The sequence below is a fragment of the Apodemus sylvaticus genome, chromosome 2 (genome assembly GCF_947179515.1).
Source record: "Apodemus sylvaticus chromosome 2, mApoSyl1.1, whole genome shotgun sequence".
NCBI classification, from domain to species: domain Eukaryota; kingdom Metazoa; phylum Chordata; class Mammalia; order Rodentia; family Muridae; genus Apodemus; species Apodemus sylvaticus.
In genome coordinates, this window is record NC_067473.1 from 161133439 (window position 1) to 161204402 (window position 70964).

At 47.3% G+C, this 70964-nt stretch overlaps 2 protein-coding genes and 1 long non-coding RNA gene across 5 annotated transcripts in view; all 3 read left to right on the plus strand.

Annotated features, from left to right (window-relative positions):
• Positions 1–9051: 9051 nt before the first annotated feature.
• On the plus strand, positions 9052–47649 carry LOC127677662 (uncharacterized). 3 transcript variants are annotated; one of them, XR_007976525.1, is made up of 4 exons: positions 9052–9218; positions 45076–45236; positions 45416–45519; positions 47513–47649. It is a non-coding gene; the product is annotated as an uncharacterized LOC127677662 (long non-coding RNA). The 3 variants fall into 3 exon arrangements; XR_007976524.1 differs by lacking the exon at positions 45416–45519; XR_007976526.1 differs by lacking the exons at positions 9052–9218; positions 45416–45519 and adding an exon at positions 21993–22047.
• An 11903-nt stretch (positions 47650–59552) lies between these two features.
• LOC127677663 (actin-related protein 2/3 complex subunit 5-like) lies at positions 59553–59960 on the plus strand. The gene has a single exon (XM_052172695.1). It carries the CDS (start codon positions 59553–59555, stop codon positions 59958–59960), a length of 408 nt encoding a protein of 135 aa, XP_052028655.1.
• Positions 59961–68419: 8459 nt separating this feature from the next.
• Positions 68420–70964, plus strand: part of Vwf (von Willebrand factor) — a 137571-nt gene continuing 135026 nt past the window's right edge. Inside the window, 3 exon segments of the mRNA XM_052174915.1 lie at positions 68420–68697; positions 69889–69943; positions 70660–70824. Coding sequence (XP_052030875.1) covers positions 68689–68697; positions 69889–69943; positions 70660–70824 — 229 coding nt within the window. The 5' untranslated portion in view covers positions 68420–68688.

Consider the following 70964-nt stretch of genomic DNA (forward strand, 5'->3'; position numbering starts at 1 on the left):
TTTTTTTTTTGAGACAGGGTTTCTCTGTATAGCCCTGGCTGTCCTGGAACTCACTCTGTAGACCAGGCTGGCCTCGAACTCAGAAATCCGCCTGTCTCTGCCTCCTAGAGTGCTGGGCTTACAGGCATGCGTCACCACTGCCCGGCCTTAGCATTCTTTATTGCAAAAGCAAACCATACTTATTATAGAAACATCAGAGAATACCAAGAAGCAAAAAGAATGTGAGTTCAGATTTTACCTGAGTTACAGTATGTTGGAGGCCAACGCTATAGGAGACTGCCTCCAAAACCAAAAAATAAAAACAAGACTTTTTTTTTTCCATGTATGAAAACCAGCGTCTGTTAGCATAGCACAGCTCTTGTTTCCGTATTTATCAGTAAGTAGACTGACTCATTAATCCATCCACTTAAAAACTTTTTCCCCCAGTCTATGTTAGAAAGGTTCTTTACTGGGGACAGGAGTCGAAGGCAACAGATTCTATCCTAGTTCTTCCCCGAAGCAGCTTAGGACCTGGGAGAAAGAGACAGGCAGGAAACTTGGAGAGTGTGTGTGGTCAACTTAGGAGTCTCTTGAGAGCTCTCACAAAGTAAGAGTTGCAATCAGGGAAGCCTGGCAGAGCCGGGGTTGGGGCTTTCATGGTCTTATGGAGAGAATGGGTGAGGAGGACCTTGTCCTCTGAGAGTAAATGTGAGCCCCGGGTTGGAGGGGGCGTTAGGTGGACCCCTGACCGTGCATGGGCAGGGCAGGAGGGCGGCCTGCAAGTGCTGTGAGGGTAGGGACCCTCATTTGTATCTCCAGTCCCTGGTTTAAAACCTTGGGGCAGGGCTGGAGAGATGGCTCAGCAAGAAGTTAAGAGTACTGACCGCTCTCCCAGAGGTCCTGGGTTCGAGTCCCAGCAACCACGTGGTGGCTCACAAGCATCTGTAATGAGATCTGATGTTCTCTTCTGGTGTGTTTGAAGACAGCGACAGTGTACTCAAAGACATAAAATAAATAATTCTTTAAAATAAAACCTTGGGGCATTGGACAGAAAATCCGAGTGTATTTGAGGAGGTGCGGTTAGGTGACGTGAACGGGGGTGGGGTGGTACAGGTAGATGAGGGATGGAGCTTTGATAGGAGGTGTGAACAGTTTAGGACAAACGGGAAGGCAGGAGCAGCAATGGGACCTACAAGTCTGCTGAGGGGACAAGGTGGGGCCCAGAGGGAGAGTCTGAGTGGGAGCCAGACCTCTGAGAGCCTCCTTCACTCCTTCTAAGTTTCCCTGTCTTACCATGCTATCCTTCCTGTGGGTAGTGCATGAGGCCACCTTGATCCGCAGACAGGGGTTTGAGAGACCCTAACAGGCAATTCTGCGGATGTCCCTGAGTCAATCTGAGATAGGCCCCACACAGGCGCTGTCTGTGATCGGAGCTGACTCGGGAAGTCAGGGGGCATCAGCAGTTAGGCGGAGCAGGGGATGCCCATCCGGGTGGAGCTGTGCGTGAGGGCACAGCATCTGAGGACATGCATCTGTCTGTGCCAGGGATGCTCCTGACTGTAGTGGAGGACAGAGGAAGGAGGAAGGTTCTAACCGAGTCTCTTGCCAGGGGCAAGGGATGTTCACGGTGCTTTGTTTCAGTAAGCCATTGAGAAGACCACTGAGGCACCGTCAGAGGCTGAGATAGGGTAGAAAATAAAGTCTCCTTGTACTGTTCTGGTGGGGGTCCGTCCATCTTATAGAAAAGTTCTAAAGAAAAGGTTTTATCTCCTTGTATCCCACCCCCATCCCCGCCGTGGGAGAGTGGGGTTCAGTAAACATTTCCATCCACATCAGAAACTGCTCTGGGTAGCGGTGAGTGCTGAAGAAGAGACCCCACTGCCCCACCCCATTGCCCCACCCCACTGCCACCTATTATTATTAATACCCATGAAAAGGAACAGCTTAAGACCCCATTACATTTGATCATGGATTCCTTTTTAAAAAGTACTTTTTTTATTTGTTCTTTTATTTTTATTTATTTATTTATTTATTTATTTGGGTTTTTTTGTTGTTGTTTTTTGGTTTTGGGGTTTTTTTTTATTTGTTTTTTTCAAGACAGGGTTTCTCTGTGTAGCCCTGGCTGTCCTGGAACTCACTCTGTAGACCAGGCTGGCCTTGAACTCAGAAATCTGCCTGCCTCTGCCTCCCAGAGTGCTGGGATTACATCCACTTCAGAAACTGGTACGCCGCCACCACCACCCGGCTTCGTTTATTTTTAAAGAGTCGTGGTGTAGCCTTAAACTGGAAATCCTCCTGCCAGAGATCCCAGGCCCACACAGTGATGTTGCCTGATACGACCAAAGCACTGGACCTGGAGCTAGGGGACCAGCTCGCATGGGTCTTCGTCCCGCCTCTGCGGTTTATTGGGACTCGTTGTTCGCTCCTGGCTTGGGACTCTGGTCTTCTATTGTGCGGTGATGTTCTGGGCCAAAGTGTGTTTGTTACACAAGCACCATGCTGCAGGCAACCAGGAAAAGGGAGGGATGGAAAAAATGTGGTTTGCTTTAACTGGAAGAGGAAAATGTGGGTAAGCCCTTGAGTCAGAGATCACATGGCAGCAGCCAGGCCTTCCAGACTTTTATAGAGCTGAGACTGGGAAAACTTATTCTGCCTTCCCTGGGGGTGGGGTGGGGTGGAGGGTGGGATCCTGTTTCTGGAAAAACCCCTGTTCAACCCAGGGGGTCCCAGTTGGCCCTCGTGCTCCCCCTGGTGGTAAGATTTAAACACACACGGCCAGGCCGGCTTCAGTGTGGTCACTTTGTCTCTGAGCCTGCTCGTGGCCATGTGGGCACCAGCGTATGCAGCCACAGGCAGGATCCTTTTCCCCAACAAGATCCTTCTGGCTGCTGTATCTAAAGCAGTGGTTCTCAACCTTTCTAATGCTGTGACCCTTTAACGGCTCATGGTGTGACCCCCAAATTATTTTCTTGCTACCCCATAACTGTAATTTTGCTGCCATTAGGAGTCATACTGTAAATATCTGATATGTGACTCCCAAAGAGGGTCCCGATTCACAGGTTGAGAACAGCACACTTCTCTGAAGTCAGCGGTGTGAGCATTCAGTAAGCACTCTAGTCTTGTCTGTGTGGCTTGCCTGGTGTGACCCTTTGAACCATCATCAGCATATTCCTTTATTGGTGCACATGTTGGTGGTGAGCACCTTCAAATGACTCTCCACTTGGGTTGGGGGCAGGAGAAATGGCTCAGCAGTTAACAGCACCGGCTTCTTTTCCAGAGGACCCAGGTTTGAGTCCCAGCACATCATCTGGGATATTCCTGGGGATCTGACATCTTCTCGTGGCCTCTGTGGGCGCCAGACATGCAGGTGGTGCCCAGACATTCAAGCTAACAAAACAGCCATGCTAACATAATACAAAGTAAGGTTTGTTTGCTTGTTTGTTTTGTTTTGTTTTTGTTTTTTTGAGATAGGGTTTCTCTGTATAGCCCTGGCTATTCTGGAACTCACTCTGTACACCAGGCAGGCTGGCCTCAAACTCAGAAATCTGCCTGCCTCTGCCTCCCAAATGCTGGGACTAAAGGCATGTGCCACCACTGCCTGGCCAGATTTAAAAAAAAAAATTAAAAGACCATTTGCCTGGATTAATTTACATCCCTTGCTGGCTTTCTGTAAATATCTCCGGCATAGAGATGTGCCTCCGGCATAGAGTTGGTCCTCCCATGTCTGTTTTTCCCTTGGCTCTCATATTCCCACCATGTCCTTTGTCTAGTTTACCTCTGTCAATTCCAATCATCATATTTGTTCAGTGGTCACCCAAACCTGTCTCACCTTAGTCTCCGAAACTTGTGGATGTGCCAGTGTGCTTGGAGTACGGAACTCGTAGATGGATTAAGTTAAGGATCTTGAAATGGAGATTATTTTGGTGGGACTTTGTAATCACAAGAGATTTCTGTTGTTTGCTTTCATGTTTTGACAGATCTCAGTAAGGAGCCCAGGGTCTTTGACTCTAGATCCTCTTGTCTCATCCTTTTGAGTACTGAGTTTCTTTCTTTGTTTCTTTCTTTGTTTCTTTCTTTGTTTCTTTCTTTGTTTCTTTGTTCCTTCCTTCCTTCCTTCCTTCCTTCCTTCCTTCCTTCCTTTCTTTCTTCTTCATCTTCATCTTCTTCCCTCTCCCTCCCTCTTTCCTCTCCTCCTCCTTCTCTTCTTCTCCTCCTCCTCCTCCTTCTTCTCCCCCCCCTCCCCCCCAACAAGGACTCTCTGTGTAGTCTTGGCTTCCCTAGACCTCAATATAGACCAAACTGGCCGGTACTTACCGAGAACCCTTTATCCTGGGATCAAAGGCTTGCACCACCACAGCTGATCTGATACCGGAACTCGGTTGTGCTCCACCACCCTCGAGTTTGCGGAGTTCTCTTTTTACCCGTGTTTATTTCCTGTACTGTGTATGCGTGATGAGTGGTTTAGCAGGTGTGTGTTCTATGTAGTGCTTTCATGCCTGGTGCCCACGAGGGACAGAAGATTGTGTTGGATTCCCCGGAATTGGAGTTAAGTTAACTAAGTCTAGAACTTAGTTAAGAGCCAATGCTCTGAACTGCTGAGCCATCTTGCCATTCCTCCAAAGCGTTCTTATGAAAGGGAGGTCACAGGTTCCTAGCCAGAGGATAAGATGTGAGGACAGCAGCCCTGGTTAGGGTGATGTGTGACCTTGTGCCAAAGGACACAGGTGCCTCTGGAAGCTGGACTAGGTGAAGAAATGAATTCCCCCCTCCAACTGTCAGGAACAAATTCACCACTGCCCATGTACTGACCTCTGATCTCTGGAGTGGTAAGATAAATAAATGTGTTTTTGTTTTTGTTTTGTTTTGTTTTGTTTTTTTTTGATTTGGTTTTTTCGAGACAGGGTTTCTCTGTATAGCCCTGGCTGTTCTGGAACTCACTCTGTAGACCAGGCTGGCCTCAGAAATCCGCCTTCCTCTGCCTCCCAGAATGCTGGGATCACAGGTGTGTGCTACCACCACCCGGCTAAATGTGTTATTTTAAGCCACTACATTTATCATAATTTATTATAATTTATTATACCAGAAGGAGATGAACACAGTTACTGAAATAAACATTGGGATCAGGGTGCAAAATCTCTGTGGGATCCTACATGCAAAATGGACTTCGTCTTTTTCAGTCCTATCTTTCTTCCTTCCATTTGCCTTTCAAGCCCTGCTTGCCTGGGACTCTCTCCTCCTTCTTCCTCTTTCCTGCTGAGTGATTAGGACCCTGTTTCCTAATATGTCTCACATGACAGAGCACACCTTTAATCCCAGCACTTGGGAGGCAGAGGTAGGTGACCATCTGTGAGTTCAAGGCCAGCCTATCTACAAAGTGAATTCCTGAGTAGTCAAGGCCACACACAGAGAGACCTCCTCTCAACTAACCAGACAACCTCCCAAAATATCCAAACCAAAACCATCTAAGACTATACGGAGGTAGAGATAAGAGCTCCCCAGAATAGCTTGGCTGATTGGACAGTTTCCTGAGCTCTGAAACCCTACTTCAGTGTAACAGGGGGAGGATGATTGAGGGAGAAGACAGTTGACATGACATCAACCTCTGGTCTCCATATGTATGGTCACATCCCATGTGCACCTCCACATGTGTATATCCACCCCAAATGTGTGGCCCTATGTGAACACACACACACACACACACACACACACACACACACATGAGCGCACACTTACAAAAATCTCCTTTGAATATCTCTTTCTTTAAAAAAAAAAAATCCCATTTCAGGGCTGGAGAGAGGGCTGGAGTAGTTAAGAGCACTGACTGCTCTTCCAAAGGTCCTGAGTTCAATTTCCAGCAACCGCATGGTGGCTCAGAACCATCTGTAATGAAATCTGACTCCCTCTTCTATAGTGTCTGAAGGCAGCTACAGTGTACTTACATATAATAAATAAATCAATCTTTTATAAAAATTCCCATTTCAGCGGGGCGGTGGTGGTACACGCCTGTAATCCTAGCACTCTGGGAGGCAGAAGCAGGCGAATTTCTGAGTTCTAGGCTAGCCTGGTCTACAGAGTGAGGTCCAGGACAGCCAGGGCTACACAGAGAAACCCTGTCTTGAAAAAAACCAAATCTAAATAAATAAATAAATAAATAAATAAGTAAATAAACCTTTAAAAAAAAAAAAGCCGGGCAGTGGTGGCGCACGCCTGTAATCCCAGCACTCTGGGAGGCAGAGGCAGGCAGATTTCTGAGTTCGAGACCAGCCTGGTCTACAGAGTGAGTTCCAGGACAGCCAGGGCTACACAGAGAAACCCTGTCTCGAAAAAACAAAACAAACAAACAAAAATTCCCATTAAATGGCAGACAACCTTGTCTCCTGCCTCTATATTCAGCCTTTGCCAACCCCTGATCCTCATTGCCTGTGAATGTTGGCTGTACATGTTTATACAGAGTAGTTTAGCCCTAGCTGGGCATTCCAATCTCTCTCTCTCTCTCTCTCTCTCTCTCTCTCTCTCTCTCTCTCTCTCTCTCTCTCTCTCTCCTCCTTCCTCTTGTTCATCTTTCTCAGGTCATCCTCTTCAGAAGGTGTGTGTGTGTGTCTGTGTCTGTGTGTCTCTGTGTGTGTGTGTGTGTGTGTGTGTGTGATAGTGATAGTGAGATTGTGTTTGGAAGAAACCAATGTTCTATACCGCCGACTCGTTAGACCCCTTAACCTTTTCTTGCCCATTATTCCTGTTTGAAGACTTCCCAGTTCCCTTCCCCAGTATCCTACGACTCTTCTGTAACACTACAACTTTCTCATATGGTGCAGAGATGTCTTAGAGTGCTTATTATTATTTACCCAACTATTGTAGCTAAAAGGCAAATTCCACAGAGGTGGGAAGGCCTGGCCATCCTTGGTGTTTATTGCGTGCTTTGAATAGGTCAGACACAAAGTAGCGTATAGTAAATATTGAACGGATCTGAGGTTGGCCGAGAGGCCCTTCGCTCTCCCTGCTGCTGCTCTTTCAGGATGTCACATGCGCCCTCATGTCTGGGTGCCTTCCTTCCTTCCCCAGCCCCAGTTCCTGGTCCTTCTGCCTTTCACCGAGCTGTCTCCGAGGCCAGCTCAGCTCCTACCGGTCCAGCATCATCAGCCTCCCAGGCTGCTCATGTCTGCGCTCCTAACATGCTCCTGTAGTGATCTCTGTTTTGTTTATTTGCAATGTATTTAATTTAACTATTTTTTTTAAAGACAGGGTCTTAGTACATAAGCTTGACTGGCCTGGAACACACTCTGTAGACCAGGCTGGCCTCAAACTCATGGAGACCTTCCTGCCTCTGTTTCCCAAGTGCTGGCAATAAAGGTGTGTGCCACCATGACCAGCCCTTGATTAACATTTTTTTTAGGACAGCTCTTACTCTTTAACTCACATTGACCTGGAATTTAGTGTGTAGTCCAGGCTAGTCCAGAACCCACAGGCCATCCTCCTGCCTTGGTGCTACACATATTGGATTTACAGGGATGAACCTTCATGCCCGGTTACTTGTTTCTTTTTAATTATCTACTAGACTCTTAAAAAATTCACCCTGGCCTGTGATGTCACGCCTCGTGCATTTTTAAAACAAACAATCACTAGTAACCTTGATTCCGGAATACTGAAAGCAAGCCTCCAAGGGCTAACCCGTGGGTGGGTGTCTATTACACTTCAGGCCTGATTCTCACTGATGTAGAGAAGCCCATTTAATATGTAAATACTCTCAAAAGTTGAGGACTCATCAACGCACATAAGCAAAGAAAACAAATTAAGAATTGAGGAAGCAGCGAGCCAGAGTTTGAAAGAACTCAGATGGCCCAACCCGAGAGCCTCTGGCTAAAAGGCTGGCTCCCAGACCCAGAGTGGATATATTACTATTAGCACTACTTGGTGTCTTTTTTTTTCTATTGATTGATTGAAACAAAGTTTCACCATGTGTGCTTATGCTGGTCCAGAACTCCTGAGCTCAAGAGAGCTTTGCTAGCTCAGCCTCGGGAATAGCTGGGTTTACTATGACACGCTCTCTTCTCTGGTTTGCTCCTTTGATTGTAGAGGGTGAGTGGAGGCACTACAGGCCTCCTGGGATTATGCTATCCTGAGGTCACCTGCAAACAAGCCGATTCTCCGGTGAATTTGCATATTGGTTTTGCCCTTTGTTTGTCCCCCCTAAACCTCTCCTTCCACAGCTGCAGAGAGATTACTGCTCCTTCTGTACTATAGGAGGTGGGGAGGTGGGTGGGAACCCTGGTGGAACCTGCCCTTGGCTCAGTGGTAGGCACTGGGACCCACAGGTATCATCATTGGCTTTTCTTCTGTCCACAGGGACTTCTTCTCTGCTCTGGGCAGTACTTCTGGATTCTGCAAAAGAGGCTCCCCCACCCCCACCCCGGCCCTCTTCTCCCGTGTGTGTGTGTGTGTGTGTGTGTGTGTGTGTGTGTGTGAGAGAGAGAGAGAGAGAGAGAGAGAGAGAGAGAGAGAGAGAGCTTTCTTCATAGGAAGGCAGAAAAGGAAAATATTAGCACTCACGGGTTCAAATTCAAACTCCAGGACATTTACCTGGTTGCTATGACAACCTAGGCAAATAGTTTTCCTTTTCAGAGGCTCCATTTCCTTATCCATTAAGTGGGCTCATATTCCTGTGTGAGAATATATCTGAGAACCAAATGAGCCCGTGGCTGTGGAAATGCTCTGTACACTGGAAACACGCTCACAAAAGACCCTTTAAACTTTTCTTTAAATTTTATTTATGCATAATTGTGTTGTGTGCCATGTGTAAGTGCTCACAGGGACCAGAATCGGATTCTCGGGAGCTACAGATACAGGTGCTTGAGGGCCGCCTAACATAGGCGCTGGGGTCTGAACTTACCCTACCCTAGGGGAGCCGCAACTGCTCTCTGGTGAGACGTCTCACCAGGCCTGAACTTAACCGTAGTTCTGCATCTCAGGCCTTGGCGTGGTAGTGTTACGACACAATAAGTGGCCTTGAGCCTCGGAGTCCAGGACTTTTGGCAAGAGGAACTCTTTTACTCTTTGAAGAGCTAGTTCTGTCTCCCGAGCATCTTGACGCGGCGTGTTGATTCCTGTTCACCCGAGATCTACCTCACATGTACAGTGAGTGCCAGGCCCTGTGGGGTTGCAGGCACAGGCAGGGTCCACATCCTGCTTAAAAGGAGTTACCACCCAACTGGAATGCGAAATAGTGAGTGAAGGGTAGCACCAAGGTAAGGACTCACAGTGGACTGACCTTGGGTAGTGTGAAGCCACAACCGGGAGACTCAGGGCATGCTGGGAACAGCATGGGGTGGGGGGGCACCGCCCAGTTCCATCCAGCTCAGCAGAGCCTGCCTGGAGAAGGTTCTACCAAAGGGCAAGTCAAACTGAACTGCCATGTTGCTGACAATAATTTTGTGCTTCAGGGCCATATGGCTTGGCACTCTGCCACCCTAAGTTCCTTATAGTAGTACTTTGTGTTCCCCAACTGTGTCTGGGGTGGTGTGTGTGTGTGAACATGTGTCTGTTTTGTATGTATATGATGGTGTGGACCTTAGAGTTTGAGTGTAGGCAGATATAGGAAGGCAAAATACATACAGGATGAACCTAAAAGGCTGTCTGGATGTCCACCTGGGACCTATTTATGATTGTCATGAAGCCATTGCTTGAAGACACTCGAGTCTGAACTCTGTCTGATGACGTGGGGACCCCTGACCTGGCTTCTGAGAGTTGCCCACTTCCGTCCCTTATAGCATCTCATGGTTCCTTCTCCCTCTCCCCCACTAAACTTTTGTTTTGTAGTAATTTCAGGCTTACAGAAATGCCACAGTGGTTACAGTGTCTTCCTAATGTTAACATCTTACTCAATTGTGGTGTGATAGTGTCACATGTCTTTAAACCCAATGCTCAGGAGGTGGAGGCAGGCAGATCTCTGGGTTCAAGGCCAGCCTTGGTCTATAGAGAGTTCCAGGATTTCCAGGATGGCCAGGACTACACAAGAAACCCTGTCTTGAAAAAAATCAAATAATAACAATAACAACAACAACAAAATAAAACAATAACAACAACAACAACAACAACAAAGAACCCCCCCCCCAAAAGCCAAAAATCAACAACCTCACCCAAACATTCCCCCTAAAGCAACAACCACAAACCAAACCATAACATAGCATTGTTGTGGTGCCGTAGCTAGGCTGTAGGTTTTGATCAGATTTTGCTCATTTTTTTCCACTAATGTCTTAGTGTTCCAGAGTCCAACCAAGTTCCTGCAGGGCGCTGCGCATTCTGCCTTCCTTAGACTCTTCTGGCCTGGCTGGGCTCCGTTCTGTCTTACTACCTTTTCGGCCTTGTGGCTCTGTTCTGTTTCCAGGAAACCCTTGCTCTTGCAGCAGCCTGCCCCTCTCAGGGCGGGGCCCACGCTGGGTGTCTGGGGAGCTGCCTGCCAGCAGTATCTCACTCAACATTGCACCTTCTCCTCTTCCTTTCCCCCCTACCCCCCCCCCCCCCCCCCCAGACAGGGTTTCTCTGTGTAGCCCTGGCTGTCCTGGAACTCACTCTGTAGACCAGGCTGGCCTTGAACTCAGAAATCTGCCTGCCTCTGCCTCCCAAGTTCTGGGATTAAAGGTGTGTGCCACCACTGCCCGGCATCCTCCTTCTTTAACCAACACGACAAAGCACTTGCTTGTTTTACTTTCTTTTTTCTTTTCTTTGTTCTTTTTAGATTTTATTTAATTGTATGTGTGTTTTGCCTCAGTGCTGGAGGAGGCCACAGAGGGCATTTACATCTGGACCTGGAGTTACTGAGGGTTGTTAGCCACCGTGTTGGTGCTGGGACCCACACACAGGTTTTGGAAGAACAGCAGATGCTCTCAAGCACTGAGCTGTTTCTCCAAGGGCTTTATTTTTGTTTGTTTTTAGTTCCGTGTCTTTTGCTGTGATTAAACACCATGAGCAAAAGCAACTCGGGGAGGAGAGGTTATTTCAGCTTGTCCATCCTGAAGAGAAGTTGGGGCAGGAGCTGAGCAGAGGCCACGGAGACCCAGCTTGTTCCCCGTGGCTTGTGCAGTTGGTTTATTATGCCACTCAGGACCAGGAGTGCACTGCCCACATCCATTAGTAATCAATAAAATGCTCTACAGTCTTGGGATGTATTGGAGGCTTTTTTAAAAAACTTTTTTTTTGTTTTTTGTTTTTTTTTGGTTTTTTTGGATTTGCTTTTTATGAGAGGGTTTCTCTGTATAGCCCTGGATGTCTTGGAACTCACTCTGTAGACCAGGCTGGCTTTGAACTCAGAAATCTGCCTCCCTCTGCCTCCCAGAGTGCTGGGATTACAGGCGTGCACCACCACCACCCAGCTTTAACTTTTTTAAAGTAAAGAATACTTTCCCCTTCCTTTTCCTCCCTCTGGGGGCATTTTTTTTTTTTTTTTTAAAGTGAGGTTCTTCTCCCAGGTCTTCTTCTACCTTGTGTCAAGTTGACAAGAACCCAGCCAGGACACTGCTCATGAAGAAACCATTTTTCCTTAGCACACAGTTTGGAATCCTGTTGTGTGACTAGTCCAGGCACTGGCAATAGACCAGAGAAACATCCTACTCAAGTCACACTTGGTGAACCGGTGGTTTATTGGGTTCTCCTTACAGAAGCAGGTGTGATCGAATAGGCCCCACAGCAGGGGCGATGACTCTCCAGGAGCTGCTACAGTTGCCTGCAAAATTTGCAGGTGGCTCCACGCAGAACTCTCCTTCCCTCCAGCCAGAGCCTGTGCAACAGAGGGGTGAAGTCTTGTGAAATGTGTAACTTCTGAATTCTGTAAGTTTCCGTTGTGTTCTTAGGGGCTTCCCTGTTCCACTTAGCTGGATAGCCCCACAGCACGTACTGGTGGCCCAGCATAGCTGGGCACAGTACAGCACGGATTCTGATGCTGACTGGCAGAAAGCTGAGAGAAGTCAGATAGGGCCAGGCTCAGCTGATGTGATTATCTCTTGTTACCAGCTAAGATCCTTCAAGAGATTCATTCAACCTTTTCCTTCCTCCCTCCCTCCCTCCCCCCTCCCTCCCTCCCTCTCTCCCTCCCTCCCCCCTCCCTCCCTCCCTCCCTCCCTCCCTCCCCCCCTCCCTTCCTTCCTTCCTTCCTTCCTTCTTCTTCCTTTCCCCTCCTTTTTTTGGTTTTTGAGACATGATTTCTCTGTGTAGCCCTGGCTGTCCTGGAATTCACTCTGTAGATCAGGCTGGCCTCGAACTTACAGAGATCTGCCTGTGTCTGCTGGGATTAAAGGTATCCACCACCACCACCACCACCACCAGGCTTCATTCAGCCCTTCAGCCTTCTTAAGGGCACACTCCCCATTGACCTAAAGGCCTATCGGTTGGCCCCACCTGTGAAACCTCCATCTCTGGAGACCAAGCTCAAAACACATGACCCTCCAGAACATTCTAACAAGAGCAAACATAAATATGTTATTACTTTTCTTTCTCTCCTGCCTTGTTAACAGTGACTTTCATGAGGTCAGCGTTGAGCTGGGGGTGAGGCTATCAGCTAGCCTCAGTCTACTCTGTGATCTTCCTCTGTTGTCTAGTCCCAGGTGCTTGGCTTCAGCCCCGTGTCCTGGAGGGTTTCATGGCTCTGTCTGGCAGTGCATGAGTCCCGTGGTTTCTTCCCCTTCTGCCCGTTTAGCAGGATCCCAGCATCCTTTGCTTTCCAGTTCTTCTCCAGCTACATGGGGCTGGATGTGCCGTTGTTTGGCCCCTATCATCGATGCTGGCACCCCACCCATTTTCCCATCCCCCTTTGCCAAGCAAGCCAGGAAAACAGAATGCCAGACCCTTGGGTGCCCTGACTTGCCCTCTACCTGAGGTGTCTCTGATTTCCCATTCCATGTTGTCTGCACCCCGGAATTTCTACTGCTGGAGGCTATCTTTCACCCACTATCCTTTGGGGCCTGTTCAGAGGCTAATTCTGGTTAGCTTTAACTTTGTATCTGTTTCTAATTTTAATTTTAAAATAACTTATTTATTCACATAATTAAAAAATGAGGAGGCAAAAGAGTGAAAAAGAACAGTGGGTCTGGAAACTTGCTGTGTGAGGAAGGCAGACTTGGAATCAAGCAGACAATGCGCCAGTCTCATTAGACTCCTAGGTCAGATGGAACAATTGTTGACCTTTTTTTTCAGGCATGTAGGGAGAAATTAATTAATTAAGATTTTTTGGGGGGTTGATGTCTCTCTGTGTAGCTTAGGCACTGTAAAGTTGCAATCCTCCTGTCTCAGCCTCTTGAGTATTACAGGCCTGGCTAGGGAACCCTAAATAAAGACTAATCATTAGCTGGTATTAGTAAACTTTGTTGTTGTTGTTGTTTTGGAAGCAGCCTCTCACCGGCTCTACATAGAACTTGCTACGTAGAGCAGGCTGACTTGAAACTCATGTAGATCCATCTGTCTCTTGCGTGTACCACCGGCTCCAGCCTTTTGGTTTTGTCACGTATGAGGATGACGCCGTCATTTTCAAGAAAGTCTCGAGTCTCAGCGACACACACTGGGACGTCTGTAGGTTGAGCGACAAGATGGGGTTGGTCCGGGGAGCTTCGCTTTTTCATCCCACTTCCTAAAAAGTGAAGAGTCGGTGTGGATTCGGAAGAGCACCATTGTTAGAGCTGCTCGCTGGGCATGTGGGGTTTACCTCATGGTCCTTCTGCTTCTGTGTGTTTGAGCTCTCCCAAAAGGAGGAGAGACACCCACCCATCCTGTCCCTCCTCAGTCTAGCCTTCCACCAATAACCAACAGTGGTTTTGATGTCTTCCTCGTCATACAAAACAAGCAAATATAGTCACGTGTGTGATTACCTACCCCCTGCTTATTTTAAACACCAAAGCACATTGCTATGGGTTTTGAATTGTTTCTTTTCTTTTTTTTTATTATATGTGGTAGGGAGAATTATACTCCTCTTCTGGGGTGGGGTGGAAAGATGGATTAGTAGGTAATGTATGTGTTGTACAACCTCAGAACCTGAGTTTGGATCTTCAACAGCCATATGGAAGCCATCCATCCATGGTTGGGTAGATCTGCAGCTCTGCAGCGCCAGCACTGCAACGGTGGAGACAAGCGGACTCCCGGAGCTCGCCGGAGCTCGCCGGAGCTCACCGGCCAGGCAGCCTCGCCAATTAAAGAGCACGAGATTCAGTAAGAGACCAGTGATTTATGGCAGTGTCTTCTAAATTGAAATACTCCATACCAAAAGGAGGCTTCAGACAGAAGAAGTAAATAAAACTGAAAAGATCCAGGAAGTAGACAACTCACAAGTCTCAGGAAGTTCCTGAAACAAGATTCATAAAGCCCCTTCCAAAGGCTGTAGAAGCACCGAACTCCAGGAGGAGGATGCTCTTCAGTGGAAGTGCTGGGATGCAGTTTGTGTGAGCCATTGCTTGCTGGGGACAGCCTATCATGACATAGATCGTGTCTGGGACCCTGAGAAGTAGGAGACACATCCCTTTAGGGAACCCGCCATCAGGAATAAGGAACTACTCTCAGCAGGCCTAGATGGAGACATCTCAGAAGCCCGAGGGCAGCTCTCTTTGTAAAAAAATGGTTTCCATTTCTCCTAATCTTAGGAGACAACAGGTGTGTGACTGCTTTTTAGTGAGTGAAAGGAGAGCACATGGAAGTGTGTGTGAGGTGTGTGTGACATGTGTGTGAGAAGTGTGTTCTAGAATGTGCAGAGGGCACAACCTCCAGCCAGAGGAGGGAGTGAAAGTGAATGCAGATTCAAGCTTTCAGGAGAACAAAGGAGAGAGACAGAGACAGAGAAGTTGCCTGTGTGTATTTATTATGCACCTTCCAGATATCCATGCTTTCAGTTGAAAACCCAGATCCTATGTTGAGGCTGGACCATGCTCAGGTGGGCTTTTTGGTGATGTAGCTGCCTTTGAATCTTTCATGGTCCAGAAAGAAACCCCTCACTTAGAATCCTGTCATCAACAATAATGAACTCTATGGTTCACTGAGCTGTACCAGGGTGGGCAAAAGAGTTTCTTTGGCTTGTTGTCAGTACCCTATCTGGGCTGATCAGACTTTTTTTTTTCACATGTCCCCAGAAAATGTCACAAAACAACTTGGTGTTGACTTCTGGCTTCTAGATGGACATGTACATACCTGTATGCATTCTTTCCCTCACTCATGATGTATAAACATGGAAACACATAGCTCTACACATGCATGTGCCTGTGTACACATGCATGCAAACACACAAATGCCCGCATATACATTTTCACACTAAAGGCTTTCCAATATGTATACACCTTAGGTATCTGGGAAGTGTTATATAGTGCTGCAAGAGGGTCTTTGATGATTCAATTTAGATTAAAACTTGTAATGGAAGCAATTACTTCCAGTTATTCAGATAGTCTCTGTCTAACTCCATAGGTTAAAGTAGAGTACACTCAGAAAACTCTGATAGAGTCTGAGAAACATGACTGTGATGGCTTCTCAGTTAAAAAGAGAGAGAGGCTACAAATCAAGGAATTTGGCAGCATACAGAAGCAGCAAATGCACTCTTTCCTGCAGACATTAAAAAGAAGGTAGCCCTAGCCACTCAGATGAGTCTCACCCAGTGAGACCCATGTGTCCGATATGACTTCAAGTGCAATACACATAAATACGTGGGCTAGATTTGTGGGGATCCGTCAGGGCAACAATGAAACATATACACTCTGTGTTAGAGCTCTAACCCTATATCACTAGGGAGATTGCAGAAGTATTAGTTCCTCCTGGTTAGCATAGGGTAGAGCCTGGTGGCTCTGGGCTTGAATCCAGACATAGTCACATACCACTTGTGCAATTTGGGCTGACTTATGTCACCCACGAATGTCTGTTCTAGATGCACAGGGGAAGTAAGAATACTTGACTCACGAAGGTGCTCTGAAGATTAAATCAGATAACATATACCAAGTGTTTAGCCAAGGGTATAGGTGCATACGAAGTACCCAAGAAAGGATGGTTATTGACCCTTTTAATTGTACAGCTATGGCAACAGCCACACAGCTTCCTCTGAGCTCTACGGCTCTCGTTGGCCTCTCTCCTGACTCCTTAGGGGTCTAGGAAGCTACCAGTGAATTACCCTTGGGTTTTACACAACCCTCCACCTTGTCTGGTGTGCTGGAGTCTCTTTGTGAGGGGCACTCTGGCTGGCAATGTAAGAGCTGGGACTCTGTCCTGTGTCTTGTGGGTGATGTGTACAATGCTAGGCGGGTCACATCACCCCCGGTACAATGATCGCCTCGCACTGTGGCTGCTCTGGGAGTAGGCAGTGTCTGCAAGGGATTGGTGTGCACTTTCTCTAAGTGGGACTCTCCACTCCTCCCCAGAAGGGCATTTCAAGGGCACAGTTGGACCCCGGCAGGCTTGCGCTCCTCCCTGGAAGTGTAGACTCCCAGAGCATTGGAGGACTTCAAGGTTCCTCTGAAGTCTGCACAAGGCAGCCTTTATGAGTTCCCTGCTTTGAGTTAGGAGGTTTTTACTGCTGGGTACATCTGCTGAGCAGAAACTTTCCCTCCTAGCCTGGAAGCCCAACACATCTTGCTCTCTAGGGACACATCCAGTAAGCCTGCTTCTGGGAGGGGGGGGGGCTGTTCTAGCCCTGCTACTTCCTTGCTGGGTGGCCCTCCGCCGGGGATGTGAGTCTTTTTTTGAACTCTGCTTTTATGAAAACTGTTGCCTGTTTGAAAAGAAATGAAACACCTATGAGGGTCGGTGTGGAAACACCCTAGCGTCAGGCCTAGCCAAAGCCTTGTGACTGACAATACCTCCCTCCCCTTCCCTCCAGCCTCTGGGTTGGGTGGGCCTTAATTGTCTGGAATCTTCGGCTGCAGGCCAGCCTTTAGCCCCTCCCCCGGCCTGCTCCTCTTCCTCCCTCCTCAAATCCACTTCTTCCTACCACACAAACCCCACAGATGCTAATACTCTTGCCAGGCACAGAAATATCATTGTATTTTTAGCTCTGGCCCTGCTCCATCCCGCGAGCGCCCCTCTTGGCACAAACTTGGCCATATCTTCAAGTTGTTGTCCCATCCTTGAGCCACAGGAATGTGCTCACCCCACAGTATTTATATGGCTCTGCCCACATCTCTCCTGCCACCATTTTGGCTCTGTGACTTGCATGACTAGCTTGTACATACCTCTTTCCTGCTTCCATCACACACACACACACACACACACACACACACACACACAGCGAAACTCTAAAGTGTTTTCTTTCTCCTGTCTCTTCTCCTTCTAGGAGAGAACTGCCCCAGGAATATCAACCCAAAGGGTACAAGGATAAGTAGAAAGAGGGAGACATGTTTACTTCTTGGTCTTTGAGTCCAGTTGCTTGGAGATGTGAGCTCAAACTCTCCCTCTTCCCCACATACACACAACATTCCTCTGTCTTGTCTACAGCATGGACATGGAGTTAACCTGTGATAGCCAGGGTTTGGAGGCAAAGCCGCTCACCCAAAGATAACTGCAGTTTCCTTTTCAACTTAAATTTAAAGAGGAAAAGTCAAGCAACGAACCTTGCCCCATGTTGGATAGAACATGTTAAATCTAATTGTGGAGGAGAAAATAGTTCTTTTTTTGTTTGTTTTGTTTTGGTTTTTTTGAGACAGGGTTTCTCTGTATAGTCCTGGCTGTCCTGGAACTCACTCTGTAGACCAGGCTGGCCTCAAACTTAGAAATCTGCCTGCCTCTGCCTCCCAAGTGCTGGAATTACAGGCGTGCACTGCATCACGCCTGGCTCGTTTCTCCACACTTAACCTTCCTTTCTCTAGGCCAACTCTGTTCTACGTGTCTCATATTTTTAATGAGAGAGCGAGAGTGAGGGAGTGAGCAGGTGCTCATACCATGGCAGGCACGGAGACATCAGAGACCGGCCTCCCTCATAGACGGGGGTGGGTGGGGTGGGGTGGGGTAGGGGGGTGGGGTTAGTGGGGTGGTGGGGTGGGGGTGGGATGGGAGTGGGGAGTTGGGGGTATGGGGGTGTGGGGTGTGGGTGGGGGTGAGGGTGTGGGGGATGTCTGGAGACTTGTAAACCAGGGTTAGGGCTGGCTCTCCCGCAAATCTTCAGAGCGTCTCCTTCTCTATGTTCTGCTCAGTGTAGGAGCTCTAGGATCAGAGATGCTTGCCGCCATCCTTTATGTGGGTTCTTGAGACCAGAGTTCAGATCCTCATTCTTGGGTAGCCACGCGCTTTCTATCAGGTATGGTTATTGTGAATTTCCTGGTCAGCAGACTGCTTCCCCTGGACTGGCCCAGGGCCTGAGGCATGCTAGGCAGGCTCCACATTCTTCCTTGGGTCTCCATTTCTCAGGGTGACTCCAGCCTCCGTAGGGTCTGTAGTGCCTTCATTTACTTGCTTGGTGCACAGTCCCCCTCCCCAACACACTCAGAGAACTCTGTTTCCAGTCAGGCCCCTGTCAGGATCTGTCTCATTATCTGCATGGTCAGTTCCTTCCCTTCTATAGCCCTCTGCTCAGCCCAGAGCTTCCAGTGCATTTCCTTCATTTAATCCCACAATGGCCCTCATTACTGCTTGTCACACAGTAGATTTCATTTTTATTTTATTTTTTCTTTTACCTCCATAAAAACTCCCCAGGGCAAAGACCATTCCTTTTCCCCCCCGGGGCTTTGAACCAGGCCTATACCACAGTGTTAATTATTCTTTGTGGAATATAGGGCATGGGACTCAGTGGGCAGAGGAAACCTCCTGGTCCAGACAGCTTAGGCCCTGGTAGGTGGGTGGATAGGTACTTGGTGTCCCTCAGAGGACAAAGGGACTGCCTGTTAAGCAGGACACACTGAAGCCTCAAGGCTGGAGCTCAGAGCTCACTTCGAGAATGCTCTGGAACATCTGCCAGTAATTCCTGTTCTTCCCTTCCTGAGTGGTGAGTTAGTGGGGCTGGAAGGATATGTCAGGGAAATGACCCCCGCTAATGGGGTCAGTTTGGACTTAGTAGTGTTAATGGCCAACAACCCAAAACATACTCATATACCCTTCCTTATGCCGTCTACCAGTGTGGCTGTTAGGGAGGTGAGCTGTGTCCCCTATATTCATAGTTGAGGTCTTGACCCCAACTCAGTGGGAAATCGTGTTGTTGCAGATGCAGCGGGTGGTTAAGACGTGGTCATATGGGAGTGGGTTGGGCTTTAGTCTCATACGATTGCTGTCCTTATACAAACATTGAACTTGCCAAGAGAAGAGAGCCAGCCAGCCACAGAAGAACACGTCCTGGACAATTCCAGTTAACAGGGACCTAGAAGAGTCAAAAGATAGGAAATAACGGTGGTTACTAGAGACTGGAGATTACACGGGAGAACAAGGAGCCAAGGTTTCATGGACAGATATGGAGTTTTAGGGTGGGACATACTAAAAATTCTGGAGCTGGGTAGAGAAACGTAATGTTGCTGTGCTGTACAGTAAAAAAAAAGAAAAAACGGTTAAAATGGTTTCTCATGGTTACTTTTATTTTACTTCTCTCTCTCTTCTAAGGTTGCAGTCCTTCATGGAGGGAGGGCCTCTGGGAGGGGAGTACCAGCGGCAGAGGTGTCTGGGCTGTTGTATCCACACACCGGAAGCAGAGTGATGAATGCAGATGCTCAGATATCATCTGCCTTGTATTTTACTTTAGTTTATTTTGAGATGGTATCAAAATGCAGCCTCTTTGTCTTAGTTTCCACCACACCCAGAGCTGTGTATGTTTGACAATGCTAATAAACCTACTAGAGTGTAAATAAAGAGGCAACAAAGATGGGGAGATGGCGGAAGAGCTTGGAGAATTCTCATCGACTGGACCACAGAGATTGCCGGCAAAGGATCAGCAGCTAGAAAGGAAGAGCCTGGCCCCATCCTGGTCACAGCCCACAGGAGGGTTCAACTCCGCCCACAGGAGGGTTCAACTCCGCCCACAGGAGGGTTCAACTCCGCCCACAGCACTCTGCCCATACCTACCTGCCCACACTTTGATCTCTGGCTTTGGCTCCAGAATTCGGAGACAGCACAATCTCTTTAAACAACTCCGTCTGTGGTGCTTTGTTACCACAGCCCCAGAAAGACACAATGCCTCTCTGTGACTGGCAGGCATCCCTCTCCAGCCCCCTGGTTTCTGGAGAACTGAGGACGAGCTGACTTCTAAGGGCTCTCTGAAGCTGGCATCCTTCCCTCCACAGGTTCTCAGCCAGTCCTGTCTCCCTGGCCTTCTCTCTTCCCTGCTATGCCATCAGAGTGGAGAAGACTAGGTCAACAGGAAGCTAGCGATCTTCAAAGCTCGTCCAAGGCCCTATCCTCAGGCCTGGGCGCTCACCCAGCCCCACCTTGAGAGAATCTGTAAATGAATGCATAAGTACTGGAGGGGGAGGATGGAAAGAGGCACTTTCCTCTGATCTCTATCAGAGTTGCTCTGACAGAATGCCTGTGTGCATAGAATAAGCAGGGATAGTCGTGGTGACTATTAGTCAGTACAGAACCCCTTGGCCTCTCTAGACTGAGGTGAAAACAAAGTCTGGCTGGGTCTGCCTTCAGTTCAGGGCAGGAGCTACAAGATGCAGAGGTAAAACCTTTCTTTCCCTTAGGGCCACTGAACACAAACATGGCCCTGGTTCTAGTAATAGACAAAGGAAAAAGACTTCCGCATCATCTGAGACAGAACCGGTCAGGGGATAGGGATAGGAAAGGCAGTGTAGACACTGGGGCCAGTGATAGGCTCGGTTTCAGACCCCAGGAACTCACAGTCCGGACAGAGAGGCAGAGGGGAAAAACAGCGGGAGAGCAAGGCCTGGACTGCTCTCCTGGGGCCTGTCAGACAGCTGTGGGCACAGAGGAGGTAGTTCAACAGCAGGGCTTGGAAAGGGCTGCATGGCAGAGGTGCCAGCTGAGGAAAACCTTGATGGAGAGAGGGAGGGGTGGAGTAGACGCAGAAAGACGAAGACCCAGGGCGGTGAAGTGTGAAAGGCCACGGGAGTCTGGGGTGCAGAGTGGGGACAGGACAGGAAGATGAGGAATGAGGGTTTCTGTGGTTGGCAGTGTCCCTGTGCCAGATGCTGGGTTACCTTCCTAGGGGAGGTTTGAACAAACATCTATTCACCTCAAATAGGGCACCAACAATGACCGAAGAAACCATTCCACATTCGTCTCTCTTGTCCAATGCCCTATCCAGCTGCATGTCCAATGCGGGCGGGGGGAGGGGAGGAGACCCGTGAGTTTTCTGAGCTTGTGAATCACAAATTACTGAGCTTCCTGATTTTTGTAATTTTTTAAAAAGAGACCCAGGATCTGAAGCATTTGACCCCAGGAAGGAATATTTCAATGAAGCGCGGGAGGAAGGAGCCACACATCAGACACCAGACATCAGCTTGCACTCTCATTAGGGTTGATTCTAAAATTCTCCCTCCATGGTTTGGCAGCCAGTTTTTGAGAGGTGACCCGGTCATGAACACCCAAACTTTATAAGTGGATGGATGGCTGTCCTGGCTGGTTTTGCCTGTCAACTGGACACACGCTAGAGTCATCAGAGAGAAAGGAGCCTCAGTTGAGGAAATGCCTCTTTGAGATCCAGCTGAAAGCCATTTTCACAGTTAGTGATCAGTGGGGGAGGGCGCAGCCCATTGTGGGTGATTCCATCCCTGACCTGGTGTTCCTGGGTTCTATAAGGAAGCAGGCTGAGCAGGTCATGAGCAAGTAGGCCAGGAAGCAGCCCTCCTCCGGCCTCTGCATCAGCTCCTGCCTCCAGGTTCCTGCCCTGCTTGAGTTCCTGTCCTGACTTGCCCCAATGATGAACTATGATCTGGAAGTGTAAGCTGACTAAACCCTTTCCTCTCCAACCCTTCCTTTACTTTTTGGTCATGTTGTTTTCGTCACAGCAATAGAAACCCTAACTAAGACAATGGGTTGGTAGGCGACTGGACTATTAGGAAGTAGGGCCTGGTTGGAGGAAGTAGGTTGCTAGGAGGTGGGGTGTGTGTGTGTGTGTGTGTGCCTGCCTTTGTAGAGTATATCTTGTCCTCTGCCTTTTCCACTTTGCTTCCTGGCCACCATGAGGTAAGCAGTTCTGATCCAGCATACCACATCTGTCACAATGCTCTGCCTCAGAGAGCAGAGGCCCAGAAACAACAGAATTACAGTGCCACAGACCAGAGCCTCTGAAATAGAACTGGAAATAAATTCTTGAGTTTTCTTGATCTTCTTGTCAGCCCTGGGAATTGAACCTAGTGTCACAGGCGAGAATTTGAGTCTGTGGCCACCCACTCAAGTTTCCAGATCTTTGCGTCTGAGGGCAAAGCATTGGGTCAGCAAGGGGCCCGTGGTTAGAAATAGAAATAGAGATAGTTTATTAAGAAAAAGAAAGCACTTCTGAGAATGGGGCTGGGCTGGTGAACTGAGGGGAAGCTGGTTCTCAGAAGCACTGGGTTGTGAAGTCAGCGACCGTTTTTTACGTCATCTACATAGTTCCTACCTGTCCCAATTCATATAAAGCAGGCTTTCTCAGGGATGCTCTGTTTGCCTTGTGTGGCCCAGTGAGGAAGGACTTCCAGTGTTTGTCTGACAACTGGCTTCTTTCATATGTTAATCTTGATGTAACTTTGACCAGTCCCCAAACCTCCAAGAGACTTGGCTCTAAAAATTGGGGGTGGAGGGGTGGACACAGAGGGTGATGATGAATTAATCTCCTATAGTTACTATGCCATGTTGATGTTGGTGTAGTCGCTGCTTGAGAGGGATCACGAGACCATCTATCTACTGCTAAAGAGAGGCATGGGCTTCCAGTGGCAGTTGATTGCAATCCCTACATTGTAGGGAGTTTAGTTTCAAGTTGTTACAGAGCAGCTGGGTGGCGGCAGCTGCAGGCCTTTAATCCCAGCACTTGAAAAGTTGTTACAGAGCTTAGAAGACACAAATGTTACAAAATCGGGAATACAAGATGGATGGCTGTTCTGGGTGTGAACCTTTAGATTGTGTGATGGTTTATATTTGCACAGGGCGTGGCCTTATTGCAGTAGGTGTGTCATTGTGGGTGTGGGCTTTAAGACCCTCATCCTAGCTGCCTGGAAGTCCGTCTTCCATTAACAGACTTCAGATGGAGATGTTGAACTCTCAGCTCTGCCTGTGCCATGCCTGCCTGGCCGCTGCCATGTCCCACCTTGATGATAGTGTACTGAACCTCTGACCCTGTAAGGCAGCCCCAGTTAAATGCTGTCCTTATATGAGATGCTTTGGACATAGTGTCTGTTCACAGCAGTAAAACCCTAAGACAGATTGTTCAACATAAGGCCAGTGGAGAGATGGCTCAGTCATTAAGAGTGCATACTGCTCTCACAAAGGACCCGAGTTCGGGTCTCAGGACTTACATTACACAGCTTGACACTGCCCGGAACTCAAATTCCCAGTTCCCTCTTCTGATGCTCTTGTGCATTTGCATTCACACTTGCAGAGGACCTCCTCAACACACATAGACACAAAATTAAAAAATATAAAAATAAATCTTAAAACTAAAAAAAAAAAATGATGGTTATAGGTTAAGACTGTGTCAGCCAGGCAGTGGTGGTACACAACTGTTTTTGTTGTTGTTGTTGTTTTTTTTTTGTTTGTTTGTTTTTTGGATTTGGTTTTTTCGAGGCAGGGTTTCTCTGTGTTTCCCGGCCGTGGTGCACACCTTTAATCCCAGCATTTAGGAGGCAGAGGCAGAGGCAGGTAGAGCTCTGAGTTTGAGGACAGCCTGGTCCAAACTAGTCTACCTTTCTCTTGAGTTCCTCCAAACGAAAGAGGGCTCCCCCCTCTCTCTCTTTCTCTCTCTCTCTCTTGGCTTTTCAAGACAGGGTTTCTCTGTATAGCCCTGGCTGTCCTGGAACTCACTCTGTAGACCAGGCTGGCCTCAAACTCAGAAATCCTGGCTGAATTGCTATTTTTTAAAAAAGATTTATTTGTTTATTATATGTAAATACACTGTAGCTGTCTTCAGACACACCAGAAGAGGGCATCCAATCTCATTACAGATGGTTGTGAGCTACCCTGTGGTTACTGGGATTTGAACTCAAAACCTCCAGAAGAGCCGGGCGGTGGTGGCGCAAGCCTGTAATCCCAGCACTTGGGAGGCAGAGGCAGGCGGATTTCTGAGTTCGAGGCCAGCCTGGTCTACAGAGTGAGTTCCAGTACAGCCAGGGCTATACAGAGAAACCCTGTCTCAAAAAAAAAACAAATCCAAAAAACCAAAAAAAAAAAAAAAAAAAAAAACCCTTCGGAAGAACAGTCGGTGCTCTTAATCACTGAGCCACCTCTCCAGCCCCTAATTGCTACTTTAAAAAAAAAGTTTCTAGCTTCTCCCCTATATTCCTAGTAGGCTGAAGCATGTTACATGAGTCATGGTATGTATGTATGTATGTATGTATGTGTGTATATATGTATGTGTACATGGGGTGGGGTGGAGGGCCTCCCAGCCAAACCATTTTACCTTTAAGATGAGGTAGCCGGAGGCCTGGCAGCTGGCTTTGCATCAGGTCTTAGAGCTAAGACCACAAGACCTCTCCCAAGCAAAGCACCTTAAAATAGGCCGGGACTTTCCTTTCTTTAGCATTCTTATCTTTGCGGCTTTTAAAGGCACACCCAAACTGTATCTCTACAGGACACACCTAACTGCTTTTGGCCTCTATTTAAGCTTTTTTATTTTGCTAGCAATTAGGTTTTCTACGTACAATAAAATCAGGTATCCTCTAACTCTGAGCCTTGTTGGCTGGTTGTTGTAAGACAAGACTCTGAGGTCTGCCCTGGGGGTCACTCACCACCCACCCAAAGGTGTGGCTCCCTGAAAAGTGCTTGTATCTGGTTAGTGAGCTTTCTGGAGTGAAGTGACTGGTAACATCAGAATTCCAGTTCAGCTAACTGGTCAGCGGCAGGAAGAGCTGGATCTCATCAGCAGGAGTCTTAACAACAGCGGTTTGAGCTGCCTAAGCAGTATCTAAGTATCTAAGCAGTATCTCTTAGGGTCTCTTAGGATTTATGATGCAGATGACACCACTTTGCCTTTTGTAGAAACTCTCTCTGGTAATCAAGGTTGGTGCTACCTCTGTTTAGGTTTCTGCTTTAAGGAATCTGAGAACATCCTTTTCCTTAATCTTCAGGACATCAAAGACTCCAGACATAGTGACTTTCATTTAAGTTAAGACAGGAATCAACAATATTGCTAACCAGTGTGGCGTGGACCCTGCCTTGGGCAGCAGAAAGCTTTCGTTTTTCTTTCTGTCTCTTTTGTTGGGAATGTTCAGTCCTGTGATGAGAGGCTACGTCAGCAATTGGTCCTTTCTTCAGGTCCCTCTGGAAGGCAATGTTCCAGCAGCTGACTGACTGAGGCCCAGCTTTCCTGTATTATTGAAAGCTTTTGGGTTAACATAATTATTTGTGCCATTAAGGTTAGAAATACTCCTTGGCCAGTAAAAAGCAAACAGAAATATCTTGGCAAGTTGCAAGTTGTACCCATTGCGAAGGTGGTAAGAATGTTAAAGCCTATTGCGATGTGGGGACTGAGTGATGTGGAATTTGAGGTTTTGGGGAGTCACTATAAGAGAAGAGAAAAAACGAGACAGGAGACAGATTTGGATATGAGCAATTGTGCTAGCTGCCCAGCGATGCTCTGGGGTCTTCAGAGGAGTTTCTTAGTGTTTACTTGTATTGCCGAGACTCTAGGTTTGAGAAAGACACAAGGGTGCTAACTGTCCCTGAGGGCATAGGTATTTTCCTTAGGGGGAGTGCTGAGGTGTAGGAGGGAATGGGTGACTGGAAACTGGAACTCTCAAGTGTCTGTCTTAGGGTTTTACTACTGTGAACAGATACTGTGACCAAAGCAACTCTTTTTTTTTTAAATGTATTTATTCATTTTATATATGTGAGTACTTCAGACACACCAGAAGAGGGCATCGGATCCTATTATAGATGGTTGTGAGCTACAATGTGGTTGCTGGGAATTGAACTCAGGACCTCTGGAAGAGCAGATGGTACTCTTAACCACTGAGCTACCTCTCCAGCCTGACCAGGCAACTCTTATAAGGACAACATTTAATTGGGGCTAGCTTACAGGTTTAGAGGTTCAGTCCATTATGATCCAGGTGGGAACATCGCAGCATCCAGGCAGGCATGGTGCAGGGGGAAGTGAGAGTTCTATATCTCCATCTGAAGGCTGTTAGCAGAATATGGACTTCCTAGTAGCTGGGATGAGGGTTTTAAAGTCCACACCCCAGAGCTAGAGAGATGGCTCAGTGGTTAAGAGCACTGATTGTTCTTCTAAAGGGCCTGAGTTCAAATCCCAGCAACCACATGGTGGCTCACAACCATCTGAATGAGATCTGATGCCCTCTTCTGGGGTGTCTGAAGACAGCTACAGTGTACACTGTAACAATAAATAAATCATTTTTTAAAAAAAAGCTCACACCCACAGTGACATACCTACTACAACAAGGTCATACTTCCTAATAGGCCAAGCATTAGGGACAAACCATCACAGTGTCCCACAAGATTTTATTCCTTCCTTTTGTTATTATTTTTTAATATGGCCCATTACCCATGTATAAAATAGCTATTCTGATTTCTTTCATTGTAGTCTTGAGGTAGCTTTCTTCAGTTCTTGCTCTGAGAGCTATGGCTCTAGAAATCTTTTGGAGGAGCAGAAAGGTAATGGTCAATCAGTTTTCTGTAACTACTTTCATGTTGATGAGGGTACAGTCTCTGCTTAAGAGGGGACCACAAGATTCTCTACTTACTGGATGGAGAAAGGAGGCCTTGCCTTTTCTATAGGAAGAGTTGGTTGGAATCCATGAATTAAAAGGAGTTTAGTTTGAAATTGTTACATATCCCAGAAGACACAAATGTTGCCAGAATAGAAGTACAAGGTTTAAAATAACTCAATTACGCCAATGGGTGATCCCAGAAGGAGTGGGAACCAGGAAGCCACACTCATGTTTGCTCTAGGAGAGCCATCTTATCTTTCAGTCTCCTTTCACAGCAGACCATTCTCTTGTCTCTTACAAAATAGATTTAGCTGTAGGACAGTTTTGTTTACACACTTATTCTTTGGCTGAAGTTTTCCCACCCCACTTGTACTGAGGACAGACAGTATTACCATGCCATATTAACCTCATTGTTTGGGGATTCTTGGCTTATACCTTAATTCTTGAGGATGCATTATAGTGTCAAGGGGCCTAAGTGAAGAGACAAGCAACATCAGGGTCACTGCAGTGGGCGGAGCATATGCTTTACCCATTCTCAGGGTCCTTCAGACTTGGAGAGTTCCTTCACACCCCACTGGAGCATCCCTGGGTGAGTCTGAGCATAGTCACAGGAGAATCAGAGACCCTGGCTCGACTTCCCTACTCTTCTGCACTGGCCTCTCTCCTGTTGGAGTTTAAATCAACTGCTTATCTGCCTGCATTCCAGGATCATTAGTGGAATACCTGAATCTTATTCTATTATGAATATTTCTGAGTGTTTTTTATCTCAGCATGGGGAGGTCATGTCTCCTAAAACTCTCTTTAAAAAATAAATGAAAGTAACTCCTGAGCTATCAGACTGCATGGCTCTGAGAGCCAGTGTGCTTGCACAAATGGCGCTGACTTAAAAAAAAATCCCTTTAGATTAAAAGTATAAGGGGTTAAACTAGAGCTCATGGGAGTGTCCCTTTATCTGGGGAATTGTCTCCATATCCTTGGGATGGGGCTGTCTCCTGTAAATGAACAGGGAGGAGACGAGGACAGTTAAGGTATATGAAACAGATGCAACAGCTTCATGAATTGTGATAGTAAAGTGTGTGTGTGTGTGTATGTGTGTATGTGTGTGTGTGTAGGTGGAGATAGCCTGTAAGTTAGCTATGGGCATCACAGTGCTGGTAAGTCTGCCCACCCTCATCCAGACGGGCAGAATGAAGATCTGGGTGTATGACCAGCTGCTGACAGGTAAGGGATGTCTGAGTGAAAGGATGCTTTAAGGCCCCAGCAGTGTTGAGGACTGTAAATACCATGTGTGCATGCAGAGGGTCCCCATCTTGTCTCTACCTGTGGTTGGTGGTTAGTGAGAATTTGGGAAGCCCACACATGCAGACTAAATGCAGTCCATTACTAACACTGCCTTCTAATCTTAAGTCTGGGCTCGGAGCTGCCGCCAGTGTGTGCACTTTCCCCAGGCACGCTGCACTTGCTGTCGGTTCTGGACAGGAAGGGTCTCCAGTGTTCTCCCAAGGCTGGCTACTTTCATGTTAACCTCGACATAGCTTCTGCATTCCATACTATCCTGCGGCATTTCGGCTTTGTGCCTGCTAGGCAAGAACTCTATCTTTGAAGTATATATACGTTACATAGTATATATCCTTTAGATAGTTTTACTCAAGTGTTTTATTACAGATGGAAACTAACACACCTTCTCCGTACACTGCATCAGATAGCCCCCTTGCCCAGTGGGTGGGGCGATAGGAAGGAGGCTAAGACACATTTTTCCCTATTTTTTTCAACTTTATGACACCTGCTGGATCCCTCCATGGCTGTGGCTCTTGCTAGGCAGCCCTCTGACTCCCTCACCCTTGTCCAACCCGCGAGGCCCAGAGCAAATGTTCAGGCTGTGCCGCATTCCTGGCGCTTTGCCGCCAGCGGGGATTTGTCCCTGTACCACTCTCTCTGGCAGAGTCCCTGACCCTCTGTTTCTTTCTAGAACACTGCCAGATGCTGTAAGGGTGTGTCTTAGCAAATAGTGGGGAGATGACCCCGGCGAGGGGAGTGGTACAGGTAGGGGATGCCAGTGAAGACTTCCTAAAAGTCCAGGTGACAAAGGGCTGACAGAGAAGGGACTAGAGCTGGGAGGTGTCTGACATAGAGTTGTTCAACTTGTAATTTGTGGGTGGAGGGGTAGAGAAGGACCCCCCCCCACACACACACACACCAGCCTCCCGGCTAGAGGACAAGGCACCTGTCTGCAGCTGCTAAGAGAGTATGATGTCTTATATTTTCTATTTAAATTTGGGGCCTGAGAATATAGAGAGTTTGCAGCAAGCCTGGGCTACAGAAGGAGATTCTATCTCGAAAAAGAAAAAGAATGATGCGGGATGATAGAATTACATGTGCACAGTCTGTCCCTGAAATTTTGGGACAAATGTGGGCTCTCTCCTTCCATGAGTCCCCAGGATTAAGCTCCAGTCAAGAAACTTGCACTGGAGTTACCGATTTTACCCGAGTCACCGATTTTACCTACGGAGCTATCTTGCTGTCCCTCCTTTCCTTTCTGATGGTCCTTGATTGTAATGGGCAGTGAAACTATACTTTGCAGGGGTCTGGGAGAGAACGCTGTGAAAGTGTGGGACCTAAAGTTCCCAGCACCCACATAAAAACGCTGGGTGCTGCAGAGCACACTTTCCTTCATTGAGGAGTGAGGGACTACCCCAGCTTACTGGCCAGCTGGTGTAGTCACGTCTTTGAGCTCCCGGTTCAGTGAGAGATCCTGCCTCAAAAAAAAAAAAAAAAAAAAAAAGGTGAGGAAACTCCATGGTACAGATTCCAGGAGACTGTTCTCTACAGTGGGTGGGTCTTAGAGGTCACACAGTTATTCTGATGTCGCCCATGCACCTAGTACTGCTGCTCTCTGCCTTGACTGTGGAGGAGAACTTCTGTGGAGGACTTCTTACAGTGGATGTGGGCTGTTGATGAACAGACTCATAACTAGTTAAACCACCAAGAACAAGTGACAGTTGAGGTGGCATGGCTCCCCAATGCTCGGCGAAGGATCATGGGCATATCACCCCTTCTGAGGTTTAGGGAGCACTGCGGAGCAGGGTGGTGGTGGTGGAAAGAATGTAAGAGCCAAGGGGAAGGGGTGGAGTGTGACCAAGCATTTCCCCTTCTGTGCCTAACACAGTGCCATCTTAGAACAGGCATGGATTTGGTAACTAGAGCAGAACCACAGTGGCCACCAGGCCTGTGATAACAGTGGAGCTGTGGACCTTCCAGAAGGAGGGAGGAGGGGGTCACAAGATCTCCACCTGGGATACCAGCTGTCTACACTAGCCCCAGCTGCGAGTGATCTTGGGAGATGCTAGACTGCATAGGAAGCGGAAGGCTAGTAGAAAGTGGTACTCCATGGCGGAGCTTCTGTGGGCTTGCACGATGATGGTGTGGGACCTTGTGGTGTTACAGCTGTTTCAGGTTCACCTACGTTTCCTGTAAGTGATCTCTCATCTTTTGTTTTGATTTTTAGATTTGGTTTTTTCTAGACAGGGTTTCTCTGTGTAGCCCTGGCTATCCTGGAACTCACTCTATACACCAGGCTGGCCTCGAACTCAGAAATCCGCCTGCCTCTGCCTTCTAGAGTGCTGGGATTACAGGCGTGTGCCACCATCGCCCGTCAAAGATTATTTTATGAGTACAGTGAAGCTGTCCTCGACACACCAGAAGGGGGCATCAGATCCCATTACAGATGGTTGTGAGCCACCATGTGGTTGCTGGGAATTGAACTCAGGACCTCTGGAAGAGCAGTCAGTGCTCTTAACCGCTGAGCCATCTCTCCAGTCCGTGATCTCTCATCTTTGAGGAATAAACAAACACAATAAACTCATCGGTCTCAGCAAATTTGGCTTTGTTAAAAACATAAAGTGGAGGGTGATTGAGGGCACTGGTGTAAGCCTTTGGCCTACACATTCCTACCCATGCTACACATGTCTACACACGTCCACCCATGCCTACCTATGACTACCCATGCCTACATATGCCTACACATCCCTACACATGCCTATGTATGCATCCTTTCGCACACAAGCACTCCGAGACATTTCATACATCACAGGTATTTTGGAGTTCTTTTCCAGTTACCGACTGCATGCATAGTTAGGCCCCTTTCCACCTTTGTAGCTTGCCCATTTTATACAGACTTAGCAGGTTATGGCTGTAGCTCAGTGGCAGACAGCTGGTCTAACACACGCCAGGTCCTGGGTGTCTGCAGGAGTGAAAAAGGTTGCAATTAAAGACAGCAAGTGAAGCCGGGCAGTAGTGGCACACTCCTTTAATCCCAGCACTTGGGAGGCAGAGGCAGGTGGATTTCTGAGTTCGAGGCCAACCTGGTCTTCTTCAGAGTGAGTTCCAGGACAGACAGGGCTACACAGAGAAACCCTGTCTTGAAAAAACCAGAAAACAAAACAAAACAAAACAAAAAAACCCAGCAAGTGGTTCCAAAGTCAAACCTATAAAGTATTAGCAAGTTGTCAATAAATTGGCTTCTGTCTTAGGATCTCCTCTACCTTGGACAAATGGCTGAGGTGCCTATTTAATATATCAAAGCAGATGTAGCTTAAAAAATGGGGACTGTCTCCGGAACCCCCGGGGAAGGACGGTCCAAGTAAGGTGGGTGCTATACCAGGTCAGGATGCTTTAGTTCAAAGCAAAGAGACCATGTGAGTCTTTGTGTAAAGAGATGGTGAAGAAGGCGTTCCTAAGGTCTAGGGCAGTAAGTGAGAGGTACAGGCGGGATCTGAGGGAGTGGAGTATAGGCGTTAGGGACTTCCGTGTGTATAGGAATGACGGCTGCATCAATAATCCTGAGGTCCCAGACTAGGCAGTAAGAACCTTCAGGCTTCCCCACAGTCAGGGTGAGGGTGTTATAGGCAGGGTGAGTGCGCTCAAGACTGCCTTTTCCAAGAAAGTGCCTTGTGACAGGCTTTAAACCCCGTCTGTTTTGGAGAAATGTGGCACTGAGAGCACCAAAGCTAGGAGGATAGTAATAGGAGTGTGTCCTGAGGCCACTGAGGGAGAGGAAGCGGTCCAGCTTTTGGGCTGGTAGGGGGTAGGATGGAGCACTGATGTTAGGAGGACGCTCCCCAGAGGCTAGAAGAGGAAAAGTTCCAGAGGGAGTGGTTGAAAAGAAAAGGAAGAGGGTAGCTTTATTTTGATATCTCTGCCCAGTAGTGGGTTTCAACAACTGGGTACAATGAGGAGTGAGCTATTGGGTGGTCCCAGACAGAGCAGAGGGGGGCCTGGAGTCCTCGGCCGGTGGTGCTGGCTGTCAATCTATTAAAAAACTACAGCGCTTGCTGGCCACCCAGACCCCCACCCTAAGTTCCTCTGAAGTAATCTTGGTTTTGTTGGGAGCAGAGGTCCTGTGGCAGGGTCAGGCTCAGAAGATCTGGCAGACTTTCTTGGGGAGGAGGAACTTGGGGGCTCAGCCTGTGCTGTCTAGGCAATGCAGGATGGTCAGTTCTCCAGGGTCCTGCTTGCCCACAGTTTGGATAGGGTCCTGGTGGTGGGGGAGGGGAGGGGCAGTTTTGCACTCAGTGTTTGGCTTTGCCACATTTAAAGCAAGCTCCAGGTGGTGTTCTGCACCCCATCACATTTGGAGGAGATTAGGGGTGCTACCCGGAGCTGACATTTCTATCAAGGAAAGTTTGTTTGTTTGTTTGTTTTTTTTACCCCCTTATCTTTTCCTGCTATGTTGCTCCATTAAACACCATATATGACATATTCAACAGATCCCTCTGGGGAGTTTCAGGGCTGTCAACAGCATTTTAAGTTTCTTTCGAATATCAGGAGCTGACTGGGAGAGGAAGAGAGTTGAGGACAGCCTCGCTCCGTTGAGTATTTGGATCTAGCTTTGTGGACTGAAGGAGGGTCTCTATAAGTCATTCAAGGAACTCAGGAGGATTTTTATGCAGCCTCCGGGTAACCTCACTCAATTTTATCAAAATGAATTACCTTATGAGAAGCGTTTAAGAGGCGGGCCAGGAGGCAAGTCACCATTTTGACTCAGGCTACCCTGCCTGGGGACTAATTCTCAGCATGGAGCTGACAGTTTCAGTGGGGAGCCCCTGGGGGGAAATGGTGTCCTCTTCCCCCCCCCCCCCTTGTGAATAGGAATCCTCTCAAGGTAGACCTCAGTTGTGCGGGCTTGAGCAGCCGACCAAACCCTTTTCTTCTTTTCAGGGTTAGAGTAGAGGAAAGAATAACAGACGGGCATGGCAGGTGACATTAGAGGTTTGAGTAAGGCACCTGAACTCTGGTGAAGCTAGAAGGGTTGGTAGAGAAAGAACCACGGTGCCTTTCTGCCTTTCTGTCTAGGAGATGTCATAAGAAAGGGGACGTGCAGTGGGAGGAGGCCATTAGGACACGCCCCTTCCCTTAGGGGGAGGGGCCATCAACTCGGAAGGCAGAGGTGAAGAAGAGCATAGTTAAGACTGAGTGAGATTTCTTGAGTTCTTTGTATATCTTGGATATTAGCCCTCTCTCTGATGTAGGGTTGGTGAAGATCTTTTCCCAATTTGTTGGTTGCCGATTTGTCCTTTTGATGGTGTCCTTTGCTTTACAGAAACTTTGTAATTTTATGAGGTCCCATTTGTCAATTCTTGATCTTAGAGCATAAGCTATTGGTGTTCTGTTCAGGAACTTTCCTCCTGTACCGATGTCCTCAAGGGTCTTCCCCAGTTTCTTTTCTATTAGCTTCAGAGTGTCTGGCTTTATGTGGAGGTCCTTGATCCATTTGGAGTTGAGCTTAGTACAAGGAGACAAGGATGGATCAATTTGCATTCTTCTGCATGCTGACCTCCAGTTGAACCAGCACCATTTGTTGAAAAGGCTATCTTTTTTTCCATTGGATGTTTTCAGCCCCTTTATCGAGGATCAAGTGGCCATAGGTGTGTGGGTTCATTTCTGGATCTTCAATCCTGTTCCATTGATCCGCCTGCCTGTCACTGTACCAATACCATGCAGTTTTTAACACTATTGCTCGGTAATATTGCTTGAGGTCAGGGATACTGATTCCCCCAGAATTTCTTTTGTTGTTGAGAATAGTTTTAGCTATCCTGGGTTTTTTGTTATTCCAGATGAATTTGAGAATTGCTCTTTCTAACTCTATGAAGAATTGAGTTGGGATTTTGATGGGTATTGCATTGAATCTGTATATTGCTTTTGGCAAAATGGCCATTTTAACTATATTAATCCTGCCGATCCATGAGCATGGGAGATTTTTCCAGTTTTTGAGGTCTTCTTCTATTTCCTTCTTAAGAGTCTTGAAGTTCTTGTCATACAGATCTTTCACATGTTTGGTAAGAGTCACCCCAAGGTGCTTTATACTGTTTGTGGCTATTGTGAAGGCAGTCATTTCCCTAATTTCTTTCTCAGCCTGCTTATCCTTTTTAGTATAGGAAGGCTACTGATTTGCTTGAGTTGATTTTATAACCTGCCACTTTGCTGAAGTTGTTTATCAGCTAGCTGTAGGAGTTCTCTAGTGGAGTTTTTGGGGTCACTTAGGTAGACTATCATATCATACCAAATAACCCTATTAAAAATGGGGTACAGAGTTAAACAAAGAATTCTCACCTGAAGAACTTTTGATCTTTGGCGGAGAAACATCTTAAAAAATGCTCAACTTCACTAGTCATCAGGGAAATGCAAATCAAAACAACCCTGAGATTTCACCTTACACCAGTCAGAATGGCTAAGATTAAAAATTCAGGAGACAGCAGGTGTTGGCGAGGATGTGGAGAAAGAGGAACACTCCTCCATTGCTGGTGGGGTTGCAAATTAGTACAACCACTCTGGAAATCAGTCTGGTGGTTCCTCAGAAAACTGGGCATGTCACTTCCGAAAGATCCTGCTATACCACTCCTGGGCATATACCCAGAGGATTTCCCAGCATGTAATAAGGATACGTGCTCCACTATGTTCATAGCAGCCCTATTTATAATAGCCAGAAGCTGGAAAGAACCCAGGTATCCCTCAACAGGAGAATGGATGCAAAAAAATGTGGTATATATACACAATGGAGTACTATTCAGCCATTAGAAACAATGAATTCATGAAATTCTTAGGCAAATGGATGGAACTGGAGAACATCATACTAAGTGAAGTAACCCAGTCTCAAAAGATCAATCATGGAATGCACTCACTAATAAGTGGATATTAGCCTGGAAAACTGGAATACCCCAAACATAATCCACACATCAAATGAGGTACAAGAAGAACGGAGGAGTGGCCCCTAGTTCTGGAAAGACTTAGTGTAGCAGTATAAGACAAAACCAGAACAGGGAAGTGGGAAGGGATGGGTAGGAGAACAGAGGGAGGGAAGGGGGCTTATGTAACTTTCGGGGAGTGGGGGACCAGAAAAGGGGAAATCATTTGAAATGTAAATAAAAAATATATCGAATAAAATTAAAAAAAATAAAAAAAAGATTGAGTGAGATTAATGTGGTATATATACACAATGGAGTACTATTCAGCAATTAAAAACAATGAATTCATGAAGTTTTTAGGCAAATGGATGGAACTGGAAATATCATCCTAAGCGAGGTAACACAATCACAAAAGAATACACATGGAATGCAATAATTAATAAGTGGATATTAATTAGCCCTGAAGTTCTGAATACTGAAGATACAATTAGCATATCAAATGATTCTCATGAAGAAGGAAGAAGAGGGCCCTAATCCTGGAAAGGCTTGATCTAGCATTGTAGGGCAGGACCAGGACAGAGAAAAGGGAGGGGGAAAGATAGGAGAATGGATGGAGAGAAGAGGACTTATGGGACATGGAGGGGGGGGGGGGAGACTGGGAAAGGGGAAAGCTTTTAGAATGTAAACAAAGAATATAGAAAAAAAACCATTGAGTGAGACTGAGAGTGGGGCAGGGAGCTGGGGTAGACGGTGCTGGAGGAGGATGAGAATGAGAGGTAGGCTGAGCATATGCCCAGGGTGGGGCCTCATCCTCTATATTGAAGTCAATGGGAACCGAGAGACCCAGATCCTGCACAGCTTTGGGGCGGGGAGGGGTGCCTTTTGCCAGGGGAACCTGATAAACAGGGCGTGAGCTGTAGAGGGAGGGGCGAAAGCAGAGAGGGAGAAAGCCCGCACCAGGGCAGGCAGACCGTTTGCCCATGCCTAGGCAGCATTTGTCAACATCAGTGAGAATTTGGTAGGCAAATATGCCGCCCTTTGGCCATAGAGACTGATTGTCAAGTTTGTATTGTGGCCAGGCCCTGTTGCCATTAAAACAAAAACAAAAACAAAAACCAAACCAAACCAAACCAAAACAAAAAACCCCAAAAACCAAAAATCAAACAAACAAAACCGAGGCAGCAAGGCTTAACGACATGCTAAGTCTGAGGGTGTGTCCGGGTCTGAGTGGAGCTGAGTTGGCTTTTGAGTAGAAGGAGACCCTGGTCAAAGAGTGAGAGAAATAGACCAGGGGTGGGGGTGGGGAGATGTCCTCAGTTCCTTCCACAGAGGGAGCAGAGGCGGGCGAGTGCAGAGACAAGAATCTCAGACTATGGCATCCCCAGGTGCGCTGAGAGACTGCAGAGAGGATTGTGGGAAATCACAGACGAGAGACATCGCTTTCCATGTGCTGGGGCCCAGAAGGAAGAGGAAGCTTTCTGGCGCACTGGTGTGGATTTCCTAGTAAAGCAGACACCGCAGGGAGCCCCGCAGTGGCGCTTTCCCAGTAGAAGTGGGGGACAGTGGTTAGAGCAGATAGAGGAGAAAGCAGCTAAGAGGTGCGCTGGGGGAGACTTTTGGAAAAGGGAGGGTTCCCGCAGAGGGAGAGGAGCAAAGTGTTAGCCAGTAGAGTTGCCCGTGTGGTGGGGGTCCCTGAAGGGCGGAGGAGGGAGATACCCACTTGGTGGTGCCTCAGAGGACCTTGTAGCAGGCTCCAGGAGCTGGAGAGAGGGCACTTGCCACATAGGTGGGCGGAGAGGGATGGGTACAGCAGGTGGAGGAGCCGGAACGCAGACTCTGGAGCCAAGCGTGTTGGGCGGCAGAAGTCAGCGCGGGCAGCGATCCGCACCAGGAGCACAAAACTGTAGATTGACTCAGCTAGGAGAGTCTGCACCCCTTAGAGGAAGGGCGCGGCTGCTCCTAGGTACGGTGGAGGAAGAGGTTTACTGCAGATAAAAGGAGGCATAGCAGAAGGTAGAGGCTTCTGGGAGAGGCCAGAGTAGATGGGAGACTCTGAGCCACGTGCGGAGAGGGGGCGGGGAAGGAAAAGGGGGGAGAGAAGAACTATGTGCAGCAACCTGGAGGGCAAAAGGTAAAAAGAGGGGCAGGTATCCAAAATGGCTCTACTATATGGGGAAGAGCCTCTATGGGAAGGACAGCTCAACCCCTGGGCTAGAGAGGTCAGGGGAAGTGTGTGTGTGTGTGTGTGTGTAGTGTTGTTGTTGTTGTTGGTGGTGGTGGTGTGTCAGTCATACCCGGTAAGAGGTAGGGACTGAGGGATGCTGGGAGAACCAGGCAGCCAGGTCTGTTTTGAGATGTTAAATAGACACACAGCCATTTTCTCAGATTTTGAGACTTATCCTTCATAGGTAACAGTTTAGTTTGTGGCTATTTTTTTATTGTTTTACTAAATAGAAGATATATCTATTCTTTTTTATCCTTCTTCCTCTTCTTGGAAAGTGGTAGCATCCTTTTTTGTTCTTCCTTTAATTAAAAAAAACCTTATTTTGTGATCCTGTGTGTGCCTGTGGGTGTGCGTGTGGGTGTGGAGGGGACCATGGCACACTCGTGGATGTCGGAGGACACTCTGTGGGACTCTGTCCTCTTCTTCCAGCCTGTGGGTTCTTTGGACTGAACTCGGATCACTAAGCCTGACTTCACATGTCTTTGCCTGCTGAGCCATATTGCTGGCCTCCATCTTGTTCTTTCTCCTTGGTACTGTCCCCTGGAGACAGCCTTCATTTCTCCATAATTTTACTCAGTTGCACACTGTCTTCGTCAGGGTTTCTATCCCTGCACAAACATCATGACCAAGAAGCAAGTTGGGGAGGAAAGGGTTTATTCAGCTTACACTTCCACACTGCTGTTCATCATTAAAGGAAGTCAGGACTGGAACTCAAGCAGGTCAGCAAGCAGGAGCTGATGCAGAAGCCATGGGGGGATGTTTCTCACTGGCTTGCTTCACCTGGCTTGCTCAGCCTGCTCTCTTATAGAACCCAAGAACACCAGCCCAAAGGTGGTACCACCCACAAGGGGCCCTCCCCCCTTGATCACTAACTGAGAAAATGCCCCACAGCTGGATCTCATGGAGGCACTTCCTCAACTGAAGCTCCTTTCTCTGTGATAACTCCAGCCTGTGTCAAGTTGACACACAGAACCAGCCAGTACACACAGTATCATGTTGCTTAATGAATAGTTAGCCCCTCACCAATGAGTACTTGGGTTTTTCCCTGTATTTGCTACTACAAAGGTTCCTGAATCCTGTGTGGTTTTTTTTTTTTTTTCTTATTTTTTAAAACTTGTGGGATGAATTCTTAGTTAAATTGTCGGCCAAAGTTTAGGTGCAATACGTAATTTTACTAAACATTGCCAAATTTCTGTAAGGATCATACCTTGCTGTATTCTCTCCAGCAGGGTATGAAAGGGAACCTTGCCCTGTAGTAGAAAGAGCACATGGTCAAATATTTGGACTTTTGACAATCTAAATGGCATCTATCTGCACGCAGTTTCAGTTTGTATTTCTCCTAAGAAGACCAAGGTCAAGCACTGCATTTTTTTTTTCAAAATTGTATATATGTTCATTTTATCTGAATTATTCATTTTGTCAGTTTCCCTTTTTTATAGGGCTGTTGGTTTTTTCTTTTGCTTTTAGAAATCCTTTAGTGTTGGGGAAAATAAACAACTCTGTCTTTATATTGGTTACACATATTTTCCCTGTTATTTCTTCAATTTTTTCCTTTGTGTACTAAGATTATACGTGGAATGTATATAGTTAAATTTATCTGCCTTTTCTTACTCTAAGGTCACAGAAAAACTTGTCCTTCCTTCCTTCCTTCCTTCCTTCCTGTCTTTTGGTTTTTCAAGACAGGGTTTCTCTGTATAGCCCTGGCTGTCCTGGAACTCACTTAGTAGACCAGACTGGCCTCGAACTCAGAAATCCGCCTGCCTCTGCCTCCCAAGTGCTGGGATTGAAAGTGTGTGCCACCACCGCCCGGCTCAGGCTTGCCTTAAACACAGAGATCTGCCTGCTTCCACCTCCCAAGTCCTGGGATTAAAATCCTGTGCCACCTTGCCTGGCCTCTGTCTGTGCTTTCTTTGAGGACTTATGTTTACATATTTCATTTTTAAATGACTAGATTCACAATCCATTGAGAATGATGGCTTGTGTGTGTCTGTATCTGTGTCTGTTTGTGTCTTTGTGTGTGTGTGTCTTTGTGTGTGTGTGTGTGTGTGTGTGTATGTGATGACTCCAGTGTTAGCCTCTCCCCCAAAGTCATCCAAGCAGCTGGCTTTGGGGTTGTGGTTTAGACACAAACAGGGTGAAATCGGAACAGTTTCTGATGCAAGTCCTATGACTTGAGGTTCAGGGAATCAAGGACAAAGCCATTAAGTCCAACTGAGGAAGTTTACAGGGGGCAGGTTCCTTTAAACCCTCTGTACCAGGGTTCCATTTGCCTAGCTTGGTTACCTGTAAATTCACTTGGTAAATTAACCAGTGAATGAAAACTAATCTCTTGGTATGCAAGATTAGAAGCGGCCATCAGTGTGTAGCACCACCTAGCATCTGCTCACCCTTTCTGCAAAGCAGTACCTCAAATTTCCTTTAAGAACCTACCCAGCTACATGCTCAGCTCTTCTGGTTTGGGTGTGAGTTATTATCCAACTGGTCAAAGTCATAGTCAGTTTTTGGTGTCATGAACTCAGGATGGACCTTGTGCTTCAATGGCAGCCAAGATGGAGGGCAGGGTTCTCACAGAAAGGCAGGGGCTCACAGGTGACCCCCAGATCCCAGCACATGCAGGCCAGAGCTGAGCGGAGAATGGGAAGCCCTGAGTCTTTGGTGTGTGAATGAACCTGCCAGGCTGCACCGGAAGGCGGCCTCTCCCTCTTCCCACTCGCTCATATGACCTCATATTTGGTTTCTATTTTTAGTCACTTGAAGCTAAGACAGCCCTTCTGTTTGTCTGTTTGAGACATGGTCTCACTGGTTGCCCAAGGTAGCTGTAAGCAAGCTTTCAATTCTGCTTCAGTTTCTGAGAGCTAGAAATACAGATATGCCCCCACTAGACCTGGCTAAGACGGTCTTAAGTGAGCAATGATCACTACTAAATTTATCTTATAGTCTAGTTTTAAAAAGTAGTTTTTTGAGACTTTCATGCAATATATTTTGATTATAGTCTCCCTCCCAAATATTTCCCTCTCCCTCCCTCCCCACCCAACTTCGTTATTTCCTGTTTTCCCGCCTTCTTTTTTTCTCTCTAAAAACAGAAAGCCAAACCAAATCATGGAGTCCAGTTTGTGTTGGGTGTGAGGCCTGCTCTGGACTGTAGTCAATTCTATGAGGTGTTAACTCTGTTTTCTCTCACCCAGCTGCAATCAAAGGCCAATAGCTACTCAGCTGGGCTAGGGGTGGGGCTTCTCATCACCTCCCCTCCATTTTTAAAAAACAAAACAAAACAAAAAAACAAAAAACCAGACTCAAGGCAGAGACAGCAATAATTTAGTCAGAATCTCACAGTTCTCCCACTTGGGCTGGCTTCTTCCCCCTTGAGAGATCGCGCTTGTAAACTGTGTGGGAACAGCACCTGTCACTTCGAAGACAAAGCACGGAGAGCGGCCAACCAGGAAGCCTGTCCCCTCAGGTTCCACCCATGGTTCTTAAGTTCCATGCTCCTGGAGGGCAGAGACTGTAGGTTTTTGTTTGTAGCTACTGCAGAGACTGCTAAATTGACTCCCGAGAGCCAGGTGCTTTCTGACACACCCAGGTTAGAATGTGAACCAGGCTGAAGGCTCTTCTTCCTGTTCATTCTGTATATACCACAGGTGAGGAAAATGGAGTCAGAGAGAGAAATGTCTGCCCAAGGCCCAGAGCAGGCTAAGGTGTCCCGCCTGTCTCCAGTCTCAGGTAGAAGCTCTGCCCCTCTGAGATGAAGGGATGTCAAGTCCCAGGGCCAGCTTTAAGTCTGTTTGGTGAATTTGGGTATCTTTGGGCAAATCACCTCAATCCTCTGAGCTTCAGGCTTCAGTTTCCTGTCACACAAGGTCAGTTCTCTAGTAGGTCCTGTTTGTAAGTGATTTGAAGATCTGGACAAGATGTGCTGCCTCACACAGAAAGATTTGGAGCTGTAAAGCCGTCTCAGGAAGCCTGTCTGGAGGCATGGGGTAAGGGGGCTGCTGTAGGAGATCACTACTTATCTTTATCTACAGGATTTACTTGGAAGTTCTCACAGGCTGTGAGGTATTTCAGGCAGGTGCTACTTCTGGTGACAGAGGTTGAAGTTGAATCACCAGCTTAAAGTCATCTAGTTAAGCAGAGTCTGGGACCAATCTCACTCCCAACTTTAATGACATCTAGTTCAGGCCTGTCACTGGCCCCAGCCCACCCACCCCATCAGCGTCTTTGTGAGACTCATCACTAAGGATGTCCCATCAGTGCTGAGTGCCTGGCTGTCCTAAGGTCTTCTGGCCAAACCATCTTGAGAGATAGCCTTGTGGTAGCCCAACTGCTGGGGGCGCTGGAGGCCTAGGTTTTCTAGAACTTTCTTTGGAGGCAACACATTGGGTGTTCCCGGCAGAGGTGGAGTGCTTCAGCAAGATTTTGTGGCCAACTCTCTTGGGAAGCAAGGGAAGGCAATAGATACTTTGTCTGTTTTGATGGCCCGTGAGTAACTTTCCGGGTATTGTGCTTCCAGCATGCCCAGGTCATGAACACAGAGACCAGAATTCCTTTGAAGTAACACAATAACACCCTGTACTTCCTCCCGCATTCGGAGGAAGCTCATGGGCAGCAGTGCAGCCAGGAGTCTCCCAGACACCCACGTTCCACCTCCTCATGTCCATCTGCTGCAGGAAGGGATGGCCCTTCAAGTCTGATGTGGGCGTGGAAGGCCTTGGCCACAGCCTGATCATGAGCTACATATATTTTCATGATAGTCCCTTGATGCAGGTGCCCTGCTCCTCATTAATATATAGGAAACAGATACCCAGAGGATATCAATAACTCACCCTGGGCATTTCAGGAGGCCATAGCAGAGCCAGGCCTCACCCTGCCTAATAGGAAGCTAGAGGCTGGTCACACTATCCTCTTACATAAGCCAGGAGGGCTGTCTTAGTCAAGGTTTCCATTCCTGCACAAACATCATGACCAAGAAGCAAGCTGGGAAGGAAAGGGTTTATTTAGCTTATACTTCTACGTTGCTGTTCATCACCAAAGGAAGTCAGGACTGGAACTCAAGCAGGTTAGGAAGCAGGTGCTGATGCAGAGGCCATGGACAGATGTTACTTACTGGCTTGCTTAGCTTTCTTTCTTTTTTTAAGGATTTATTTATTTAATGTATATGAGTACACTGTAGCTGTACAGATGGTTGTGAGCCATCATGTGGTTGCTGGGAGTTTGAATTCAGGACCTCTGCTTGCTCTGGCCTAAGGATTTATTTGTTATTATAGCTAAGTACACTGTAGCTGTCTTTAGACAGCACCAGAATTAGAGAGGACGTCAAGTCTCTTTACGGATGGTTGTGAGCTCCCATGTGGTTGCTGGGATTTGAACTCAGGACCTTTGGAAGAGCAGCAGTCAGTGCTCTTAACCGCTGAGCCATCTCTCCAGCCCTCAGCTTGCTTTCTTATAGAAGGCAAGACTACCAGCCCAGAGATGGCAGCACCCACAGGGGGCCCTTCCCCCTTTGATCACTAATTGAGAAAATGCTGCACATCTGGATCTCATGGAGGCATTTCCTCAACTGAAATGCCTTTCTCTGTGATAACTCCAGCCTGTGTTGAGTTGACACACAAAGCCAGCCAGGACAGGGGCTTTGTACTTTTCAAGTTGGAAAGGATGGAAGAGATATATGCATTTGGTTATTTTCAAAACTAAATACTTATTTCAGGAGAGAAGTTGGATTCACAGAATCTTAAGACAGAGATGGTACAAAGGCTCTCCATGTTCTGCATATCTGCCTGTCCATAGTCTTCGTCCATATACTACAAACACAACAGTGGCCGCGGCGATCTCATCAATTGACACACACTGTAATTCCAGCTGCTTTTCCTCCTCAACCTCCCTGCCCCGCCTCCCCTCTTCCTTTTAATGTCCCCTTTCCACTCTAGGTACTACATCACATTCTGTCACCATGTCCTTTCCTTAGGCTGCCCTTGGTTGTGACAGTTTCCTAGGCATTCCTTGGCAGTGTTGAGGAATACTGGCAAGAAATTCAAGCTTCAGGGTCTTCTGTCAGCACATGACTGGAAAAAGTCACAAACACGAGGCCACTCTGCTCTTGTCCTGTTGAAGGTTCCTAGGCTTGAAGCACTCACGACTCTGACCTTGATTGCCTGGCTGTGGTGATGCTTCTCAGCTCTCTCTTCGTTATAAAGTCTCTTGGCATCTGGGCATGGTGAAACATGCCTTAAATCCTAGAACTCTGGAGGCAGAGGCTGGTGGATCTCTGTGAGTTTGAGACCAGCCTGGTTTACAAAGCAAGTTTTAGGACAGCCAAGGCTACACAGAGAAACCCTGTCTCGAAAGAACAAAACAAAACAAAATAAAATAGGCCCCTTGAATAGGTCACTTCAAGAGAAGTGTTGGAAATTCTCTTGTAGCAGGGAACAGGGTGTCAAGGCAGAGTAGAGTGGTGGTGGGTATCCTGGCATTAGAAACACATTTGTATCTGACCAGAAGAAGCTGGTGGCTTTTGGGGGTACTTCCCAGGTTTCTGATGGGAGGAGCCAGAAATCATGGCTACTTACTGGATGTGGCCTACAGGCTATGGATGATTGATCCTTGTTAATAGATGAACCAGATGTAAATTGCATGGCATCCCTTGCCAGTCTCTAAACTCCAAAGTGGAGTTTGACTTTACTCCAGAACCAAGACTTGGCAGATGGCAGGGTTAGCTGTGTGGCCCAGGTGCATGAAGACTTCACTGACAGTTTTGTGGGATGTGGGCACCACACACACCCTCTTCGTAGTTCTGTTCCTCACAGTACCTCTCTGTTGACCAGCCTCCTGAGACTCCGGATTCTTCAATTCTTGTTTCCTGGTTTTCTTCCTTTCTCCTGGACTCCTAGGTGGAATAGTCCAGGACCACAGGGAACCCTTCAATGAGCACTGGAAGGAGCTGAGAGGTCACGTCAGGAATTCATAATGTCTGGCTGCCTGGATGGCCCTGTCAGGGAGAAGCGGTACTGAGGCAGAGTGGGAGAAGCTCTGGAGACAGTGGGAGGATCATGAAGGAATTCTATGAAACATCTTGTTCCTAAGGCACCTCAGAGCTGAGAAACATTGGGAATGGAATCTCATGTGTAAATACAGGGGATGCTGTTGGCTTATAAGGGCTCTCTGTGGGCATACACTTATGGCCAATGCCTGTGTATATGCAGAGGCAGCGGGGACATAGCAAAAGTCTCCATCCTCAACAATATCATTAAAAAAAAAAAAAGGAACCCAGGATGAAACTTCACGTCCAGTCCTAATCAAGCAGGTGACTAGGGCCCAAGGTCTTTAACCTTTGGAATACAGTTTCTTCTTTAAGTTTCTTCTTCAGATTTATTTATTTCATTAGTGTGTGTGTGTGTGTGTGTGCTTCCTTATTGTAGAGGTAAGTAAGAGAGGTGTTGGATCCCTTGGTGCTGGAGTTACAGATGGCACGAGCTGCCATGTGGGCACTGGGATTCAAACCTGGTGTTCTGCAAGAGCAGCAAGTGCTCTTAACCACTGAGCCATCTCTCCACCCCCAGTTTCCTCTCCTGTGGAGTGGGAAGAGCAGTGTCCATCTCAGCAAGCCGGTATCATTTGCCCGAGGCCTCCTATGTGTCCAGTGTTGCTCTAGGGGTTTTCTGCACATTTTCTGCGCATGCCCTGTCCTCCTTACTCATAGACCTTATATTTGCTGATTTATCCACTTAACAAAAGCTCAGATCGACTCCCAGTGGCCATCACTGATCACGCTTGGGGTAGAGAGAACTCAAGCTTGGGAGCACACATCCTGCTGAGTCTAAACAAGGCAACATCTCCACTCCTTAGCTCTACTTATTTTAAACAAGGATCTTCTTGATAAAATGTGTTTTGTGTGAGGACTTATTTTTTTGTGTGTGTGTTTTGTACTTTTTTTTTTTAAATTTGCTATTTTGGTGTTTAGAGTGGACCTAAGTACAGTGAAGACAAGACCAGGACAGTTGTGGTGTGGCAGCAGATCAACATTGTTCAGACGTGAGCCATGGGAGACATTTGCTACGGGTTCAAGATCCATGGATCAATAACGTCTACCAAGGATAGTGTCCTGAAACACAAGCACATAGGGTAAGCTTACGTATTGATTGGTTGATGAAGACGTGAGTAGAGGCTTGTGGGGCACCAACCTCAGTTTTCCCCAAGGAACAATGGCTCTATATTAACTAATTCAGTGTTCACAGCAAATCGAGAAGATAATCACTGTGAACAGCAAGAATCAAATGTATTAACTCATTTCATCAATACAGCCATAGTGGGTCAGGACTTAGCGACCAATGATGAGGCCACCGAGGTCCAGAGGTTCAGAAGCAGCCTGGGATCTCTCCTCTTGGATGTATCGACATGCTCAGAGGTATTTGCTCAGAAGCTGCATGGGGGAGGACCGGCTTGATCTTGGTAGAACTGAAGCTCAGATGATAAGACGCTTTGGGACTCACCGAGGGCCCTAGGGTCATGAGGGACGATGCTGAAAGCATCTGTAGTTTAGACACCTGCCAATCTTCACAGATGCTGCTGGGAAAAAGGAGACTGTGTTGGGGAATGCCACCCGCACCACACTAGGTCTCAGGGTCTGTTCTGGCCTCTCAATCCTGCTTCCGGTTTCTCTGGACCACATACAGACATGCAGGGGGTGGAGTGGGTTTTTCTCCTTCACTGAGAATGATGGAATTATCTGTATGCTATCAGGTCACACCCGGTTTTATTTTTATGTTTTGGAGGCGCTAGAAATGGACCTCATGCACACTAAGCCTGTGTTCTACCACTGACCCACATGGCCAGCTCAAGTCATACCTATCTGGAGCCACTGTCTTTCCTGGAAAGTTCTAGTGACAGTGGGATGGTGCTCAGTCACCCTCGTTCACAGCATGACGATTATCCATTAAGTGCCCTGCTAGTGATCTGAGTTCAAATCCAAGGTGTTGATGCAGCCTGGAACCCTCAGCACATTTTGTATTTTTCTGAGTCCTGGCTCCCATGTAGATGAAATCTACCCAAATTCTGGGCACATGGGATGCTGTGAAGGTCAAGAACAATAAACCGTGCTATAGTCACTGTACATAAATAAAGAGCTTAAGCTGGGCCCTGTCTTGAGAGGCTACAGGGCAGGGGAACATGACCTTTAAGGTAGGAGAAGCTACTTAGAGCAGTCTCCTCCTGCTCCCTGCTCCCCATGACAAGTCTCCTGTCACTGAGTATTGGACAGGGCTTTCTGGAATGAAGTCATTATTTCCCAGGCTCCTTAATAGCCAGGGCAGCCACATGGCCAACTATGGCCAATAGGAAGTGATCAGAAATGACAGGCACATGTCCTTAAGGGTAGAGGCTCCTTCCTGACCCCGGTCCATCCAATCTACGACTCTATTTCTCCTTTAGGGAACCAAAGCACAGTGTGATCTGTGTCCATATAGGATAAACAGTACTGTGTGTCTGCTTTGTCTGTGGTGGTGTCTGGGCCACTTATGCAGAGAGAACCACACAAGGGAGGCGTGTGGTCTATCTCATGGCCCCAGGGCTATTGGGTGTGCCCCTTCTGGCACTGACATCTACAGCTTAACTGCTAAGGTTTCAATGTCATTTGTCCCCTGATGGTTCATGTGTTGGAAGCTGGCATGTCTGTGTAGTGACCACAAGAAGTGGTGGAACTTTCTACAGAGGGAGATGAGTCCACAGCAGGAGAGCACTCAGGTGGGATTAGAGGAGCTCTTATGGGAGCCTAGGGGGAGAAACACAGGTTCCTCTGTTTATCCCAATCCCCTTTGCTCTCCTTCACTTTTGAGACAGAGTCTTACATTGGCTAACCTGGAACTTACTAATTTTAGTTCAGGCTGGCCTCAAATCCTGTCTCTCCTAAATGCTGGGATGACATACATGGCCATCGCAGCTGGCCCGGTTTCTTGTCTCTTCATGTGACACCTCTCTGGCATGTGCTCTCACACGCCCCGATGACACACAGCTGAGGGGGATAGCCCCGGAGGCAGAGACAGGACACACCCATCTCACTTCAGACTTCTAACTTCCAGACCTGGGAGCTATTCAATAATGTCTTTTCCTTGTGGAGGGCAGCTGAAGGAAGGCATTTGTTTTGTAAATGGGAACTGGATGCTGCTGATCATAAATGAAGCCTTAGGTAGTGAGCTGCGAGTGATGACCTCCTCCTCCTCAGCTGGCCAGCTCCTAGCCCGGGGATTTGGTTCAAGGATGGAAGGGATGACTGGGCGATGAAGAAGTCCTTGAGAATGTGAGGAAAGTCACAAGACCATGAACAGCAGGGGTCAGTCCTCAGGACCTCTAGGGAGGAGCTGTGACCTTAGGAACATGATGACTTAACCAATTCTTTCTTTTAGGGCCAATGAGATAGTTCAGCAGACAAAGGCTCTTCCCACCAAGACTGGAGTGCTGGGTTCGATCCCTGGGATCTGCACCTCCTCAGGAGAGAAGTGATTTCCACATGTTTTCCTCTGACCTCCGTATGTGTGAGGTACTCAGCAGCCCTATCCTGCTGACAAAATAAAGTAATATAAAAAAAGCTTTTGTTTTTTACTCAGCCATTCTTCCATAGTGTCTTTTTTCCCTTGCTTGCTTTTGCTCTCCCTGCTCCTAGCTGCTGGAGAGGCTGAGGCAGGGGGATGTTTCAAACCTAGGTAGTTTAAGGCCTTCACAGGCAATAGACACACACAAGGCTGTGGGTCCCATGCACAGAATGACAAGAGCAAAAAGAAGAGAAAAATCTTCATCGTATCTTAGCTTGTCAGATTTATTTCACATCAAACTATAACCATAATTGTCAAACTCACCCCTTCTCCCCTGGCCCGAGTTACTATCATCTCTTGCTTGAATCTGGTCCAGCTTTCTGGCCGCAACACACTACCTGGCAGAGACAACTTAGGGGAGGGAGGATTTATTTTGGTTCACTGTTTCATTCACATTTACCTGCTTTGGTCCTGAGGTGATGTTTTACATCATGGTGGCTGGAAGCAGAGGAAATACCTTCACACTAGCAGGAGACACAGATTCTCTCTCAGCTTCTATTCTGCCAGGATCTCCAACCTGTGGGAAGGTGTGATATCCCACGGTTGAGCTTATCTACTCTGCTTAGTTTTCTTTTCCGGTGCCTTCCGAGACTCATCCAGAGATGTGGTCCACTCCCTGCTATCTTAGTTATTGTTCCATTGCTGTGAAGAGACACGGTGACCAAGACAACTTAGAGAAGGAAGTGTCTAACTGTAGGTTTGATTACGGTTTCAGGTCAGAGCATCGTGGCAGGAAACGTGGCGGCAGGTAGGAAAGCAGGCATGACACTGAAGCAGTAGCTGAGAGTGTACATTTACCCACAAGATGAAGTGGGGGGGAGGAGGGAGGGAAGAGAGAGAGGGAGAGAGAGAGAGAGAGAGAGAGAGAGAGAGAGAGAGAGAGAGAGAGAGAGAGAGAGAGAGAGGTTGCTGAAGACACCACATACTTGAATAACTTCACATGGTACTGACCTGGAGGCTTCATCCCTACTGGCTAGCTTTCCCAGTGCTGGAAGGGTCTGTGGATACTACTGAGAGAGGAAAATCATCAACAGTCTTACTCAGCTGTGATCTACAAGAATGCCTAGCTTGGTCTGATGTGCACAGTGGTGGAGTGTTTAGTGTAGATGAGGTCCTGAGATCCATTACTAGCATCATAGACCAGGCTGGCCTTGAACCTAGAGATCTGCCTGCCTCTGCCTCTGCCTCTGCCTCCGGAGTGCTGGGAATAAAGGCGTGCGCCACTATGGCCCAGAGGATAAACAGGTTTAAAGGCTACTTTTTAGAAAGCAATCACAAATAGGTGACTGGGGCTGTAATGTGCAAGACAAATAGATAAGCCTCTTTTATAAGCAAACGTGTGTGTGTGTGTGTGTGTGTGTGTGTGTGTGTGTGTAGTGCATGTGGAGTGCCCTTTGTATTCCTTTGAGGCATGGTCTTTTGCTGAGTCTGGAACTAGGCTGGCAGCCAGCCTCAAGGATCCTCCCGGCTCTGCCCCACATAGTTCTGGGGGGTGGCAGACATGGCCACGCCCCACTTTGTAGGTGGACTCTGAGATCTGAGATCTGATCCTCATGCATGTACAGCAAGTGCTGCTACCCACTGAACCATCCTTCCAGGCTCCCTAAATAAGTAATTTAAAGTCATCATCATATAACTGCAAGTACAATGTGTCACATTTTTTTGGAACCCACATGTAACGTGCCAGTCAGTTCCACTTCTAGGAGCCTATCTTGAGGAAATCCTTTACAATTAGGGCTGAGATCTACCTTCAAGATAGGCAGCCAGTATTGTTTCTGGCTGTCAAAAGAAAATATAAGCATCCCAGTTGTCCTGGTTGGGATGTTAAAGGTCACTTGGCATCTAGTCAGGGTGGATTTTCACACAGCCATGAAAAACAGTGCTACAGATCAGCTCTTAAAAGGCTGGGAAATACTTCTGATAGAACAGGACGTGAAAGAGAGCCACGGGCAGGGCGGAATCAGCGGTGTCAGAAATAAGCAGCAGGCAGCCTCCCGAGAAGCCAGAGCCGCATCCTCCTACCCTAATGCCTGTGCATAAGTATGTGGTAGAACTGGTCCTTAAATAAATAAAAATAATTAGGAAGGAAAGAGACAATGTGATGGTTTATCAGGCAGTATCTGCTGCACTAACATCATGAGTTCAATCCCTGGAACCAACTTCACAGAGTTGTACTCTGCTTCATTCATGCATGTGTGTGCATGCACACACACACATATACATACATGTACACAGACATGCACACACATGAGCACACATGTACACATATATGCACAGGGCATGCACACACATGAGCACACACATATACATACATGCACATAGGCATGCACACACATGAGCACACATGTACACATACATGTACACAAATGAGCACATATGTATATGTATACACACACAGGCATACACATGCACGCACACATATACACACACAAAATAAAAATTAATAAAATTTTGAAGGAAGAGAGAAACTGCTGAAAACTCCCAATCTATGCATTTGTACTCTATCTCTAGGTGGTAGATGTCTGTCATTTCCTTGTGGGTTCCAAAAAAATGTGACACATTGTACTTGCAGTTATATGATGATGACTTTAAATTACTTATTTAGGGAGCCTGGAAGGATGGTTCAGTGGGTAGCAGCACTTGCTGTACATGCATGAGGATCAGATCTCAGATCTCAGAGTCCACCTACAAAGTGGGGCGTGGCCATGTCTGCCACCCCCCAGAACTATGTGGGGCAGAGCCGGGAGGATCCTTGAGGCTGGCTGCCAGCCTAGTTCCAGACTCAGCAAAAGACCATGCCTCAAAGGAATACAAAGGGCACTCCACATGCACTACACACACACACACACACACACACACACACACACACACACACATGTTTGCTTATAAAAGAGGCTTATCTATTTGTCTTGCACATTACAGCCCCAGTCACCTATTTGTGAACTGTAAGGGGGAAGAATAAGCTCATTCTTTTTTTTTTTTTTAAATTTAATGTATGTGAGTATACTGTCTCTCTTCAGACACTCTAGAAGAGGGCATCTGATTCTATTACAGATGACTGTGAGCTCATCTGTGAGGGAATTGAACTCAGGTCCTCTGGAGGAACAGTCAGTGCTCTTAACCGCTGAGCCACCTCTCCAGCCTGAATAAGCTCACTCTTGGCCTAAGCTGATTTTAGCTTCCCTGGAGGGAAAATTCACCACCAATAGGCCATTATAAAGATCTTTTTATCTTTTTAGTTGTGTGTATGAGTGGTGTATGCATGTGGGCATGTGCACATGTGTGCAGGCACCTGCAGAAGCCAGAGGCTTGAGTTCCTGAGGCTGGAATTACAGGTACCTGTGAGATGCCTGGTGGGGGTGCTGGGAATCAAACTCAGGTCCTGTGGAAAAGCAGCAAGTGTTCTTAACTGCTGAGCCATCTCTCCAGCTCCAAGGATTGTTAGTCTTGTGTGTGTGTGTGTGTGTGTGTGTGTGTGTGTGTGTGTGTGTATCTGCAGTCATGAGCTGCTCAATGTGGATGCTGGGAACTCAACATAGGTCCTTGGCAGGAGCACTAAACCCAGGGGTGCTCCATCTGTGTGTCCAAAGGTAGAATAGACAAATAAATAGCCATATAGTCATTTCTCTTTATCTAGTTTGTTTCCTGCAGTCTACTGTAGTTGTGACTTTAATAGAAAGTTCTAGAAATATCAGTTCCTAAGCTTTAAACAAGTTCATTATATTGTTGTAATTTCTCTATTTCATTTCTATTTATTATTGTTAGTTTCTTTCTATGTGTTATGTATGCCGGACTTAAATTTTATCATAGACATATGTGTCTAGAGGATAGTAGTATTTTATTACTTATGGATCTATTTATTTATCACAAAGTTCTTTGAAACAAAGTTTTGCTGTGTCACCCTGGCTGAGCTGGTATTCACCATACAGCACAGGCTGGCCTCTGAAACACAGTCCAGCCTCAGCCTCCCTATTGCTGGGAATATAAGCTTGCACAATAGAGGTTGACGACACAGGGTTTCTAAAGCCAGGTGTCTGCCCTGGTGCAGAGAGCATCCTGTGGGGTCTCAGAACATATTCCTCAGGAAGAGGCGTGGCCTTTATACCAACCAGACACTGGCTTACTATACAGCCGTGAAAATGGTCTGTGATCACAAATGAGTGTGTGAGGGAACCTCACTAGGTGTAACTCTGAAGGGAGACTCAAGGAAGTGTTGTCCACATACCAGAGCACCACACTGGCAGGACTTAACCTCAGCTGGTGGAAGTCAGGAGAGCCGACCTTGGGCTGAGACCAGAAGGAGCATCTGTGTTGCTGTAGTGTTTGTCTCTCAACCTGGATGCTGGGGACAGTAACCTTATGGATGAGTATTGAGCTACCAGCTGATGTCCTGAGGACTTTTCTGTCTGAATATTGTGCATCGATATGAAGGTTTCTCACAGCGAAAAAGAGTCCTAATGGTGCTTAAAAGCACACTTGGAATTTATTTCCCCTTAATTGGATGAAGTTTCCTGAAAAACCCACTGGGCTTCCTAGAATTTTTATTAATAATTCAAGTCTCTCGGGACATGGCCCTGGTAGAACAGGAGCTGTGAAGTCACTCCCACACCCCTGTTAGGATGCTCCAGTTCCACCCTGGCGGTTGTTCTCTGTCGCGGAGCTGACTGCCTCTCCTGGCAGGTACACAGAGGCGACTCCCTCGCTGTTAATAATGAGCTGCTGAGATCTGATGTATGTGACACACAGAGGCACGTGACACAATGGGGCAGCACAGGGTCGGCCACACTGTAGTGCCTTAAAGGGGGAAAAAAAAGAGAGAATCAATCCACAAAGAGGTCCTCTAGCTTTTACATGTAAGTTGTGGCATGCATGCAAAAGCACACACACACACACACACCACCACCACCACCACCACCACCACCACCATCACCAAAGCCAGCATGTTATACCAACATACAAGGTTCTGAAGCAAAAAAGGATCTTAAGTTTTAAGGTAACCTGTGCTCAAAAATAGGAAAGGAAGGAAGGAAAAAGGAAGGAAGGAAAGAAGGAAGGAAGGAAGGAGAGAGGGAGAGAGCCCAAGTCAGTCCTTAAACCCACTGAATCTGCTCAGTGCTGCCTGTATGTGCACAGGCATGGGTCCAATTACTCCAGCATGGGCAGCCAGCCTCTCAGGGCTATGTTTATTCTGTGTCATTTAGGAGACTCATAGTTTTAGTCTCCTCACTGGGATCTAGGACTTAGCTGGTCAGGTGCTTGGGCCTGGATAAGAGGGAGAAGCGTGAGTTTCAATTTGTGGACCGGGCTTTGAGTCTAAGCAGAAAGTGGTTGGTCACTCACATAACGTTTGTGCCAGCCTGGTGTACAGAACTAGTTCTGGGACTGCCAAGGCTACACAGAGAAACCTTGTCTCAAAAAACCAAAACCAGAGCTGGAGAGATGGCTCAGCAGTTAAGAACACTGACTGCTCTTTCAGAGGTCCTGAGTTCAATTCCCAGCAGACACATGGTGGCTCACAACCATCTGTAATGGGATATGAAGTCCTCCTCTGGTATGTCTGAAGACAGCAATAATGTGCTCACATATATAAAATAAATAAATCTCAAAAAAAAAACCCAAACCAAAACCAAAACCAAAATCAAACAAAAAACAACCAACCAACCAACCAACCAACCAACCAAAAAAAAAAAAAAATTTACCCCCTAAAACAAAACAAAACAAAACAAAACAAAACCATCAAACTTGTCTGTCTGTCTGTCTATGGTGCTAGTAATGGAATACAGGGCTCATTTATACTAAACTCTACTACTCCCAGCCTACAGTACTATTTTAAACACACGTTCAGCTTAAAGAACTGAACTCACTACTAGAGGAGAAAAGTAGTTGCGTCTCATTCAGCTGTGAACCCTGAGAGCTACAGTAATGACTGTCCTGGCAAGTCATGCTCACTAGTGCAATAGTGGCATTGACATTATGGGCATAACTAAATACTTTCTGATTGGATCTAACATAATTGGGTTATTGGGGCAAAGAACCTGTGTCTAGACAGGTCATAGACCCAGGGGAGGACCTGCTACTTTTATTCTGCTGAGTGGACATAATATTGAAACAACTCCTAATACTTATTGCTCTATCCAGAGGTTAATGCGTATCTCAACCCTCATCAGAGAAACTTCTTGCAGTCGTTGGTGATTAACACAGAGGTCTACGATTGGTTAACATGCAGAGGCTAAGGGACCATGGAGGACTCAGCCATCAAGGAGATATCTATATCGGGCCCTTTCCCCCAAGGGTCAGGGATTATCATGGAAAGCCGGAGGTAGTGGGTGACCACAAGGAAACAGTGTTTTTATTGATAGCACAGCAGGCAGTTGCACTTATGAATCCACAGAGGTTGTGACAGCATGCACAAGTCCCCGGGAGTGCTCAGGCCGGGCAAAACCCCACCAGGGAGAGGGGAGGTGGGTGTGAAGCCCTCTCCTAGCTGAGGAGCTATTGGCAACTGATGGCTGCAGAGGGGGGGAGGGGGAGGGGAAAGGAAGAGGGAAGGGAGTAGGACAGGGAGGGGGAGGAAGTGGGAGAGGGGGAGGAGAGGGAGAGATTGATGGAGGGAGAACAGATAGAAAGATAGATAGAAAGAAAGATAAATAGATAGATAGAGGCTTAGCAAGGTATCTTAAAGATTTAGTAATGACTGAGCTCCGCAGTGGATGCCCTCCAAGGCACTCCCCACATACCCTGCACATTGTTTAATCCGCAGTATCTCCATCCTCACAGTATCTGGTTTTCAGCATCAGAAAAATTCTCTCTCGCATAGTTTTCAACCTACAAGCTATTCAGTCATTTTACAATGTCAAAATATACGGAGGTCTTTTGTTTGTTTGTCTTCAGCTAAGGCCTCCCGTATGTAATCCAGGCTGGCTTAGAACTTAAATCTCTCGGTGCCTCCGCCTCCCGAGTCCCGGCATCACAGGCACATACTATGTCTGACTTCATTCTGTCTTTGTCTGTTACCATTTTTTTTTTTAATCAGCTTACAAAGCCTTAAGGCTGTTTCTCTCTGTGAATTCTTCCCCACCCCCTCCCTCCCCTGTGGTCTCGGACACTCAAGGCCACACCTACAGTTCTGCTTTCCCGACCCACAGGGACCTTTTGTCTTCCCCACTCCTGCCCACCTCTTGTTCCTCCCTCAGGGTTTCATAGTCCACACACACACACACACACACACACACACACACACACACACACATGCTCAGATCCCTCACATGCAAATGGTGAAGACGAAAGCTGGACTCTATGGTTGAGTGAGGCATGTGATGTTTGTATTCATGAGACTGGGTCACTTCACTTAATATGGATTCTCCAAATCCATGAATTTCCCTACAAATTTTATCTTTCTTTTATTGTTTTTTTTGGGGGCGGGGAGGAGTTGGGAATTCATTTTTCTTTTTTTGAAAAAAAAAGATTTATGACTGCTTGCCTGTGTATGTATGTATGTATGTATGTATGTATGTATGTATGTATGTATATATGTATATGTATGTATACAGCACACATGCCTGGTACCTCTGGATGCCAGCAGAAGGCACCAGAGCCTCAGGAGCTGGAGTTATAAGTAGTTGTGAGCTGCTCCACGGCTGCTGGGAACCGAACTCGGGTCCTCTGCGAGGACAGCCTGTGCTCTTCCCCAGCTCCATTGTCATTGTTCTGAACAACTGAAGTCTACGCATTTTGTCCCACCGTCCATTTCTCTGTTGACGGACTCCTAGACTGGTTCTTTGGCCTGACTATTGCAGATAATGCTGAAACGAACACAGCTGAGAGAGGATCTGTGTACAGCATATGACTGGGGGCCCATGCCCAGGAGGGGGATGGCTGGGTCATACAGTAGTCCTATTTTCAGTTTATCCCCGGAGCCTCTGTACCAATTTCTATAATGGCCACACTAGAGCACAATCCCACTTCCTATTTCCCCACAGCCTCACCAGCCTTTGCTTTCTTGCTGACAGCCATTCTGATTAGGCTAAGATAGACCTTCAAAGTGGCTTTAATAGAATCTCTTTGACTATCAACACTAACAACAAATTTTTTTTTTTATCTTTGTGTTTCTTCTTTAGAAAACTGTATCTTTGTTTTATTAGCCCATTTCTTGACAGCCAGTTTCACGTTCTTGGTGTTAATTTTGAAATTCCTTTTATGTTCTAGGAATCAACGCCCTGTCAGAGGTGTGACTGGCAAACATATCTCTGCCTTGGAACTGCTCGAAGTGCTGAGCATTTCCTTTGCCGTGCAGAGGACTTGACTTTCTTGTTGTCTCATTGGTTGACCCTTGGGTGTTTTCCTGTGTTGTTAAGAGCCCTGTTAGAGATGATGTGGGTCATAGGCGACGATGGCTGCTGAGCCTGTACGTCTGCTGATCTCCTTGGGTTTTCCAGTTGGTTAGGAAGAGTGGTTTGGGACTGGAATTAGAACAGCACTGTTTCCCTGCTTACAAGGAACCAAGGTTGTGTGGATTGCAATTTCCTCTGGATCTGTTAGCTTGATGGACTCTGGGTTGACTTTCTCTGCTGATCCTCACGGAGGGCCAACAAACAGGACCCACGTGGAAGCCCATACTTTATACCACTCACGGCTATGGGTTCTTGAAGTCCATTCTCCGCACACGCCTCCTACATCTCTCAATCCCCTTCAGCTAACTGCTACAGCCATTGTTGAGAGCTGCACTTGGTTCTGTGCCTAATGAGTTTGCCTCTGAGATATTCTTCCCCTGGTCACACGGTGCTATAAATTAGACACTGGCAGAGACAATGTGACATTACTTAATGAGTTCCAGGGTAAAGAGAAATGTAGAGGGCTGGAGAGATGGCTCAGCAGTATGAGCACTGGCTGCTCTTCCGGAGGTCCTGAGTTCAAGTCCCAGCAACCACATGGTGGCTCACAGCTATCTGTAATGGGATCCGATGGTGTCCTCTTCTGATATGTCTGAGGACAGCTAAAGTGTACTCATAAATAAAATAAATTAAAAAGGAAGAGAGGAAGAAAGAAAGAAAAGAAAGGAAAAGAAAAGAAGAGAAAAGAAAAGAAAAATGTAGGAACTTAGTCTCCCAAAGAAGCAAATCCGGGCATCACCTTCTCAAGATGGCCACCCACCACAGTGCCTCAGTTTTAGTCGAGAAATACTGAGAGTTTCTCTATAGCAGCCTCCACACCCCCTATCAGGCTGCCTCTCGGCTGTGTGGTTTTGAGGCAGTGACTCATTTTTTTGCCCAGACTGGCCTAGGACTACTGTGTAGCCCAGACTGGTCTCGAACTTGCAATCCTTCTGAGTAGTTGGGATGGCAGGTGTGAGCCACCATGCCTATTCCAGACTGCCTTTCTGTTTCCTATCTGTTTCTGAGTCAAACTCCACCTTCCTGTGTCTCCCCCTTCCTCTCTGTTACCCCTCCTCTTTGCTTAGCTACCATGAAGTTAGGGGTTCAGCATCGGCCGCGATGTGGCTCACTCTGGCGCTGTGTTCCAAGAACTAAATCTCGTCTACTCTGGCGTTAAACTTCAGTACATCCTGAACTGTCAGTTACTGAACTGCAGCTGGAGGCTGTTGGAATTCTAAACCATCAGTGCTGTTTGCTTCAAACTCGCCATCATGACTCCTTCATTTTCTGATGTTTGTCTATAATTCTTTTTGTTTGTCTGTTTTACAATGGTCACATAAAAATTAGCTGCAATCATTATATATTTTTTTTTTACCCATTCTTCCCAAGTGTTCAAATGCTCTCCTTCTCCCAGAGCATCGTTACCCAGCATCCTGGGTAAAGAAAGGAAGACCCCTACCCTCTTCTCTTTCTCTTTGTGTGGTTCTGGGGATGGTAGACACATCCTCCTTCATGCAAGGCTCATGCTCCATCACTGAGCTCAAACCTGAACCCGGCTCCTTTGTTTCTCTAGCACTCTTTGCGCCGCTCCTGGGAAGCACCTTTGATTTTATTTAAGAAAGAGGAGAAGGGCAAACAAGAGTGAAGCGAAGCACATGGAAATGGCACAGTAGAAGCTGCTGCTTTGATAGCTTTTCAGAAAAAGAAAGAAAGAAAAGACAAATTAGAAATCATAGTGTTGCAGCTTCTAAGGTCTGAAGCTGCATGGGTAGGTCGTGGGTTACAAGGCTCCTCTCCCCTCCCAGGAGTGCTCAGCGCAGAGGGTGCTCCCCACTCCTGCACCACTCGCAGTGGGGAGCCAGAGTGTAAGGTAGGGAGACTGACCAGAGGCTGTGTGCAGACCTCCTGCCTTCTAGCCCGGAACCTAACTGTGCCAACTTCGATGATATCTTTTCTCCTGAGACTCCTGCCCCTGGATCTGGGTGCAGAGTGTAGTCTGGGAAGGTAGGCAGGAATGTTTGCAAAATTCCATTTGTATTCTCAAGGAATTGGTGGTACGATTGGGAGATAAGGCGTCAGCACGTAGCATGTTTATAAAAACCGCAGAAGTTGTTATAAGACACTTTGTGAGTCCTTGCCAAATCATGGTGTGAGGTCAGGCAGCTCAGGCAGGACAGTGTTTGGAATGCTTTGGGCAGTGCTCATCCAGAGAGGGATGAGATCCCAGGGAAAGCAGCAGTCTCCATGGAAACACTCTCAGGGGAGGGTCCCGCATGGCTTCCTTGTTTATTAACAGATCAGCTGTGTAGCGTATGAAATACCCGTTTAAATCCTAGGCTTAAACTGTCTGTCCACTGTTAAACTTACGGCCTGGCCTCTCACGCTGAGTTTCTGTAGGAAAACGGTGCACGTGATGAGAACATGGTTCTGTGTGCTAAGTGCTCTGAGTGTCACAGCCAGTCCCTCAGCCATGTGGCTAGGCAGCCTCAGGCTGTTCCGCTGCCCTGGTCAGTTCAGGTTGCTCCCACAGACCAGAAGTCCTGAAGGACGGGCCCCAGGTGTTCTCAGCTCAGCTCCCTACACTGAGAGAATGTAGTCTTTGCTTGCTTCCTTCCTTCCTTCCTTCCTTCCTTCCTTCCTTCCTTCCTTCCTTCCTTCCTTCCTTCCTTTCTCTCCTTTTGTCTGTCGCTCTGTCTGTCTGTCTGTCTGTCTCTCTCTGGTTTTTCGAGACAGGGTTTCCTCTGTGTAGCCCTGGCTGCCCTGGAACTCACTCTGTAGATCAGGCTGGCCTCGAACTCAGAAATCCTCCTGCCTCTGCCTCCCAAGAGCTGGGATTAAAGGTGTGCACCACCACCGCCTGGCTTCTTTTGTTCTTTTTCTTTTCTTCCCTCCCCTCCCTCCTTCCCTCCCTCCCTTTCTTTCTTTCTTTCTTTCTTTCTTTCTTTCTTTCTTTCTTTCTTTCTTTCTTTCTTTCTTTCTTTCTTTCTTTCTTTCTTTCTTTCTTTCTTTCTTTCTTTCTTTCTTTCTTTCTTTCTTCCTTCCTTCCTTCCTTCCCTTCCTTCCTTCCTTCCTTCCTTCCTTCCTTCCTTCCTTCCTTCCTTCCTTCCTTCCTTCCTTCCTTTCTTTCTTTCTTTCTTTCTTTCTTTCTTTCTTTCTTTCTTTCTTTCTTTCTTTCTTTCTTTCTTTCTTTCTTTCTTTCTTTCTTTCTTTCTTTCTTTCTTTCTGCACATTGGAGATAGAAAGCAGGGCTGTGTGCATGCTGAGCAACATGTCCAGACCTCAAAATAATTGAAACATTCCAGTCAAGGATGTTAAGCTCTACCAAAAAAGAAATTCAAGTATAATTTAGAAATAGACAGCATGGGAAGAGGGAAGTGAGTTGGTCCCGGCTCGGCTCACTGAGGGAGAAGCACTGCTGAGGGGAGGCCAGCATCGGGTCGTGATCCGAACACGTGTCGTCTGCCCACTTCCAGAAGGTGGACATGGACGAATATGATGAGAACAAGTTCATGGATGAGGAAGATGGCGGCGATGGTCAGGCCAGGCCCGACGAGGGCAAGGTGGACTCATGCCTGCGGCAAGGAAACAGGTCAGTTGCTCTGCAGGCTGCTCTGAAACCCCCCTTTCCCCCCTTCCCCACCCCCATTAACAGGAAGAGCCAGGCAGTGAAGGACCAGGCAGGCAGCATTATCTTGAAGGTGCTTATCCTTTTTAAAGCTAATGATATTGAAAAAACTGTTCAGTCTCCGGACAAGAATGGTGTGGACCTCCTAATGAAGTGTATTTATAAAGGCTTTGAGAGCCTGTCTGACAAGAGCAGTGCTATGTTGCAACAGTGGCATGAGAAGGCACTTGCTGGTGGAGGAGCGGGGTCCATTGTCGTGTTTTGACTGCAAGAAAAGCCGTGTACTCCAGCTGGAACTGCTCATTGTTCGCAGGAGTGGGAGTTGCTGGTACAAAGACCAAAACAGCCAAATGGCCCCGCTGCCCCGTGGGTGGCATCTCTTTCTCTCTGCTTTGCCTTCTAGCTTCCCTTTTCAAATCTGCAAAGAAGAAAACTACATTATCAGTTTCCTTTAATGAAAATTGAAATAATGTGGAGAAAATTTTGTCTCAGTGGGGGTGTTTGATCCTTTCATAAGCATGTCAATAATACATATCCCATTCTGAAATTTATATTCAAGTTTGATTGTACAATTTCTAACTCTGTTGACTGGTTTAAGAGTTTTTATTTTTAACCAATACTGAGAGATGTAATTAAAGTTGAGGCCACTTTCCTAACTCAGTGCTGGTCAGGAAGTGATCTTTATTTTTAAAAATGAGAGACTGACAGCTATTAACATTGCAAAACTGGACCACACTTCCCTTATTTAAGCAAAAGGTGTTTCCAGAGCAAGCGGTGGGTGAGCCCCGCTGCCGGGTTCCAGCTTTCTTCCCGCCTGCCTCCGGATGATGCTATGAGTGTAAGCGTGCCGCTTCCTGTCAGCATCCAGTTATCATGGCCGCTCAATCTCTTTTGGTGACCCAGGGTCCAAAGCAAGGAGTCTTGCTCTATAAAAATGTATTTACACAATATAAGCGCCTCTTTGGCACAAACTTCCCATTTCCTGTGCACAGTTCACCTGCCGATGATGTTTTCAGTGTTCTTCAGGTAATGGGGATCTCAGAAGATTTGGTTCTGATCCAAATACAGTCTGTGTTTCGGCTCAGTGTTTTTTAAGGAAGAAAAATGCCACATAGTAAAAGAAAAAAGTGTTTACTTTGTTGAACAAACCAAATTGGTTATCAAAAAAAAATGACCTGTGCTTGTAAAAAGTTATTATTCCAATGTAGTCCTGAAACCAACCACCCGGATGTGCGTGGCTGGGAGGGAATCAACCTGGCTGTCTTTCCAATTCCAGAGTTGCTGACTGAGGTGAGAACCAGTGCAGAAACTCTATAAACTGCTGTTTTTGACACCTGCTTTTTTGTCTTGTTCTGTTTTGTAAGATTATGATAAACTTCAGAAAATAAAATGTCAGTGTTGAAACAAAAACAAAAAAACAACAAAACAAACAAACAAACAGAAAAATATCCTATCATTTATAGTTGTAGATGCCGGATCAAGCAGTACCCTAGGCAGACTTCCCAACTACAGTGACTGGTTCTCTCTACCGGAGCATGCAAAGGTGGTGTAAAGACAGGACAGGGCAGAAAGGAAGAGAGGCTTGTGGTCAGGGGGAGGTGAGGTCAGCCGGCTTTCCATAGCTCTGTGACTCTACAATGGTGCCATTGCCCAGCTGTGTGTCAACAATTCCTCACGTGTAAAGGGACAAAACCCAGCTCTTGCTTTTGTGCGGCTATAATGGAATATCACAGACTGGAATATCATTGAACTCCCCTCCCTTTCAGGGTCTCACTGTGTAGCACTGGCTGGCCTGGAACACACTGTGAGGAGCAGACTGGTCTCCAACGCACAGATCTGTGGCTGTTGGGAGGCACCATTGCTCTGTGCCTTCCTGCAGTAAAGGATGAGCCCTTCAAACCCTGAGCTAAAGGAACCTCCCCCCTTTATTTATTTATTCCACACAGTTTGTCTTAGTGACGAGTGATTACAATACACGCTGGTTCTTGATGGTAAGTAATGTTTTTAAAAAATAATTTATTTTTATTTATGTGTGTGTGTCACGTGCATGAATTTATGTGCACAACATGTGTGCAGGTCAGAAGAGACCAGAAGAAGATGTTGGATACCCTGGAACTGAAGTTACAGACAGTTATGAACCACCTACTATGGGTTAATCTGGGAAATCTAAGAGGGTAAGTGTTCTTAACTGCTGAGCCATCCCTCCGGCCCCAAGGGTTCGCCCTGATTGCCTACTTGCTGAGATCTACAATTACTGTGGAAATAACCTCCGGGCACTTCTGTGATGGTTTCTAGATTGGATTAATAGGGGTGAGGGTGCTTACCCTCATTGTAGGTGTAAGTACCATCCCTCGGGCCGGGGTCCTGGGCTGAATTAGAAGGAGAAAGAGAACTGAGTGCCAGCATCGTCTCTCTCTGCTTTGCCCTGAGATGCAATCCGCCCAGCTGCCTCCAGAGCCCGCCGCCATGCCTTCACGCCCACGACGGCCGTACCCTCAACCTGGGGACTGCAAGGAAGCCCTTTTAATTTCTAAAAGTAGCTTTGGTCAGGTATTTTGTCACAGCGTCGAAGACATTCCTAAGACACTGTTGTGGAGTTGGGGGCTGAGGGAAAGAGAGCCCGTTGCCAGGGAGAGCCGTGAGCAGGGAGGCTCCTGTCTCGTGCTTCTGTCCCCTCAGTGGTCCCTCTGTGCTGCAGCTGCTTCTGTCTGGCCTCCACCTCCTTGGTACCCAGGATAGTTGCTTGATGTAAAAAGAGGGCATTTGATTAACTTGTAAATGGAGGTGTAAATGCAGGCTCCCTACAGTGGATTTGGCGATGAATGTTCAAAATGTCGGAACTATCTTCTGAGGGCAGTGTAAGCAGCTGGTCGGGCAGGCTAGGGGTCTGGTAAGGCGGCCAACTGTCCGTCCAAGGTGCTGAGAACTGTCCCAGTTTTAGCCCCGGAAACACCCTCAGTCCAGAGCAAAGCAGCAATTAGATATCTAACCCAGGGGAAAGACAGGTGGAGCCTCACCAATGTCTCTTTCCTGTCCTGCATCTTGCACCAGCTGCTCAGCCCCTAAGACGTGACATCAAATGGGTCCCCAGACACGGAACAAACAAGCAAGCAAATAAAGCCTTCATGGAGAGATAGTAAAAGTGAATGGCGAATTGGAGAAGGATCCATGTATTAATGTGAGGGGGGGGGGAGAGAATAAAATGTTGGGCCTTCCATGAGCTTTCCCATATTACAGGAAGACAAGCATGCCAGTTGAAAACGATCTCAGTTACTAGGGAGACTGAGGCAGGAGGACTTCACATTCAAGGTCAGTTCGCGCTAAAGACTGAATGTCCATCCTGGGCAACGTAGTGAGACCCTGTCTCAGAATGACAGAGGGAGAAGAGGGTGGACTTACTGCCCAGTGGCAGCAGCTGGCCTCGCATGAGGATCTAGGATAAAACCCCTATAATAAATAAATGAATAAATGAATGAATGAATAAATGCAACTAAATGACCTGAAGATACAAACAAGAAATTTGAATCAGAAATCTAGATGGACAATATTAGAAAATATTCCTTTGGGACTGGAGAGATGGCACAGAGGTTAAGAGCACTGACTGCTCTTCCAGAGGTTCTGAGTTCAAATCCCAGCAACCACATGGTGGCTCACAACCATCTGTAAATGAGATCTGATGCCCCCTTCTAGTGTGTCTAAAGACAGAGACAGTGTACTTATATATAATGAATGAATAAATAAATCTTTTTAAAAATGAAAATATTCCTTTAAAACAAAGACTGAATATTAAAACAATAACTATATTACTGTTTTCTAGATTCATTATCGAATAATAAGGAAATAATGGGCGCGTTCACGGCGTGCTCCTTGCAGGATGTGCTCTGAAGGTCCCAGCAGCCTTTCCAGCTGTGACTCAGCTTCTTCTGCTTCTGGGAACAGAATGGGAAGGAAGCGCCTTGTAGCAGGGACTGTGTGCAGTACGGGTGTCACCGTGTCATGGAAAGAGCTCAGCCCACACTTCTGAGTCACCTGACATCGGGGCTTGTCTACTTAAATGAAGATCACAACCATATAGAAACCCAGAGAGGGTAACGCACAAACATGCATTCGAGCCAGCTCTGCCCATCCCAACGCCCAGTTTACTCCACAGTGTTGAAATGGTTAAAAACAGAGACAGGGCCCCACAGGCCGCTCTCTCTTCAGGCTCTGTCCTCTCTCTTCTTCCCGAGAGGTCACCAGCATCTTAAATTTAGCTAGTGGTCACTTTCCATAGACAGTCATGTTTACAAATAAGAATATACAGGCATTTTAAACTTTATTTTATGACATAGTCTTTTCTTTGTGAGGAGTGATTTTTTTTTCATCTTAAGTATGTCTTCTGTGAGTATACAGGTATGTGTTCTGTAAGTATGCAGCTATGTCTTCTCTAAGTATGCAGGTATGTCTGTAGTATGTTCGTGCAGTGCCCTTGGAGGTCAGCATTAGATCCCGAGGCTGGACTCACAGACTGTTGCGAGCTGCCGTGTGGGTGACAGAATGGAACCCGGATCATGTGGAGAAGTGTTAATGTGTGCTCTTAACCCCATCGTCTCTTCAGCCCCTTATTCTACAGAGTTTTAAATGTCACATAAATGTTACCCTCTGGCAATTTGCTTGTTTGAGCCACAGGGTCTCATGTAGCCCAGGCTGGCTTTGAACTCACTGGGTAGCAGAGGATGGCCTCGCTCCCATTTTGCCTCAGCCTCCTGTATTAAGTAGCAGGATTGCTGCCCATGACCCAACCACAACCGGTCTCACAGGACCTGGGACCAACCCAGAGCTTTGGGCAGGAGGCGAGCACCCTACTGAGCTGTACCCAAGCCCTGAATTCTGATTTCCTTTTTAGTCTCTGTTCTTCACATTTTCTATGCACTTTTGTCTTAAGTCTGAAGAACACGAGAACCTTAAAATGCTCTCTCTACGGCTGTCATTGTCCTTTGTGTGTCATTGTTTAGTACTCTACTCTGCCTCCATCTTGTTCTTCTTACATTGATGTTCTTACGTTTGCTTTTGAAACAATACCTTATGCATAGCCCATCCTCCTGCCTCAGCGCCCTGTTTATTTATTATTTTAACTCTTTAATTTCTCCCTACCATTGTTATTGTCTTATGAAGTCACTGCCTGTTTACATTCACCCCACGACTACCAAATTCTCTCTTGACTTTTATTTCTAGCATTTTCTCTCTGGGTTTAACTTCCTTCTTCCTGAAGAGCCTTCTATAGTAGTCCATTCAGCAAGGCGGGTGAGGGTGAGCTCATCTTTTTCCGGCAAGAGAAAATGTCCCTAACTCTGAATGATGACTTATGGGAACCAGTTACTACGTGCCCTTCCACAACTCTCTGACCTAACTTGTGTAGGACCGATCTCTGTGTCCATGCGCAGGCTGTTGAGTGGCAGAGGGAACAGTCCCGGCTAGCAGCTGAGAGCAGTAGGTGCAGAAATACCACGTGACTGAGTCTTTTCCCATACTACTCTGCTTCTCCCTTCCTGTTTCCCTCCCTTCCTCGGTCCCTCCCTCTCAGTGCATGTCTTAACAAGCATCCTTTACCGGTGGCTTTCCTTTCCCCGTATCACATTTGCACGTCTCAGCTGCAGCTTCCTGCGCACCCACACTTGTTTATCTGTGCTAAAATGTTCGGGTCTGTAGCTGCGAACACAGAGGCCACGAGGTCTGTAGACTCCGGGGCTGGCGCTCACGCCTCTCTTTGGCTTCCTTTATTTCATGCTCTCTCCCGACACTTCTTATCCATTTTCTTATTCTTTGGAGTAATTTTCTTGAATTTCTTTTTCAACATCCAGACTTTTATTTGATTTTTTTTTTGCATTTTAAAGAATTATTTTATTTTATGTATATGAGTACACTTGTAGCTGTCATCAGACACACCTGAAGAGGGCGTCAGATCTCATTATGGATGGTTGTGAGCCACCATGTGGTTGCTGGGATTTGAACTCAGGACCTCTGGAAGAGCAATCAGTGCTCTTAACCACTGAGCCATCCCTCTAGCCCTGTTTTTGTTTTTGATGTGACCGAGTCTCACTCTGTAGTAAAGGTTGGTCTTGAACTCACAGTGCTCCTACCTCAGCCTACAAAGGGATGGGATTAAAGGCATGCACCACCGTGTCCCACTCATTTGACTCTCAGGGCCAGCTGTGTATTTTAAAATGTGCTGTGTTTTTCCAGAATTTTGAAAGGCCAGAAGAAGGTGTCAGATCCCCTAGAACTGGAGTTAACAGACAATTACGAGCCACCATGTGGATGCCGGGAGGGCAGCCAGGTCCCCAGATCCCAGATTCCCAGAGGTCAGCCAGTGCTCTTTACCACTGAGCCATCTCTCCAGCCCCCAGGAGGGAGGACATCATAATGAGATACCTGTGCACCTTCATTTTGCTGTCAGGCGATCGAGACAACTCCTAACACACTGGAGTTTGCCCAGAAATCTCATGCTAGGGAAGGTTAAGTGGGAAGCTGGAGGAGGAATTCTGAAATAGATTTTACACAGTTCTAACAATTTGTGTAAGACCACTGTGCAGGGGAGTGGAGCCAAGACAAAGTAAAGGAATAAGGGGAGGGACTACACCTTGACCAGTACTGCCTACACACACACACACACACACACACACACACACACACACACACACATACACACACACACACACCACATTTCCTGTCCTCTGTTTTAGCCTAATTTCATGTCAGTACTCAAGGATGGATTTAGGTGGGGGGTCACTGGGTCTCCTTGTTTTGTTTTGGATGTGGCCCCATGAATAAATCTTCCTTCGTATTTCATCACCCTATGCCTTTTAAATTGGTCCATTGATGGTGGGTGGCCAAGGCTACCTTACTAGGCTTCTAGGCTTCTAGAGTCGAGCCTCTGCCCCTAAGGATTCTGGTAACAGAAATGCTAAGGGCAGATCTTGCCTCTTTCATTCTTTTTCTTTCCTGGCGACACTGGTTGGTTGTGCTGGCTAGTTTTTTGTTTGTTTGTTTGTTTTTTGTTTTTTAAACTTGACACAAGCTAAAGTCATCTGAGAGGAGGGAACCTCAATTAGGAAAATGCTTCCAAAATATGAGTCTGCGCACAAGCCTGCAGGACATGTTCTTAATTAGTGGTTGGTGGTGAAGAGCCCAGCTTATTGGGAGTGGTGTTGGGCTGGTGGTCCTGGGTTCTATAAGAAAGCAATGTGATAGCTGGGCGGTGGTGGCGCACGCCTGTAATCCCAGCACTCTGGGAGGCAGAGGCAGGCAGATTTCTGAGTTCGAGGCCAGCCTGGTCTACAGAGTGAGTTCCAGGACAGCCAGGGCTGTACAGAAAAACCCCGTCTCAAAAAAAAAAAAAAAAAAAAAAAAAAAAAAAAAAAAAAGAAAAAAGAAAGCAATGTGCCTAAGCCTGTGAGCAGAACCCTCCCATGGCTTCTGCATCAGCTCCTGCCTCCACATTTCCGCCTTGCTTGCATTCCTGGATTGACTTCCTTTGGTGATAAACTGTGATATGGAAGGATAAGCCAGATGAACACTTTTCCTCCCCAACTTACTTTTTTGGTCATGATGTTTCATTGTAACAACAGAAACCCTAAGACAGTGGAAAAGGGACTGGGAGTGTGAGGTGTGTGTGAAGGGGACATAGCCACAATGGGGCACAGTGGTTCTTCAGAGCCTTAGCGCAGGTGCTGTAGTGAGAAGCAGCGAAGTAGGCCTCTCCTAGACACTCTGCCATGTCTGCCCAGGTGAGGGCCAGGAATCCCACTGAGAAGGTCTCAGTCCCCTCTCCTGCATTGTACCTGTTGTCTCTTTGAACAGGAATTAGTGTGTCAGTGATTAGTGTGTGACTGAGAACTGGGCTTTTGGGAATAGACATTGGGAGGCAGGGGTGGAGAGATATGTGTGTGGATTTACACTGGTGTGCCTGCGTGTGAAGAATCGGGGTTCTGGAAGTGTGGTGGGGACCCCGGGATGTGGCTCAGTGGAAGACTGTCTATCATGTACAGGTCTTGGGTTCTAGGCCTAGCAGAGAGCAGGTGTGTGCGTGTGAGTCTTTGGAGGGGGCGACCATTAGAATGGAGCCATCATTTCCAACCCGCGGTTTCCCAAAGGCTTGGACCAGGGCTTTCATTTTTGGTGCCGTTTGTTTTGAGACGGGCTGTCTCTCCTATAGCCCTTGCTGTTCTAGAGCTTGCTACAAAGACCAGGCTGGCTTAAACCTCGTAGAGACCTTCCCGCCTCTGCCTCTGCTCATATTAAAGGCATGTGCCGCCACGCCTGTCCCAGGGCTTTTGTCTTTAACCTGTCCATAAAACACTGGCTAGGATCCAAACAGGCTGATTTTGTGAGGTCTGGCCTGGACCCACGGTGTATACCTGTGGGTGGCGGGGCAGGAAGTGTTAACGTACTTCTTCCTCTCACCCTGCTGCTAAGTCCCTTAGGTTGGAGTGTTTTTTAAAACCCCTGGGACTTGGAACCAGAAGCCATGTCGGTATAACCTGGTTCTCTCTTCTTGCCTGGACCAGGGTGTCATGGGAAACCTACTGTCCCTGGACCTGGCTGCCTGTAGGGGCACTCAGGGAGTCTCAGGGACCCAACAGAGCTGTGGTGGTGTTTGGGGAGCAGATTCCGGGATCTCTCCCTCCTGACTCTTCAAGCCTTATCAGTCTGGGAGGGCTCCGACTACTGCTTCCTGCCATTGTTTCCCACTGGTAATTAAGAGAAGGCCAGGGCTCTGTTGTGGCAACTTGAAGCTATTGCGGTGCAGAGGAATGGGCTTGGTCATAGCTTGAGCCTTCTCTCCCGGGCTCTGAGGACTTCGAAGCCCCTGGACGACTTGACAGCAAGACGGCCCAGAGCCTGAGCAGATCCACCCAGCAGTTGCTCGGGATCATGGCTTAGGAGTGAGTGGTGGCATCACTGAGCAGCGGCTGGCTTTCCCAAGAGATCTTGGAGATCTAGCCTCCATTTGTATGGGGAAGGTATGATGGGCTTGGATGGAGAGTTCGCTTAGTCGTGGGAGGGGCATACAGGGCTGATCCCTGTCCCTGAGGATCTGGCTGGGGATCCTACAAAAGAAGGGGTTTGTTTGAAGGGGAGATGCAAAGCTAGCTGGATCCTAATGTCCCTTCTGCTGTCGCTGCTGGGTCCTGCTTTTCTTTCTGAAGAGGCTTTCCAACACGGCAGAACTGTATTCAGATGAGGTTGACGGGTCCTTCCCCTTCCTTCTTGAGTACATGCTTGGGGCCCCTGATGTGCCTGCATGCTGGGAGGGCAGGGGAGAGGGACACCTGCTTTGTGACCCAGTCTTGGCCATGTCCGGTTCACATTCCTAAGATGCTGGGTTCATCCCTCTTCGTTGGTCTGAGTGGGCATTATGTAAGAAGAGTTGTACCCACTCTGCCTTGGGTGGCACCTTCTGCGTTTCCTGTAAACTTCTCCAGTAGAGAGGGGTGGCAGCGGGGACTCTGAGGGTTGGGGGGCTGTGCTCTAACAGCCAGGATTGAGTGGGCAGTGGGGTGAGGCACATTGTAAAGAAATGTCCTCAGGTTCGGGGCTGTTAGCGCCCTGTCCTCTTGTTAAGGTCATTCAGCAAACATTTATAGAGCATGTCCTAGTTGCTGACTATCCTTGCAGGTCTTAGCGATGTTGGTGAGAGAGAGAGAGACAGTCCCTGTTCTGAAGGTGCTCACAGTCCAGGGCAGGTGACTAACAAGTTCTCAGTGGTGGCCTCTGAGTCTGGGTTCCGATGGCACAACAAAAGCCAGCCCCTTCTCCTCCTAGTTGATTGCTATGTGTGATGGTGGAGTGGCACGTTTGTTCCAGATGCTGCAGGGCTCTGGGGACATAGGATGCTAGGCTAATATGGAGGGCAGGGGAAGAGAGCCAGAATTTTCCCACCCCAGCTGGTCCTGGTACCACAGTCTGAAGAAGGTCCTAGCAGTGTGGCTCACCGGGATTGTCACTCTTAGGCCTGGCCCTGTCATGGAAGCATTTTGGAGACTAGTTCTCCATGTTTGAAGGAGGCATGGGGGCCAGTGAGAATCCATGTTATTGTTATTATTATTGTTGTTGTTGTTATTTCCTCAATTGATGCATTGATGATAGCATGTCCTCGCGGACATTTCTCTGGACAGTGAGAACCAATTTATTTCCTTTTATTTTCCCCCCAGATGAACTCCTTCAGGCATGAGATCTGCCTGCTTGTTCTGGCCCTCACCTGGCCAGGTAGGTACCTGATACTTTCTTTCCTTACCTTCTCCCAAGCCCACTGGGAGCACCTCCTTCCAGGACTCAGTACATGTGTCTGGAGCTCACCTGTGCTCCACCTGTGTGCTCCACCTGTGTTAGACTTGTGACTTCGGGAGTCACTGGTCACCTCCTGTGACAGTTATGCAGAACCTTATTTCTGATTTACATCCCCTCCGAACTGAATCTCTGAAGGGGCTTGGTGGCACAGAATTGTACCATGTGATGGGAGCACAGGGCGGGACAGACAGACAGCATCCCAGCCTTGGAGACAGCATTTGTTGTCGTGTGGCTGAACCTCTCAGTATAGGTGAGAACTGCTGCACAAGAGTCACACAGAGCCAAAACCTGAGGGTGGCTCTCTGGGTTCTAGGCCACCCCGTTCTCACCACACTGTTTGTCCCACCGTAACCTCCCTCACTGAGATTCCAGGTTTGGAGATGCATCATTGCATAAGGCAGTAAGTGTCACTAAGATGAGTTTATGTCCAGGAAGATTGTTTCTCCATTACTGCCATGAGTCTGGGGTCATGCTCAGAGCAAGGGACCTCATTTAAAATAGAAAGCACTTCCTTGCTTCTACTTTCTGTCCATCGCAGCCTGGTTTCTATGGGGCCCTCGCAGCCTGGTGTCTATGGGGCCAGAGAGCTTTAGTCTGGCGGTCTGATCATGCTCACCTGGGGCCTCTTCCTTCAGGGACCCTCTGCACAGAAAAGCCTCGTGACAGGCCGTCGACGGCCCGATGCAGCCTCTTCGGGGACGATCTCATCAACACTTTCGATGAGACCATGTACAGCTTCGCAGGAGACTGCAGTTATCTCCTGGCTGGGGACTGCCAGAAACGTTCCTTCTCCATTCTCGGTGAGTCCTGGGTACCCGTGGCAGGATCCCAGAACAGGGACAGCTGAGATGGTGGACAGTTCCAACCCTCAGGACCTGAGATTAGAGGTCACTTCAGAGAATGTGGAGGGCAGTGGTCTCCCCATGATACCTTCCCTTAG

Coding starts and splice junctions, on each gene's coding strand:
- LOC127677663 (XM_052172695.1), top strand. CDS start 59,553: ATGGACGAATATGATGAGAACAAGTTCATGGATGAGGAAGATGGCGGC.